General features: G+C 36.6%; 2 protein-coding genes across 2 annotated transcripts; both read left to right on the forward strand.

Moving 5' to 3' along the window:
- The first annotated feature begins 19,172 nt into the window (after positions 1–19,172).
- LOC104421363 (beta-amyrin 28-monooxygenase) lies at positions 19,173–28,870 on the forward strand. The gene is made up of 4 exons (XM_010033312.3): positions 19,173–19,743; positions 21,351–21,806; positions 27,968–28,155; positions 28,403–28,870. The coding sequence occupies exons 1-4, from the start codon at positions 19,260–19,262 to the stop codon at positions 28,700–28,702; spliced, it is 1,428 nt and encodes a 475-aa protein (XP_010031614.2). The 5' UTR covers positions 19,173–19,259; the 3' UTR covers positions 28,703–28,870.
- A 23,669-nt stretch (positions 28,871–52,539) lies between these two features.
- On the forward strand, positions 52,540–55,541 carry LOC104421276. The gene is made up of 3 exons (XM_010033209.3): positions 52,540–52,601; positions 53,421–54,109; positions 54,965–55,541. The coding sequence occupies exons 1-3, from the start codon at positions 52,540–52,542 to the stop codon at positions 55,282–55,284; spliced, it is 1,071 nt and encodes a 356-aa protein (XP_010031511.2). The 3' UTR covers positions 55,285–55,541.
- The last annotated feature ends 16,548 nt before the right edge of the window (positions 55,542–72,089 follow it).

Below are 72,089 nucleotides of genomic sequence, written 5' to 3' on the forward strand. Positions count from 1 at the left end.
GAGTGAGATTGAGACGTTAACCATGCCAAACAAGAAGTGCTTAGGATGAAGAAAGGCAAGCCATTTCCAAACATGTCCTTCAAACACTTTTGAGAGTTGAGTAAAAGGCGACCTTTTCTTAGGACGAAGGATTCATTCGCATTGAGTGCAAAGATCAAAATGATAAAGGCATTTCATTCATCAATCCCAAGCATTGTATTAATCTCTTGATACCCTTTTGGGCCGAATAAAGATGATCCTTCAAAGTACCCCTGTCAAGAACGACCCTACATTAGGGCAGCATAGGAGGTTATTGTCGTGTTGTAGAGCGAAAGATTGAGAAAGATTCTATTACTTTAACTTACATCAATCTTCTGGTGATAGCTTTAGAGGAATTCTCATCAGAGCTTGACTCATCCCAATGTGAAGAAGAGCATTTCCTTCTCTACCCAAACACTGATACCCGTTGCTTTAATCAATTTGGGCCTAATTGTTTATTTCTAAATCCCAAGCAATGATCATCTCCCTTCACTGGGGAAATGCATAAGGAATTAACCTGACAGTTATGAGAAAACGTGAAAAGCATCTCGAAAGTCATAAGAGTTCAAAAGTTCAAAAAGAAAAAGTTAAACAAAATTACGAGGCATGAAAAAGCAGTGTGCTTGATAAAAGCAAGGCCAATGCTTGTCAAGAAAAAGAGCTAAAAGGCTACATTTTTTGTGAAAGAAAAATTATCAAAGTACAAATGCCTGCGTGAAAAAATCATTGCAAATGCAAAGGAAATTAGAGAAATGAGCAAAACTCCCAAGCAGAAATAATTAGTCAATGGACTTTTGAGATGTGCTGTGTTTTAAAATCCAAATGTTTTTGAAAGATAGAGTAACCTGGTCACGATGTCATGATGATCATCGACTCTTAAAAACCCCCTTGAAAATTTTAGGCCTTTCGAACCTCTCCCGAGCCAACATTACAACCCTCTTCCAAAGTCTCTTCTAATTGGGATAGTTTGAGTGAAAATGAGAATGCCACAAAGAAGCTACTTTCTGAAAGAGTGGAAGTAATTCTATCTTGTCTTATATTCCGAATTCTCGACTTGTAAACCTGATGAAGATAGAAATAAATGTTCCTTTATTGGCCTCAAAGCAATAATTCATTTATGTAAGCCCTAACCGAGCCTATATTGCGGTCCTTTCAAAAGACCTTTTTGATCAATTAAATTGTACTTATCGCGAATGTTTTTGAAGGCTTTTGACATGGGTTATGTGAGATACTCTCATCAATCAGTTACTTCCCACTCGAATAGATGGGATCAAGCAGCCATTTTATCAAGAGTGTGTGAGAAACATTTTTCTGACTAAGAAGCTCTAGTTAGGCATGCTTAATGAGCCTTTTTCACAAGTCATAACCATTCTGATAAGAACTTGACTCCCAAAGAATTTGATGATTAATGATACATCCCCAAGCAAGGTGACAATTTTGCGCTACATAATGCTAATTGACATCGAACATTTTTTTAAAATGTAGTCAAACTTAGCTTGATTAGCTTGTTCAATTAATGCTGTAATATTGTCAATACATCTCTTGATGACATCCCTCATGACATTTGCTCAAGTTGAGTTTGATAAGATTCCTCAGTGAAGCCATGCAGTTCCAAGGAGTTAGCGGGTGCTTCCCTAAAAACCAAAGGTTCATGGTCAATCTTAAACCATGTCATCTCCTAAGGTTCATGGTCAACCTTAAACCATGTCATCTACAAAGGTTCATGGGTTTTCATCAAACCATGTATTTTCAATCCGATTGAAACCCGTTGTTACATAGTGAGACTTCCTCTCTTTCTTCTTATGACACGGAGTGTTTTTGTAGCTCAGAGTCTCTCTTTCTTCTTATGACACGTCATGCTTCTGTAGCCCAAGGTCTTCCTTTTTCCTAAGACACGGAGTGCTTTCGTAGCACGGAGTCTCTCTTTCTCCCTATGACATGATATGCTTCTATAACCCGGAGTATCTCTTTCTTTCTATGACACGGCATGCTTCTGTAACCCGGGGTCTTCCTTCTTCCTATGACACAAAGTGCTTTTATAGCTTGGAGTCTCTCTTTCTTCTTATGACACGACGTACTTCTGTAGTCTGGGGTCCTCCTCCCTCTTCTTATGACACGGTGAGCTTCTGTAACCCGAAGTCCTCCTCCCTCTTCTTACGACACAGCAAGCTTCTGTAGTCTAGAGTCCTCCCTTTTCTTATGACACAGTAGGCTTCTGTAACCCGGAGTCCTCCTCCCTTTTCTTATGACATGGCGAGCTTCTGTAGCCCGGAGTCCTCCTCCCTCTTATGACACTGTGAGCTTTTGTAGCCCAGAGTCCTCTTTCTTTTTATGACACAAAGTGCTTTTGTAGCCCGGAGTCTTTCTTCTTCTTATTGACAAGACACACTTCCATAGTTATGAGTCATTTCCGTTGACCTGATACGTGCCTATGCACTCGGGATCTCTCTACCGCCAAAATAATTTAGGTGTCATTTGTCTTCGAATGCAACCTCTTCGAGGCTACATTCAAAAAGAGATAGCTGTTGACACCTATTTTTAAACCAAAAACAAAAAACAAAACAAAACAACAACAAAAAAACAACAAAAAAGGAAAAAAAAAAAAACAAAAGACGTGAGAGGGGCCGGGTCGGTCCAAATCCATCCTTGGCCCGGCCCGCTTCTCCTTCTCTTCCCCGCTTGAGCACGACCCTTTTCCCCTTGGGCCTAGCCCATCCCAACTAGCCTCCTCTTCTGGCCATCTTCGCTCGTGAACCAAGGAAAAGAGAAAAGCATAACAAAAGAAAAAGGAGAGGGGCAGAGGTCATCAAGCAAAGAGATGGAGGGAAACAGAGAGCAAAAAGGAGGAAGAACGAGGGGGGAGCTCGACGGAGGGAGAGAGGAGAGAGAGGACGTGCAATAGGCTAGCAGAGGTGAGAGAAAAGAAAAAAAAAAGGAAGAAGAATAACTGTGCTTCTTCTTCGCAAGACCTTATGCTGGCGACCCTTGCTACCCAGAAGTCATGAAGCTGACGCCACCTCTGCCACTCTTGCCACGCCACCGCCAGGGCTCCCTTAGCCTGCGAGCTCACACCACCGCTCTACTAGTGACTCATAAGCCCGAAGCCTGCAGCCACGCCGTCGGTTACCCCGTGCAAACACCACCTGTAACGCTTGATGTCGCCACCCGTGCACTGTTGCCTCCGAGCTCCGACACCCGCACTTGCACCTCCGCCATCGCCAATACTAGTCCGCCGCTCCCCTCCGCCGAACTACCACAGCAGCACCTCTACACGAGCACCCTCTCGCAACGCCAGAACCGGTCGCCGAGCCACCGCGCGCCTCCGCCTCTACTTCGATGCCCAGTAGCCCTCACCTACACTGCTCTCCATTCAAAGCTCCGCCTCATCTTCGCCCAGTTCTGCCGACGCCAGTAGCTGAGCTCCTTACCGCGCGACTTGTAGCGCCCACGTGTCGCCACGCCTAACATCCATCCCCAAGCCCCCTCGCCATGCAACCTACAACACCGGCCGACATAGCTGCCCGTCACTGCCACTCCCAGTCTCCTCACCATGCCACCACAGCACCAGTCCAGCCCCGTCATACAACCAGCCCGTCACCGCCACCACTCGCCGCGTCGTCATAGCCACCCGTCGCATCGCTGCCATCGTCGACACAAAGCCGCTGCTCGGTGTCCCAACCATCCTCCTTCGACACTGTAAAACAATAAGAGAGAGAGAAGGCATGAATCGGGTCTTGGCTGAGTCGGGCGAAAGCCCCGTCGAGTTGTGTTCAGAGTAATCCAAGCGGGTATCGAGGCTGCATTTGGGTTGTTTTTAGTACGTGGGCTTGTGGACTTTATTTTAAAAAAGAAAATTAGACCATACTGGGCCTACACATCAGACCCAACCCGGTTGGTTTCTGCCGGTTTGGGTCACGCAACCTGGCTCGGTTCGAGCTCGGGCCCTTTTCAACGAACCAGGTCGAATCCAACCCAGGGATCCGACCTAGGTCATTTTAAATATATTATAATATTATAATATTATAAAAACATTTAAAAATATAAATAAATAATTAAATAATATATATTTAAGAAAAAGTTAAAAAAATTTCGAAAATTTAAAAAAAAAAATGTAGGGTTTGGTTGGAAATTGTCACGTTTTGTCTTTTTAGTATAATTAGGCATTTATTTGCTTGCACATTAATTATATCGCGTGTTTAATTTGCATATTTAATTATGTTTAATTGCACTTGGTAGCTATGATTATTATTTTAATGATTGTGCACCTGCATGATCACTTCACATGTTAGTAGATAGGTACAAAAATCAATCCAGACTGCTTAACAAAAATCTTTACTCTTAAAATAAACAAGATTATGTATCAAAATGGCACTAATTAGTTAATTAGTGTAATCAAGTCCCCGATCCTAGATTCTCTGGTTGTATAAGAAGTGAGGTATACTCTCATACCTCACTTGGTTTCTAGCCGACACCAATAAGCTAGTGGTGACTCCTTTTTGCGAAATTCTTTAGGATACCCCAATGTCACGTGAGGTATGGGCTTGGAAGAGCCCGCGTCTAATCATGAGCCTTAGGTCCGTATTTTAGGCAATACCCCTAAACCTATTCCCTCCCCCTGAGGGGTAGATTGTGACAATGAACGAAGTCGAAATTAGCCAAATAATGTTTTGAATCATATGATATGATGTGATATGATACACCTCGGTACCATACCAAATCATGAAGGAAGAGGAAAATGTAGCTACAAGAGCAGCAGTCTCTTTGTTAGACGATTATAAGAAGGAATAATGAGTATAACAGACAGAGAGCACATGAAACTAAATTTGCATATGCAAAGAAGCTGCAATTTTAATCCAATGGTTAGTATGAATATCAAGAACAAAGAAAACATTCAACAACTTTGACTTTTCACGATTTTATGGGCCTAATAATTTAAAAATAAGAAAATCCAACATCTTCTTATCGTGGAGAGCCTAGACGTGGATTTCTAAACTAATAGTCACTCAAAGGGTTTGTCAGACTCGTCTATGGATCAGGGAAAATTGGTAACTGTGAAACATTACTTGAAAGCCGGGGAATAAGTATATCGAGCATAGACAGGAATGCCGAAAACCCTCGTGAATTGCTTGCTGGTCATCATCACCAGTGTTGCGGCCAAAGTTGCAGCAATCGGCAGTACTCTCAAGCAAATCTGAGTGGTAGTTCCCAAGAGAAAATGGTTCCTGGACATGGGGATGGGTTGGTTTTGCTCTAGTGTCTTCTCAACCATCTTTTACTTCCTCCTTGTTTTGAGACAAATTGGGTCTTTAGTTGAGGAAGGAGTGTTTCGTGGTGGAGGATCATTTTTAGTGGGGCAATTTATAATTAAAAAAAGAAAATAAAAAAAGAAAATGATGTTCAAGATAAGGTGAAGTGAAACTGATGGATCTAAGATCAGGAGACATGGGGGACCTTTACATCACATGCACACAGGCATCGGTAAAAGAGGATCTCTCCCGAAAATTGAAGATCAAATTGGCTTAATTTCCTAATAATTACGTGTGTTCATGGACTGAGTTATAAATTATTGTTCTCTAACGATGTGATCATTGACTGCCTTGCAATTCCAGTTCATTACATCACTAGGGACACCATTGTTTTCGTCTTTTGATTCCTGAATCACTTCCTAAGTTTTGTCCAATTCTATCATTTTGATTTGAATTTTGATTCTAGTAGTGGATTTTCATTTTAAATGTTGGGTTTTCTTTGAGTGGCAATTGCAAAAAAAAAATTGATCAGACTATGGTTTTTTGCCCCTTTCTTGTCGTTATTAATGGATGAAGTGTGATTTAGAGATAAAACGAATTAAAAAGTCCAATTAAAACTTTAAGGGAAAAGGTCATTTGTGAAATTACATTATCTGTAAAATAACTGAATTGTTTCCGGAAATTTGGTCCTTTCTTTGATATAACTAATCATTGAAATCTCCTTCAAATATTATTTGCAACTATATCGTTGACTTTAGTTAATGTGTATCCCTATGGAGACGAAGGTGACTGGCTGACGATCGTGAATGGTTGTTTCGATGTCAACGATCATGAAGGTGGCCAAGACATGATGCTGATTTACGTCATGTTTTATTCTATCGTCTTATTTAGTTTAGTATGATCTTGGGTTTGTCCCCTTTTTTAGACTTAGTCGAGGTCGTTCGATTGACATTGAAGGGTTTAGACTTTTGCTACTAGTCATATGATAGAACGTGCAAGGCATGAATCTTGATTGGAAGTCACAAAGAATCTAGCAGATCCAATTACCATCGTTCACCGGGGGAGATCCAATCCACGGTTTATTTTCTCCCACATAATAGTAAGCACACCTTGAGAGACTTTCAAAACCCAACCTCAAATTGGAAATGTTATATTTGAACCTATTAAAAGCACTCGATGATGTTAAGAAATATATGAATGAATATTCATTATATTCATCTTATCTAATATATCTATTATGGTACATTCGTATCCTACATTCTAAGTACATCTTTCTATTCAATTAATGTTCATCTCTCTATCAAATATATGTATTATTCAATACATTGACATTAATGATAAGTGCATCATTGTTTTATTATAAATAGGAGCTTAGTTTTTGTCATAGGAGATAGATAGTGAAAAATAAAATTTTCTCCTCTGACTTTCTCTATTATCTTTGATATTTATCTGCTTTCTCTACTAAATCTCTTTATTCTTTCTATTATATATTTGCAACGCAATATTTTACAACACATTATCAGCACGAACATATACCAACTAAGTAAATAATTTTTGCAAGTTGTCAACATAAACACAAATGGAAAATACAGAGAAAAATGAAGATGTTTATTTGCTTGATAGTGCATCAACACATATCATATTTCATAGTAAACAATTTTTTCTTGAGTATGACATTGTGTAAGGCACATATCCATACAACATCAAATCATGTTTCGATTATTGATAGTTTTGGAAATGCTACAATTGTTTTGTCAAATGGCACTATCTTATATATTGAGAATGCGTTTCTAAGCATTAGATCAAAAAGGAATCTGCTCAGCTTCAAATATGTACGCCGTAATGGGTACCATATTAAGACTATTTATGAGCAAAATAAGGAATATATTGGCATTACCTCTTATAAGATGAGCCTGAAGACCATCCATGAGAAGTTAGAAGCTTCTTTTATGAGTTTGTATTATGTTATGATTAATGCCATTGAAATCTACTCCACCATATCCTGTAGATTGGTAAACCCTGATCAATTTGGACTATGGCATGATCGCATTAGTCACCCTAGGGCCTCAATGATGTGTAGGATAATTTAAAATACAAAATGGCACCCTTTAAAAGATACAAATGTATTACTGTCCAAAAATTATAATTGTGAAACTTGTTACAAGGAAAACTCATTACCAAACTTTCTATAATAAAGATTAATCTTGAATCTCTTTTATTCCTACAAAGAATTCAAGATGATATTTGTGGACCAATACAACCATCAAGTGAACCATTTCGATATTTTATGATACTAGTGAATACATCCTATAGATGGTCTCATATTTGCTTATTATCCATGCGCAATGTCACATTTGCACGTTTACTTGTGCAAATTATAAGGCGTCGGACACAATTCCCTAATTATCCAATTAAAATTAAAAGCATAAGGATTGATAATGCTAGTGAATTTACATTAAAGAGTTTTTATACCTATTGTGCTTCACTCAAAATTGAGGTTGAGCACTCGGTCGCATATATTCATACTCAAAATGAATTGGCAGAATCTTTGATTAAACATATCCAAATCATTGCTCACACTCTATTATTGAGAACAAATCGCAGCGATACAACATGGGGTCATGTAGTTTAGCATGTGACAGCCCTAATAAGATTACACCCCACTACTAGTCTTTTACAATCTCCCCTTCAATGGTTCTTGGTTATGAATAAGATATTTTCACATTTACACATATTTAGTTGTGTAGTACATGTGCTTGTAGCACCACACAAAAAAAAACGAAAAATGGGTCCCCAACGCTGTTTTGGCGTTTATGTTGGGTTTAATTCATTGTCCATCATTTAGCCAATTACTGGTGATCTTTTTACTGCCAAAATCGCAAATTGTCATTTCGATGAGACTATATTTCCATCAATTGGAATACCAACAACTTCCATAAATGTAAAGCAAAAATCAGTTAAGGTTTTCTCATAGAATGAGAAAATTTTATCTCAATTAGACTTCAGGACTCTTGAGTGCGAAAACGAGGTGCGGTGCATAATCCATTTACAAACTATAGTCAGTAGACTTTCTGACATATTTAATGATACTACTAAGATATCAAAGTCTCATCTTCCAATTGCAAATGTTCCAGTTAAGATAGCTGTTCTCGAACAACCGGCTAAAATAAATCAAAATCCCCTACACTTGAAGTGTGATAGATCGATAGGATCAAAAGATAATATTCTTCGAAAACGAAGGGGAAAGAATCTAGAATCCGCTCGAAAAGAGCCTAGTGTTATGCTTGTTTTCAAAGAGCTTATTACCTCTGAAAAGATGCAAACCCATGAAATGAACACCAATTATGGGAATAGTGAGAATTCCATTATATATTATAATGAGATTTGGGATCAAAATGAAATGATCATTGATGATACTTTTACACTCTCAGTTACTCATAAAATTATGGATGATGATTATGAATTGCAAACTATTATTGAATACCGTCAAAGGCAAGATTGGTCTAAGTGGGAGGGAGCAATTAAGGTTGAATTAGTTATTCTAGCTAAACGAGAGGTTTTTGGACCCATAATTTGAATCCCCGATAATGTAAAGCCCGTTGGATATAAATGGGCATTTGTCTAGAAACGAAGTGAGAAAAATAATGTTGTCAAGTATAAAGCCTGACTCGTTGCCCAAGGATTCTCCTAGAGACTTGGATTTATTATGATGAGACAAATTCACCTGTGATGGATATGATTACATTTCTTTTTCTCATTAGTTCGGTACTCTCTGAAAGATTGAAAATGTGTTTTATGGATGTTGTGACGGCATATCTATATGGCTCATTAGACTCCAATATTTATATGAAAATTCTTGAGGGATTCAAAATGCCTAATGCATGCACTCCCTGCAACTTATTCTTAATAAAATTGAAAATATCTTTATGCGGATTAAAGCAATCTGGTCGCATGTGGTATCAATACCTAAGTGAGTACTTAATTAAGAAAATGTACAAGAATGATCATATATGTCCATGCATGTTTATTAAGAAATTAGAAATCGAATTTGCTATTGTAGCAGTTTATGTCGACGATAAAAATTTAATTAGAACTTCGGAATAATTAGCTAAAACTGCCGAGTATTTGAAAATGGAGTTTGAAGTTAAAGATTTGGGTAAAACCAAACCGTGTCTTGATCTAGAGCTCGAGCATAAAGCAAATGGAATTATCATCCATCAATCAGCATACATTGAAAGATTACTTAAACGCTTCAACATGGACAAGACTCGCCCATTGAGCAACCCTATAGTTGTAAGGTCTCTAGATCCCCAAAAAGATCCATTTTGTCCTAGAGAATTTGATGAAGAGATATTTGGTCCTGAAGTACCATATCTCAATGTAATTGAGGCTTTGATGTATTGACACAATGTACGAGACTAGATATCATTTTTGCGGTAAATTTATCGGCACGTTTTAGTTCTGAGCCAACTCAGAGACACTAGAATAGAGTTAAACATATTTTTCGTTATCTTCAAGAAACTATAGATTTGAGATTATATTATTCTAAGGATTCCACTACCTCTGATTTAATTGCATGTGCTAATGCTAGATATAGATATGATCCACATAAGGCTCGCTCTCAAACCAGTTATTTATTTTATTATAACGGCACCGTTATTTCTTTGTGTTATATGAAGTAATCGCTAGTAGCTACATCTTCTAACCACTTTGAGATTGCTTTATATGAAGTGGGAAGAGAGTGAGTTTGTTTAAGATCTGTTATAACGCATATTCACAATTCCTGTTATTTAATACCAGTAACAAATTATCCTACAATAATTTATGAAGATAATGTCGTTTGTGTTGCACAAGTTAGGGAATGATATATCAAAGATGATAGGATCAAGCAGATCTTATCGAAATTTTTCTATACTCATGAACTCCAAGAAAGTTGACAAATTGATGTTAAACAAATTCAATCCATAAATAATTTTGCAAATCTTTTTACCAAATCATTACCAACGTCAACTTTTGAGAAATTAATATATGGCATCGGTATGTGGTGAGTTCACAAGATGCAAGATTGACTAGCCTCAGCAGTGACTATATGGCTCACTCAATTGAGGGGGAGATATTATGAACTATGGATTGCATTTTCTTTTCTTTATGTCTAGTTTTTTCCCACAAGGTTTTTCGGCTTAAAGTTTTTAATGAGCTAATTAATGCATTCATAAAAGGGAGAGATCATAAAATTTGTACTATGTACTATTTTTCCCTTTTATTCGGTTTTTGTCCCATTAGGTTTTTTCGACTTAAGGTTTATAATGAGGCAATATCATTCGATACATATTCATAATATAATGAATACAATGAATATTTAAATGAGAGTGTTATGAAATACATGAATAAATATTCATCATATTCATCTTATTAATGTATCTATTATAATACATTTGTATCCTACATTTTAAGTACATCTCCCTATCCAATGAATGTTTATCTTCCTATCCAATATATGTATTATTCAATACATTGACAATAATGATACGTGCATCCTTGTTTTATTATAAATAGGAGCTTAGTTTTTGTCAAAGGCGATAGATAGTGAGATAAAATTTTCTCCTCTATTATTTCTATTATATATTTACAATGCAATATTTTACAATAGATGAGATAATGTTATTTCTAAGCTCCAGTAATGCCTTACAATAGTCAACATCCTCTCCACTCCATATTTTATTCAAAAATATTTTGATCCCTACTACTTCACAAGCAACATCGTTTATAACTAAGCACATTACCACCCTTCGGACACCAATAGATGATAAATTAGTGCCTTTTTTATGTTACATGTTAAGAACATCCAAAGTTCCAATTATCATTTGTTAAACTCGTGGAGATTGCTAATGTATTATCATCATCATTGAAACTATTATCTTGTATAACAACAATAGTAGTAGTGTCTATAGACTCCACCTTAACTTTACCTTCTATATTTCGAACAATCTCTCATGCATGGCCCTACCTCATTACAACAATAACATTGGTGGTTCTAACTAGTGGACCTTGATATAAAATAGCTCTTCCATATGGTACTTTTGAACCCTAGGCATTTTCCTCTACCTTAGATAAGTAAAAATACGCTAAATTATCTTCTCATAACTTATTTTACCAATTACTTAGAAAATAAGGTTGGCTTTACCTCTTTCAAGGTAGTGTAATGCAGAGCTATAACAATGAATGAGTAAGGGATCGAGAGAATGAGGTAGAGACGCAAACAACATCATGCTTTGTTTCTCATCAGGAAAGGCCTCATTGGCATCCTTCAAGCCCAGCAAATTAATCTAGATGGGGTCTAATGAATGTGCCTTCAACCACCCGTAATTGAAACATCCTAATCATCATAAGTGATTATTCAAACATTCATCATATATGTGACATCCCAAATTTTCGATGTTATTTTCAATTAATTAAATCGGGCATTTCATCGATGCGCCTATAGTGCTATTCTCGGAGCCAATCACTCGTGAGATAACTAGACCTATCTAGAGAAGTCATTAAGAGATTTTAATGCAATAGACTTAAGGATTCGACCAGAAATCGACTACTCGACCGTACTCATCTTTAGAGATCATTTCAGCACAATAAGATTGATTAAAAATCAGAGATAAGTCGGTTCAACTGAGATGTGTAGTTAAACGTTGGTGATTCCACTAAATTATAAAATTCTCGTCGATCGGCACTATATTGATTTTTCTGTCGTTTTAATACTCTATACCCATATTTGAATCCTCCAGATTTTCACAACCACCTAGAGTCACCAATGTATCTAATAGGTTCATTGTGGCTCGAAGAAAATCAAACACGGGTCATTTGCACTAAAAATTTCTGAAAGCTACCCAGTAGCCTAGGTCACGCTAAAAACGTGCCAAAGTGAAATTAACCGCGAATTTGAATCAAATTTCAAAAATTAAAAGTTCTGTCATGTCACAAGTCATTTTAGGAACGTCAACTCAATCTTCAAAGATTTTTCTACAAACCGAGTTTTTGGCGTAAAAAGTCGTCATAGGGCTATTTTCAACCAGAAAATGTAGAGGACTGTTTTTTATCACGAATTTGGGATACAAGTGGATTCAATTGTTGAGGAAAAATACCAATTTGATCATTGACTCGTTAAGGGAATTTATGGGAGCCGATTTAGATTGATTCAAGAGAGGATTGAAGTCCAATTGGAGGGAAATGTGATGAAATTCGTATGCCCTCATGACCCATGACTTTTGGACCTTTTCATTGACTTCTTGAGGAAGATTGAGGGCTAAAGATTGCTAAGAAAGCCAGCTATGGAGGTGGGACCAACTTTAGGGGATAAAGAGATGAGGGAGAAGCCATTGGTGGCCCCCTCCAAGCAAACCGGTCCCCTCCTCTCTCCTTCTTCCCCACCATCGAGATCCCCCTCTCCCCCTTCTTCTTGTGTTTTGAACCTCATCAAACCCAAAAACCCAGCCATCTTCCTCCCCAAGCCGATGAGCAGCTTGCTAGAGCTGCTGCACACCGTCTAACCGCCTGCCAAGCCAACAACCTGCGTTTGCTCGCCATCCAGTCGCACGTCGGTTCGCGTGTCTTAGCAGCTTGCGCTTGACACCAACACCCTGCTCACCGCCTGCTGGAGCTATTCCAGCCGCCGTGTGATGCCGTCAACCTCCTCAACCACCCATCCAAGCTTTCGTTGGTCTTCCATGCCTGTTTCAACCTCAACCGACCACCGAAGCATCTCCTTCAGCCATCGTGCATGATTGAATCGTGTGGGTCTCGCAGCTACTGTTAGGCCCGTTTTCAAGGCTTTCCCAACCTCAAAAGGCGGTCCCGCTTTGGAGTTTCTCGAGCCTCGCCGTGTACTTGTTGTTTTGATCCGAGCAAATCGCTTAACAAGTAAGTTTAACTTACTAATCCCTGCTTAGTAGGTTAATTACACTTAAAGGTTGTTTAGTTTAGACTAAGTATGGATTAGGTGGATAGTTGATTAGATTATCAATTTAATTAATTGTTATTGCATGTTAGGTGGTTAGAGTAGTGTAATTAGAGCTTAGACAAACTCTAGTATTTATCTATAGTGGTTCGAAAATTTTCCGGGCTCGTCTCAACTTTTATTTAGGCTTTATTGGCCTAAGTTTGCATTTTTCGGCATTTAATAATTATGGACATAATTATTTAAATAATTATTTATTTTCCGAAAATTAGACCGGAATAGTCGGTGACCGGAATTTTATGATGATTGTAGTGTTGTGATCCATTTATTTAATTGAGTTCTAATTCGTGCAGATTTTATGTGATTTGTATTTTAGAAATTTATTCCTAAATTTATTTAATTTCTGTAATTAAATGGAAAAATCATCGGGTGTCGGTTTACAACGCCAAAAATGTTTGCAGACACTATATAATTAATGAGATGTTCAAAAGTGAAAATATTGTATTTTTGGCTCAAGCCAACCGTGTACCCACACACGATTATTTTTATCAAGTACCTTTAATACGAGGAAAATTGGCCAGGACATTATTTTAATTGAAGAATTCAAGTGGGAAGTTCAATGTCATTGGCTGTGGGTAAATAATTGTGTGATGGCTTATAGTCGTAATAAGATGACTATTGAGAGATGAGGTGATGTATGTTGTGCAAGATGATATGGGTTGGGTTAAGTTAACCGCCGAAGCAGGCTGTAACTATAGGGCCGTGATTAACCGCCAAAGTAGGCTGTGCTTATAGGGCCATGATTACCGCCTACCATAGGCCGTGCCTATTGAGCCATGATTTACCACCAAACTTGGAATTGACTGTGCCCATTGGGCCGTGATTACCACCTATCCAAGGTTGTGTTCATTAGGCTATGATTAACCTAGTTACACTAGGAAACTGCTGAATTTGGAATAGGTTGTGCCCTTGAGTGGCCGTGAATTGTAGTTGGTTTGAGTATTGAATGTACTGACCAAGAGTAGGTCGTGATAACGTGGAATCGATTAAGTTGATTGATCGATGATTCGATTTGAGTTAATGTTTTGAAATGATTGGTTGAAAATGTCAATTGTACTGACTTGTAGAAAGAAACGGAGGCAAAGGTAAAACCTCCGACTTGTGTTTGTGTTTAGGTAGCCCTTAAAGGCGTATTTTTTTCCTAGTCGGGCCTTAAGGGATAGAACTCGCTGAGACGTCATCTCACCCCGTTGTGGGATAACATTTCAAGTCCTTAAATGGCAGCTCTTGACTATTTTGTCCGACCAAAGAAAGTTACAGAACAGACGTCTTACATTCCGTTGCATGGGAGCTCTAGGGGCTGGACCTATGAGCTAGTAACGTCCATAGTCTGGATCTACGAGTCTCACCCACAAGGTGCCCCACCGATACAGATCATGGTATCGCCAGGCTTAGGATGGCCAGAGAGAGGATCCCATACAAGAGTTTGAGATACTGTCGCGACCAAATTTTCGGGTGAATCACCTAGGGTTTGGCTAATGTATTACTAAGCATAAACTTAGCTCGGGCTCTCCCAAGCCCATACCAATTCGCGACTTAGGTTCAAGTTCTTAACATGCAATTGATTCTTAATTAGGAGTCGTCACTAATCAATTTATGGAAGGTTGATGGAGAATTATTTTACTTTTACGAACCAGAGATTTTGGATACGATGACTTAATTACATTAGATCTCCCTAACGTCCTTTCGATACCTTTCTCTTTTATTTTGAAAATTTGTTTGGCAAGCAGCTTGAATTGATTTTAATTCCCTAACATGTGAGATGACCATACGGGTACGAAAATCACCAATTTAACACTCAATAAAGCAAATGAATAAATTGCAAAACTTATCTCATAGCAACAAAAGCATCTGCAATGTTAAATCAAAATTCACATCAACAGTCATAGATATAATTTCTAATTAACACGCAATTACCCAATTTTTGTTTTCGCTTTTCTTAATGAGAATCTAATCTACATGCAATGCAATGTTACTAATCTAACATGTAATGATATGACATGGCAATATAACTTAAACTATATGACATAAATAAAATGTAGTCTATCCTAAAGAATGAAATTGATTAATTCTAAGGCAATTTTTTTTGTATTTTCCATGAAATTCGAAATTAGAAAAATGCAAAGATTCTATTCAATTTGTATTAGGAATTAGGTTAAGCCAAATCCTGATTTAAACTAGAATCTTATCATAACCAAGTAATCTCTAACCTAAAATGCAATATATCTAAAAGGATCTATCTAAATAAAATTTAAACATGCAATCAACCTAATATGCAATGACGTGTCAATGATACCATAATTCTACATGATACATGCATGATGATTTTTTTTGTAATTTTCTTTGTAAAATTCGAAATTTAAAATTGCCAAATGATTAAATGTGCCATTTAAATTAAAGAAAACTAACATCCTAAATGAATGCATTTTTTTTTGGATTTTTTTTAAAATTCTAAATAAGATTGCAATTATAAACATACAAGATAACCTTAAGACTAGGAATATTTTAAAACAAACCTAATCCTAATTCAAATTTTTTTGGATTTTTTTTTTACGAAAATAAAATTGACTCAAACACCATGACAGTAAATCAAGCAAGATAAGATTGATATCCAAAAATTGACGAACCATATCTCGCGCATGAGATTAGGTAAACCAATTTGAAAATTAAATCGCAAATCAAATTTCGAGCTTGAGATCGAATTGTCGACTTTTTGCAAGGGATTGCGAGTCAGATTTCAAGCATGAAAATCGGACTATCAATCCTTTATTTGAGGGTTAATTTATGTTGAAATATCAATCATATACTTAAAAGGAACAATTTCACTAAAACAGAATATTAAAAAAATGAAAGATAAAATAAATAAATAAATAAGAAAAACTACCTAATCCGGTTTTTCTTTTTCTTTTTTTGTTTTCTTTTCCTTTTTCCCTTTTTCGAGCACGGCTTGCTCACGGGTCTCCAAGGGCAGCCGGTCGTCAGTCCGGTGAAGGTGAACTCCGGCAGAGGTGAACCGGCGGCGGCAGCAGCAGCACAGGGGCGGAGCAAGGAAGGCTCGGGTCCTGTTCCGGCGATTTGCGTGCGGGCAGCGTCCGGAGTCGAACAGGGCGTCGCGGGTCCGCCTGGCTTGCGATCTGGGTCACTGATCGGAGATTACTGTGGACAGATCTAACTGCAGGTGGCGTCGGCTCGTGAAGGGATCGGACACGGGGAGTGCGGTGGCACGGCTGGGTCACGGACTGAAGCGGAGCGGCAGCAGCAAGGTCGATAGGGCGGAACTCGCGGGAGAGCAGTGACACAGCGGCACGGTGGTAGCGTCGGGCTGGCGAGACGGCGGCGTCCAGTGAGCAGAGGGCGACGAACGGAGAGGACCAGCGGGGCAGAGAATCAGTCACGGCAACAGGGGTTCACCCGAGGAAGAAGAACAGTGTTCTTGTTTTTTTTTTTTTTTGCTTTTGTTTTTCTCGCTTTTCTGCCGCACGTCTTTCCTCTGTTGGCCTTGTACTTTTCTGTCTTCTGCTTTTCAGCAGAAAAACCCAAAACTTCTCCTTTTTGTGAAAATGTTTTTACTTTGAAAAAACTGAGAAAAAGCGCCCCGCCCCCCTCCCTCCTTTCTGTCGGCCTTGTACTTTTCTGTCTTCTGCTTTTCAGCAGAAAAACCCAAAACTTCTCCTTTTTGTGAAAAATTTTTACTTTGAAAAAACTGAGAAAAAGCCCCCTATCCTTCACGTGCGTACGGCCTTTTATAGGGGAAAGAGTAGGATTTCAATTTTTCTTCAAATCCACATCCGCAGTATTTTTCGCCTATTTATCCCATATTGATAAGGATCCGATGGAATTACTCTTTAAATCCAAATCTTGCAAAGATAAATCACAATATTTTTTCACATATCTACCCTATCTAAAAAATTTATATCCCGAAAAAATTTCAAAATTTCCATTTTCCCACAAGATAATTTTTGATCAAAAATCATGGGCTTGGTCGCCTATTTATCCCATATTGATAAGGATCCGATGGAATTACTCTTTAAATCCAAATCTTGCAAAGATAAATCACAATATTTTTTCACATATCTACCCTATCTAAAAAATTTATATCCCGAAAAATTTCAAAATTTCCATTTTCCCACAAGATAATTTTTGATCAAAAATCATGGGCTTGGGCCAACTTACTCGCTTCGTGAGCTTGGTCCAACTAATTTGAATCCATTCGCCACCGGTCCAATAAAATACAAAAAAAAATGCAAATTAAAAATGAATGTATTTAAATCTATATGCTATGCAATTAAATTTTTTCAAGGATAAAATTAACCCATAATTTTTTATGCAATAAATAAATGACCCGATCGCCAAAATTTAGGTGTCAACAGATACCTCTGTATGTATTGGAGGTGGCATTTGGGAAGGGTACTGCAGATCCTCCTCAAGGCTCGGTCGTAGACGCGGTAGACCTGAATCTTGAAAAACCAGAGTTCCCGGTGTATTCTGCTAAAAGCTCCAGTTGGAGTGTGGATGATGATGAAGAGGAGGACGAGAATTTGTAATTTGGTGAAACCCCCCCTGCTTTGTAGAACTTATATAGATATATATGTATATATCAGTTTGTATGGTATATAAATGGTTGTCTTATGTATATATATATATATATATATATAAGAGTGCTGTTGGTTTTCAAAATGATATCCCTGCTTTTCTATCCCATCCTGTTGTTATCTGGGAATTATTATTTGCTTTCACATGAACATTAAAATGTATAGGTCGATAATGCATCCTGAGACGTTACTATTTAATTAACCATAGAAGGATAGACACGTATTTGGAAGATCGAGGCGTAACAATATGCAAGGATTCAAGTCTTGTCGGTGACAATATAGCATCATTATTTACGGCCACATAAAGGGACTCAAGTCTTGTCCATTGTCTTGTCCTTGACAATGTAGCTGTCAAGTCCTGTCCATGACAAAATAGCATCATTATTTACAGCTACATAAAAGGACTCAAGTCTTGTCCATCACAATATAGTATCATTATTTACAACCACTTCAATCAACACATCATCCAATAGATTCAACGTGATTATACCTCTTGCCTTATCCATCAATTCTACCATGTTAGTTTTTTTCTTTGTTTCTCCAATTTTTCTTTGCCATCCAACGCCTTCACCAAAACCCTTTGAACTTCTCAGTCTCAATTGTTGCTCCAAACGTAATTGTAAAGACAACATTTTTAGGTAATGATGAAATGAGCAAATGTTTCAAATCAACTCTAGAAAGCCTAATCTTACTTTTGACATCAATTGTTGTAAAATAACGCGAAATCTAACATAGCTTACAATTCAAATCTAATGCAAGAAGAAGAGCTTATGGGAGAAATCAATGAGGAACGATTAGTACATCCGAAATTTATGTTGTTCGATCCAACAATCAGCTACAACTCTAGGAAAGAGCAAATTGCCGTGATATCCATTGTAAATTCGAATAATATAGCTCAGAAAACTCACCAAAAGAGAACTCTAACACCCGTTTTGTTAGCTATGGTGTGTAAGCACCAAGTATCATTGCATTTTCATAACATTGCCAACTCAAATTGCGAAACCTACTTGACTAGGATTCCAACTCTAACGTGGAAGTATTTCAAAATAATTTTCCTTGTTCGGATATCAAACCACTAGTCCTATTTGGATTTGAAATTTCTACTTGGATCTAATTTCATTACTGAGCTCCTATTCAAGGCATATTTAGCCTTATACACAAATTTTATATTCTTAACATACTAAAATAAATGAACTTCAATAATTGTGACATCACAAGGCTTGAAAAATATGAAGGCCGCTTTTGTACGTTATGAAATTAGATGTCCAAAGGCCCAACTTATTCAGCGCCTTCACTCGAATAACATTTCTGCTTAAAACATTGCTCTCTCTCTCTCTCTCTCTTCCTTATTAAACGATCAATTCTCAACCCAAACAAGCAGAACTGTGAAAAGCCATGGAAGTCTTGACCCTGGCCTCTGCCTTAGCTCTCCTCCTCGTCCTCGCCCTTATCAAGCTATTCAGACCCAAAACCAACCACCTGAACCTCCCGCCGGGGAGATTTGGATGGCCAATCATTGGCGAGAGCCTGGAGTTCCTCCGTTCCCAGCTTGAAGGGAGCCCGGAGAAGTTCATCAAGGACCGGATGACCAAGTACAACTCCCCTGTGTTCAAGACCTCGGTGCTCGGGGAGCCGATGGTCATCCTGTGTGGGCCGGCGGGGAACAAGTTCCTGTTCTCAAACGAGGGCAAGAAGGTGGTGCTGTGGTGGCCGAGCTCGGTCCATAAGCTGATAGGGAGGTCCCTCATCACCAAGGCCAGGGATGAGGCGAGGTCGGACAAGAAATTGCTCATGAGCTTCTTCAATCCGGAGGCGCTCATGAGGAGCGTTGGGGTCATCGATGAGATGACGAAGGACCATCTTAGGACTCACTGGGAAGGTTTGTGCTTATTTAATGATCATTAATCATTAATTACACTTGAAATTTGTGTCTTTTGTGATTCTGCGATGCTTTCTGAACTTATCGTTGGGTCTAATAAAACACACATAACTCTCGCAATACGGGTCGACGCTGGTTTGGAAATTGCTCCCCTTTTTAGGTCATCTCTTGCGTCACTTCGACAATTCCAAGGCTGCGTCGCTCTCGCGGGGTCAGTCGGTAGATAAACGATGGGACACCAATTAAAAAAGGAGAAATAATTGGATGAATCCCATTGACCAGGGCGGCAGCTACTGGCATTGGAAAATTATAAGGGTATTAACCCAAATTATAAAAATGAACAATCCTTTAGTGAAAGAAGCACGTGGAGACCACTGACGAATGAAGACAACGACTAAGCGCAATTGGACCCTTTTGGCATAGAAAAAGAACCCACATCCGTGTCTTCTAATTTAAAAATTAGATGAAAGCCCACTATATTTTCACATTTTAAATAACAAATTATTGAGTTGATGAAAATAGTTTCAAGAGAATTAATTGATCAACAATGTGAAAATGGTGAAAGTTGTATATTGACAAAGTAAAAGTTGCTCATTCTCACGATCCACAACGTTATTTTACTCCTCCACCTTTAGTAGTTTTCCATTTGTTTTTATACAAACTTCATTTCCTCTCTTGTACTCACTAAGGTGCTTGAGCTGAATTCTGTGAGGGATACATTATAATAACTTCGAACGTTGTTGGTAAATTTTGTTAATCGACTTATGTCAAATCTAAAGTATAAAAAAAAGTATAACCATACAAAGTTCAACACTTTAACCATCACTCAAGAAAGAACTTGAACCAAAATATTGTATATGACAGGGAGTTAATGGATACTGTACCCTAGAGAGAGACTGCAAATATTTTTCTAAACATCACCACTGAATTGATATTCCTTTAAAACAGAATTTTTTTTATCACCATGCTTATTAAAGTAGTCGAATTTTAGAGGATTCTTGTAATAAAGCAGCTAATCTATAACCTTCTCCGATTTGTACATACACAAAAAAAGAACCAATAATTAATGAAAAGTGAACAAAAATCATGAGGTTCATGGACACGTTAAAGGTCTGTCTTTCCCTTTTCAATAATCTCAGCATTAACGAGTGTGTTTAAAGCTAATCGAGGGGTATCAAAAGCTTTTTGCATTTTAGGACGTGTCTCAATTGGAGAAATGCGCATTTTTAACTATTGGGCAGGAGCCTCTTTCAACTAGGAGCGATTTTCGACTAATCATCAGGCTAAAAGACTAAAACTGAGCGTGCACTAATTTTATTTCGTTCTCGCACCTTTGTCTCATCCATCGTAAACAGTTGTCCCATTCATTAATTTTTTTTTTTTTTAATACAGGTGAAAATGGTTGCTAGGTTAAAACTAACCCGGCAAGTTAATCATCATACATGTTCAATGGAACTTAATATCGACGCAATTCTTGAATCTAATTCGTCTACATAGAAGCATAGAGGATTCTTAAGATTGGCATCTCTCAGCATATGCTTGAGCAATTAAATGTTAACTCATCAAAATCTACAATAATTGCAATATATAAATATGTGTGGGTGAAGGCAAAGATCAGCTGGAGGCCTACTCCACCCTGAAGCGGCACACCTTCGAGCTCGCATGCCGGCTGTTCATGAGCATCACAGACCCGCAGCTTGTCCCGAGGCTAGCCGAGCACTTCCATGTGTTCCTCAGGGGAGTCATTGCCCTCCCCATCAATGTCCCAGGCACAAAGTTTTATCTGGCGAAGAAAGCGGCCGATTCCATCAGGAAGGAGCTCCGGGTGTTGGTCAAGCAGCGCCAGACGGAGCTGGAGAGGAAGACGGCCTCACCTTCGCAAGACGTCATGTCGCACCTGATAGCAAACGAAGAGGAGAACGGGAAGCTCATGCCCGAGGTGGAGATCATAAACAACATGTTGAATCTCCTATTCGCTGGCCATGATACGTCCACTTCGACTCTAATGTTGATCATCAAGTACCTGAGTGAGCTGCCTCATGTACTTGAGAAGGTCATTGCCGGTTAGTCTCCCTTTGTCCTTGTTTTTTCTACTCACCAGTGTGTTGAGCGCGCAGAGTGGCTCTGAAAATAGTTGTTGAGAAAGACACGAAGCTCACTTTAAAAAAACACCCTTCTTTATCAAATGCGCTTTCTATAATGTTAGTTCGGAGAAATTCTCACACACCCACTCTTACAAACACACACACTTGAAATGGGGGTTAAATACACCTGAATGGGAGCAGTTCTTAGCTATTTATAGGCCTAACAAGGTGTAACTATCTACTAAATATTTTTCAAGAAAATGTCTTCCTAGATATTTCTGGAAAATTTCCAGATGTAGCCAATTATTCACCCACATATTTCTACTTAAAATATCTTAGAAGAAAATATTTAGATATTTAAGGAGAAGTCTCGAATACTCTAGAATATTTGGAGAAGAGAGGAGGCCTAACATTTTCTTCGATACTTCCCAGCTACTCTTCTCTAAATGTGGATCTAGCAACCATGGCAAGTTGCTTTCAAAAACTCTTTGAACTTTGCTGCTCAAAGTCCTTTAGTGAAGATACCTGTAACTTGATCACGCGTTTTGGAGTACTCCAACTCTATCTCGCCCAATAATACCTTTTCCTGCAACAATTTATTAGTGTACTTTTACATGCTTGGTTCTTGCATGAAAAAGTGGATTCTTTGCTAGCTTATGGCCGATAGATTATCACAGTATAACCATGTCAAGTAGTCTAGCAACTGACAAAGATCCTCCATGAAATGTACTGGCCATGTACTTTCTCAAGCTATCATTACTACCACTCTATATTCAGCTTCTATTAACACAATGACATATTTGGTTATCTTTAAATACACCATGACACCACTATTGATGCAAGACTAAACACTAAACATTTACCTGATAGTTTATCACCTTGTGTCACGATCCAGCAAAGTCAACATTACAATGCCTTTCTACCTTACACAAGGCTTCGTTTTTATCCAAGAGTCCAATATCAAATATACCCCTTTACATACGTTCTTATTCGTCTGACTGCATCCGAATGAGGATTTCGCGGTCTCCCATGAAATGACTTTCTTATCCCACTGGGAAGGCAGTCTTAGGCCATGTTATCGTCAGGTAATTAAGACTATCCACCAATGGCCTATATGTAGGTGAATCTTCCAATTCTCATCCTGCAACTGCACACAACTTTATATTTTTATAAATATAAGTAGATATCGACTTGTAATCAAGCATTACAAACTTTTGTATGAGATCTTCTCCATACTTCTATTGACATAGAAGCAACCCTATTTTGGTTTCCATGACTTGTCGCAATCCCAGTGAGCTCTCCCAAGTTGAGTGCTCATCTCTTTTGGTCAGGTCTGCTAGTTTCCATGACTTTTCCTCAATTTGTCATCTTTGTTGCTAGCACCATTTCTTCTTTGGCTCTTGAACCCACTTTTATTACTAAAGAAGGCACTTTTGTCATCTCTCACCAAGACCTTAAACATTTGTTTTCATAAAATTCTAAACACAATTAAACGTGTCAAACAAGTAATATAATAATGAGAAAAGAATATCATGCCATAGAGATTGATAACTAACAAACAATTAAATATTAGAAATAGATTGATTCCAAAATTTATCTAACAAATCAAAATAGAATTGAGAATAAATTAAAACTAAAAATCTTAAAAACTAAATTTAAAAACTAAATGCAGTAAATTTTAGATTATTATGCATACAAGAACAATATCAAGCATGTGATAGCAGAATTTCTTAATATATTAACTATCATCTCTCTAGATATAACAAACCTACTCAGTTTATTAATCAACTATATTTTTATATGAATTTAAATAAATATAAGTGCATTAAAGTATATGAATATTTTTGACTTACAATGAATCTTTTAGATCACCTTTTCACTGAAAGTTACACAGATAACGTGGCATATCTCTATCCATATTTAATTCATGGATATATATTAGGAGTAATTGCATATTATCATTGTTCAGTCTCAAAAATGCACATTAGATCATTCAAGTGGTGGTTAGTTGAAGGTGCTAATATGAACACTTAGAGGGGGTGAATAGGTGTGAAAACAGATTTTGCAAAATGCAATGAAAAACTTTACTTTTAATCTAAGTCTGGTTGACTTCAGACTTTGTAGAATGATTCAGACTTTAACAGTTATATCTAAGTGCAGAAATATATGAAAGTAGAGGAGTTCAAGGAAGAAAATAACAACACAAGATTTATAGTGATTTGGTTTATATCAAGCCTACATCCACTCTCTCACACGAACAGCCTTCTGCTAGATTCCACTATGCAATCAACAAGAGATTACAACTTTGAATGCAAACACTTAGTAGTAGATCACACTATCTCACTAAGTCACCATTTTGGTATTTCTCTCACGATCACAAACATTTAAGCTCATGAGAGACAAATGTATGATCGAAGGTCGCTCAGACTTTGGAATTATAAATTCTTACGCTCCGTCTCTTACTTGCTCATCGGTCCTTGATCTCCTTAAATACTCCTCCACTTCCAATCTAGCCATTAGATAGTATCTTAGAGGATCGTCTTCTAATCTACCCATCAGACATATCTGTATCTAGAAGATTTGGTAGCCATTGAGTGATAGAAGTAGAATCCCAAATTGATTATGATCGCTTATATAAACAGAATCTTGATTTCCATAAGTAGAGCTTCTCCATATAAAAAGTTCTTGTCTTCAAGATCCAATGTCAATCAATTAGATTGATTCAATCAAATCAATCTTGATGTAGAATCCAAACCAAATCACTAGCCGTTATATATTTAGGACTTGTGTTACGTTATGTCTCGTTCTGAACAGCTTCGTTTTGAATTTGTTACGTTTTGAACATGTGTCTCATTCTAGATGTAAAATTTGAGAGTCTTCAAACTGAAGTAGAGTCTGAGTGTCTTCAGACTGAAATAGACTTTACAATCTGGACGTAAATCTGAACATATCTTGCTTCTAAATAAATTTAGCTTTAAGGTCTGGATACACTATGAACCAATTCAACTTCAACATAAAGTTTGTTTTCTGGTTCTTCCAAGTATAGACTTTGATAATATCATTTACATGTTCTATCATCTGCATGGTATGTTACTCAACAATTAAACATATTAGTAGCATTTGATTTATTTTATATCTTCAAAACATCATAAGGGATTTCCCTAACACTAGTCACTTAAAAGCATTAAGCATATTCGTATATAATCCACATGAATGAAATCACTTGCACGCATAAAACTATATAATTCATATCATCATGGTCAGACTACATTGTAGCCCTAATAAAATAAAATTAGAATATAGTAGAAGAAGAAACGAACATATAAATCAAACCCAATATCTTGAATCAAAAAATAAGAATTTCGTTACCACTTTTGCCTTCTCTCTAAAATACTTGAAAAACTCTCAAAATAATGAAAAGCAATCTAAAAATAAAAACCTAGGTGGCCCCCAAGCTCTCAACATTCTCTTATTTATAAGATATGACCCTTATTTCCAAGCAATTGCTTAATTTTTGCATAAAATTAGGGAGTAAATCAGAGGATCTTTGATTTGATATCCATCTTCCAATGCTTGCATATAAAATTGGAAACGAAATTAAGAAATCCCAAATTTTTGTCATTCTTTTCCTTATTTTCTCCATATCTCATTATGCTACATAAACAAGAAAATTTAAATAATGAGAATGAAATCCAAATACTTTCTCATAGATATTGCATTATTTGTTATCTAAAATAGGTCAAATAACTTTATTTTTATGGAGTTATCAAACCCCCAAACTTAACATTTTGCTAGTCCTCAGTAAATTTCATATTATTATGCATACAAAAACAATGTCAAGCATGTGATAGCAGAATTTCCTAATTTATTTACTATCATATCTCTAGGTATAACAAACTTACTCAGTTTATTAATTCACTATATCTCTATGTGAATTTAAATAAATATAAGTGCATTAAAATGTATGAATATTTTCGACTTACAATGAATCTTTTGAATTGTCTTATCACCAAAAGTTACGCAAATAACATGGTATATCTCTATCCATGTTTAATTCATTGATATATATTATAAAGAGTAATTGCATATTATCACTTCTCAGTCTCAAACATGCGCATTAAATCATCCAAGTGGTAGCTAGTCACTTAAAAGCATTAAATATAATAATATATAACTCACATGAATGAAATCACTTGCATACATAAAAAGTATATAATATATCATCATGGTCATGCTATATTGTAGCCCTAATACAAAAAAATTAGAATATAGTAGAAGAAGAAACGAAAATATAAATCAAACCCAATATCTTGAATTAAAGAATTTGAATTCTGTCATCACTTTTGTCTTATTTGTAAAAAAATTGAAAAACTCTCATAACAATAAAAAAAAACAATCTGAAAATAAAAACCCAGTTGGCCCCAAGCTCTCAACATTCTCCTATTTATAAGATACATCCACGACCCTTATATCCAAGCAATTGCTTGATTATTACATAAAATTAGAGAGTAAATCAGAAGATCTTTGATTTGATATCCATCTTTCAATGCTTGCATATAAAATTAGGAAACAAAATTAAGGAATCCCCAATTTTTTCCATTCTTTTCCTTATTTTCTCAATATCTCATTATGTAGCATAAACAAGAAAAATTCAAATAATGAAAAGGAAATCCAAATATTTTCTCATAGATATTGCATTATTTGTTACCTAAAATAGGTAAAATAAGTATATTTTTATAGAGTTATCACACCCCCAAACTTAACAGTTTGCTAGTCCTCGAGCAAAAGCAAGATATAATGCACACTCATTATGTTGCATAAATAAGAAAAATTAATAATTAGAAAAAAATTCAAATATTTTCTCATAGATATTGTATTATTTGTTGCCTAAAATAGGTAAAATAGCTCTATTTTTATAGAGTTATCAATTTTTTTGTCTAAAGCCTCATGGTTGACCAATATATTCTCCAACTCAATCAATGTTGTGTCTTTCGCCCATTCACGAGTGACAGTAACAATACCACAATACTCTGGCCACATCATTCTTTTATCCTAGTCTAGGGGATGGCATAAGGAGGATATGATTTTGGAATTTCTACATAAAGGGTTTTAACTTTAGAGAAATATTGACTCACCGTCTTGTCTTGTTGCGATACCAACAGTAGCTCATCTCCAACTCTTGTAGTATGGCATCATCGTCCTAGCTAACAATGCTACTAAATCATTCCATGCCTCCTTCGGCATCTTTGCACTCTCAATGTGTTGTAATAAATCATCTTATGTAATTAAAACAAGGACATGGAGTCAGTCACCTTTATCTTCCACTTCCTCAGTTATTTTTGCATCTGCGGGTGGTGTTTGTGCTGTTGCCATCAACAATATCCTACAATCCTCAACACAATAGGTAAAACAACATGCGGATACTCCAATTATTTTAATTGGAGTTGTCGAACTTCTCGACATTGCTAACCAAACTCGAAATAGCCGCCATCATGACTAGATTATTAGCCCGTCACTATACCAAGTAAGCTTAGTCCCAGACCAATCGATCACAGTCACTGATTGTGCACTGATAGAATTTCGGTGCACTGCAAACCCTTACTGCTTCTCCCATACAGCGGTCGTCGACCACTGTCCTCACTTACCAGAATCCCTGCCACTGGGTTTATGGTCCTCCATCGCCAACTCTAATATAATTTGTTGAGTGCGCAGCGTGACTTCAATACCACTTATGAGAAAGATACAAAGCTCGCTTAAATACACTCTTTTTATTAGAGGCAATTTCTAAAATGTTGATTGGGAGAAGTTCTCTCACACACCCAAACTCTTACAAACACTCGACATGGGAGCCAAGCACACCTAAATGGGAGCACTTTTTGGCTATAGACCTATAAAGGAGATGCAATTACCTCCTACATATTTGCTAAGAAAATATATTCCTAGATTATGTCTAGAGAATTCCTAGATGTAGTTAATTTATTAGCCACATACTTCTACTTAAAATAACTTATAAGGAAATATTTAGATACTTAAGGAGTAGCCTAGAAAAATCTTGAATATTTGCAGAAGAGTGTAACATTTTCTTCACAGTGCAATTTCATTGGCCCACACATATGTACTTTAACATTCACATTCGCTAGAGCAAAGGGAAATCACGGCATCGAAGGCGCGAGGAGAGCTTCTCCAGTGGGAGGATTTGCAGAAGATGAGATACTCATGGAATGTCATCTCAGAAGTGATGAGGATGAGCGCGCCAATATATGGTTCTTTCCGTGAGGCCCTAGTTGATTTCACGTACGAAGGATATACCATTCCCAAAGGCTGGAAGGTAATGCGTTCATTCTTTCTTCGTTAATACATCATACCCCCTTACTTCCTTAGAGTTGATCATGGGACATCTTGGCACACATGGCGTACCCAAAACGGACCGGAAGTGCAATATGGACGAGTTTAGACAATGCCATTTTTGTTTTCGGATAAAGCCTTGCTCAACTAGGCCTGAATAATTATGAAGAAACTTCAGCTAGATATTCATAATGGGCTTACTCGTTTGTTCATTGATCTGTCGTGCATAGTTACACTGGAGTGCATGTGCAACACACACAGACCCAACATACTACCCAAGAACACTGACCTTCGACGAATCGAGATTCGAGGGATCTGGGCCTGCTCCATATTCATTCGTCCCGTTTGGAGGCGGACCGAGGATGTGTTTGGGGCTTGAGTTTGCAAGGGTGGAGCTTCTTGTGTTCTTGCACAATCTGGTCGAGGGATTTCACTGGAGCTTGGTCGACCCCGACGAGAAAATAATTTACGACCCCATGCCTATACCAGTTAAAGGACTTGCCATCCAGCTTCGACCTCGTGACTCTTAGCTTTTTCTTGCTCCTATGGAGATAAAGCCACTTTCATGTTGTACGTAATTATCGATAGCTATTTGCTTGTTTCTTGCTCACTACAAAACCTGAACGCTTGGCATCTGAACTATTAGAAGTCCCTTATGTTTGTGTATCTTACTTGTCTGAGAGCTTTTCTCTGCTTAATTCTGTCCATTAAGTTTGCAATGCTTAGCATAAATTTTATAGAAATTCTGGAAAAAAAAAAAAAAAACAATAACATCAGTCGCACGACAGCTTAATGCTGGGTAAGAATTGCGAGGTCAGCATGAACATGTGGAGGAAGGATGATAGTGTTATGCCTAGATAGATCACCTAGGCGATAGTGCAGAATAAAGTAAATTAAAATGTTATTGCAACAAAACAATGTCTAATGACAAATCATGCTATAATGAGATCTTACCGATGTACAATAAACTATAATAAAATATAAATAAAAGTTTAGGTATAGAGAATTGCACATGACTGAGTTATAGTAGTTTGGCTTTGACAAGCCTATGTCCATTTTTCCACGCTGATAACCGATTGGTTAATTCCAATAGAATGAATTTGTTAGAGATTACAAAGACTGATTACTTCTGACTCAAGTGAATGTAGTCACTCTTTCGATCCGACACTCTAACAACCTCTAAAACAATATATAATTGAGCTCTCAAGAAAGGTGAATGGGTAAGATTGAAGATCACTAAGACTTAGGAATTATAAACTTCAGAATTTTAGCTTGTTCCCTTTCAGCATCTTGACCTTCTTTTATAATCCCCATTGTCCAAGTTGACTGTTGACATAACTTCTGAGGATTGCTCATCCAATCTACCCGTTGGACTTGAATGTTGCCAGGAGATCTGATTGTTTCAAGGTTGCCAAGATTGAAGTCTCTCGTTGATTCTACCACCCATATAGCAGATAGAGTTTTCATAAGAGGAGTGCTTCACTTGGAAAGAATTTTTTGCCTCTCATAGATTGATTTATCCAAATCTTACTATATTCCACCTTGAAGGATTTGATTTGATATACTTTTTTTTTTTTTGGATAACTCTCATATATAAAGCAAGGAATCCACCTAATTACTAATTGTTAGCACAAGGTCTGATCACTATCCTTGTTCTTGTCGAGATTAAATCTTAAAGAATAGGATCTCCATTACATCAGTTTCCACCTAGAAATACTTATCATCAAAATTAAAGAACAATTAAAGAAAGTTTTATTAATCATCAAAATTAATAAGGGAATTTTCTTCAACAATTAGTAGCAGTGAAATTCATTCCCAAGTAATTCTACGCAAAAGGTATGAAAAGTGAATTAAAAAAAAAAATTGATGCATGTTATGCTATGCCCAATTTTAGTGAAGTCAACTGACGAATCCATTTATTTGAAAAAAAAAACTATGTTCAAGAAATCATTTTTCAATTTCTAGTATTTACAGCATGAAAAACCAATCAATCTAACTAGGAACTATTCGTTAGTTCCATGGGCCAATCTATGAATAAGACTGTTTTCCCGAGTGGGTCCATGGAACCAGTCGAAATGTCCCCACTATAGAAGAGGCATGAGACTTGAGAGTAAGGATGAGGTCAAAGGCCGAAGGCAACCGAGAGCAAAAGTGACAAAGGGGGCGACAAGGCCAAAGGCGATCTATAGTGAGGGTGAGAGAGGGATCGACGAGGCAAGAGGCCACTGAGAATGAGAGTGAGAAAGAGAGGCAAGCCCATGAGATGAGTGAGGCGAGAAATGGAGAGAGACAAAGAGGAAATTAGAGTTTTAATATGAAAAGTTAAAACTTTAAAAAAAAATGTATATGCCGGTTTGGTCCAATTGGGTGAGTGGACAATTTCACACCTCGAACTGGGAACTAGATCGGTCCTCAATGGTTCCAGTAAATTGAAATCAGGAATCGGAACAATCCCAATGGGAATCGCCGATTCTAGGCCGATCTAGTCCAGTTCTAAGCGGTTCGGTTAATTTTTGGTTCTTTCATTCACCTCTAACATTTTCCATGAACAAAAAACAACCAACTAAGATTTGGGGAAAACGATTTTCTCTTTTGGTAAGAAAGAAATTACTTTCTCTAAATCTTCAAATAAATGAAAACTAACTATTTTTCTCACAAATGTTTTCCATGAAATATTTTCCTTTGCCATGAAATTTTTAGTGAAACAAACGCATCTGAAATTTCTTATAACTGAAAAAGATTTTCAAGAAATTCAATTTTAGAGATTAATAAACCTTTTGGCAAAATAATTGTCAACGTTATGCTCTTTCATTGAAGAAAAGCGAGTGTATAGAATGGGCAAATAGAACAAATATACATAAAAATATATGTATAATGTTAAAATATATTTCAAGTTTAGATTGGTTGAACATGGCCTAAATTGAATCAGAGTGCACGGACATGATGCGTTATGCAAGGGATGTCACAATTGGAACAGAAACGAAGTAAATTGTGGAAATTTGCAAGGTCCTTTGAGAAGTATTCTACATCCTAAATCAAGAAAAACAAAATACACATTTGGTAGTTAGGATGAAATTCAGGATAGAATAAATATCCTATGTTTGGTGCCTACTCAAAATAAGATAAAATCAAATATAAGGGGGATATAGGTTAGATAAAATCATCCATTGGGAGAGATGGGATAAATGTGGATAAGCTTTCTAATATCCATAATAGAAAAGTTATTTTTCTCGAATAACAAATTTATATTTATATTTCAATATAAATAATATTTGAATTCCAATATAAAAATTCAAAATAACAAAAAAATAGAAATTTATTTTTAATTTAATCTTAATTTCAGTTATATATATATATATATATATATATGTATATTTATACATATTTTATGTGTTTTAGTATTCTAGGTATATTAGTATTTAATATTTAATAAAAATTAATAGAAAATGATGTGAGGGGAAGAAAGAAATAAAAAGAAATTAATTAAAAAAAGATGAAAATAAATAAATAAATAAATAAATATAAAGTAGACAAGAATGTCACTAAAGATTTGTACCATCTTTGTTTGTAGAATGCTTGGTTCATTTACATTGATATGCCGTTTGTACCAAATAATGTACATGATATAATTTGAATATATCTAAATTTATTACTGCAAATAATTGATAGGATATAATAAAATCCCCGAAGTTCATATCATATCCTATCAAGTCATATCTAATTAGAAATTCAAATGACCAAATGTAATTTTTAAGGATTAAAGTCAGTTTCAATACTTCTATGGTGGAGTCAAATTCATATTGGATTCATGTCTCCACATAGATAACGGAATACTTCTCTTTACTCAAATGAGATATAGAGATGAGGTTCCTAATGGCATTCTTATAATGCAAATAATTATTCAAAACCAGTACATGTCCTAAAGGCAAAGATAAACAACAAGTACCTATAGCTAATGAAGCAACTCTTGCTCCATTTGCAAATGTCAAGACTATCTCATTTTGCCTCAACATCCTACTTACTTTCAGATTCAGCAAAGACATATAAATATGTGAAGTTGTAGTAGAATCTAGAACCCATAAGTTGGATTCAAAACCAACCGTAAGGTTAGTTTAATAAGCATAGACACCATACCTTCATAAGGTCGGTTCTTCGGCTTGACCTTCAAGCTCATGAGGTACTTCTTGCAGTTCCTCTTCCAATATCTCTTGACACCACAATAGTGACGGTTCCCTTTTTCAATCGTGGGCTTTTGACGTGTAACAAGCTTTATGGACTTCTTCCATTTCCTTAACTTCAAAGTAATCTTACTCTTTGAAGAAGAAGCCTCTACTACAGCCATTACAGTAGGCCTGGAGTTGTTCATTTCCTTCTTATAAACCACTAGCATGCCGTGTAACTCAGCAAGAGTTTTCTCTATCTTATGCATGTGGAAGTTTTGGACAAATCCAAAGAAGGAATCGGGCAAAGACTAGAATATCAAATCCACATCTAATTCATTATCCATGATAAGATTTAGCATGGATAACTCCTCAATGTGCCAAAACATCTTTAGAACATGATCATTCACCGATGATCCCCTGAGCCATTCTCATACGGTACAACCCCTTAGATATCTCATATCTAGAGATACGATCATTCTCATTGAAAAAATCCTTCAGATGCACGATGATCAAAAGGTGTGTAAGCTTAAAAGAGCCATATATTGACTCAAACAAGTCTCCAGAAGTTGGAACATCCATTTTGATGAGGTGATCAAATCATTTGGTTTCATAAAAAACTCGGGTGAATCTTATGTATACAAAAAGGTCAGTGGGAGCGCAATTGGATTTCTTATTTTGTGTGTGGATGACATACTATTGATCGGAAATGATATGCCTATGATATCATCAATCAAGATATTCTTGTCTTAAAAGTTCTTCATGAAAGATTTAGGAGAGACAACATATATTCTAGGCATTAGGATCTATAGAGATAGATCTAGACGAATGATTGGCCTCTCATAATATACGTATATAGACAAAGTGTTGACATGTTTCAACATGCAACATTCCAAAAGAGGATTATGACATTTTAGGCACGGAATCCATCTTTCCAAGGATATGTGTCCAAATAATCCTGAGGAAAGAGAGCGAATGGCAAAGGTGCCTTATGCATCCGCTATTGGAAGCATAATGTATAATATGCTATGTATAAGACATGATATTGTGCATGCTATAAGCATCACTAGAAGATATCAATCCGATCGAGGTGAAGAATACTGGATAACAATCAAGACTATCCTTAAGTACTTGAGAATGACTAAGGATATGTTCATGATATATGGAGAATGAGACTTTAAAGTTGAAGCGTATACAAATTATGATTTTCAATCAGATCCTAATGACTATAAGTCAACGTCCAAGTTTGTCTTTATATTCAGCGGTGGTGCAGTTAGTTGGAAAAGTTATAGAGCATAACTACTAATTCCAATATTGAAGCAAAGTATGTAGTTGCTTCTAAAGCAGTGAAGGAAGTAGATTGGATGAAGAAGTTCATTTCAGAATTCGGAGTGGTTCCTTGCATTGAAGAGCCGATTGCATTGTTTTGTGACAACAATGGGACAATAGCTCAGGCTAAGGAACTAAGGTCTCACCAAAAATCAAAGCACATTCAAAGGTGCTTCCATCTCATCAGAGAGATCGTTGAGAGATGTGATATCACCTTGCAGAAAATAGCATCAGTGGAAAACGTGGCAGATCCTTTCACTAAAACATTGTCTCAATCTTCTTTTGAAGGACATTTTACCAAGATGGGTTTGAGACATGAGATAGATTGGCTTTAGTACAAGTGGGAGATTGTTAGCTATATGCCCTAAAGCAATCATGTAATAATTACATGTTAAGAATTATTTAATGGCAAATAAGTTTTTTCATTCATCATCCAATTTATATGAATAAAGTCCATAAGATTAGCTGCGACTAAACATATTCTTAAGGTGTTAAGAATATGTGTGACAGGTTTATAGTTATGCTGAATCTTTAAATAGTTCCCGATCAATGGATCATTAAGAGGATATTGATGATCCTATTGAGACGGGTGCATTCTCAAGCTTCACCATGCAGTATTGGATACTTGAGGGGATGATGAGTCACAAGTCATTGGGTATTGTGATATCTGAGCTAGAACATAGATGCTTGTCTTAGACAAGTTCACTGAACGTGACATACATATAACAATCGGCAACATCAAAGCTTTTAGCGGGGTCAATATTTGATCATTCATGCTTTGGTCAAGTGTAAGATCCTTAGACCTGAGGCACGATGCTGACTTGTATGTTGGATGGTTGTGGTTCACAAGAGCGCTTATTGACGCTTCGTCAAACCGTCTCTATACTTGATAGTCATAGTTTGTTCGCATACGAAGGCGCATGCATGCACAATATGGGATATGTCTTCTTGTTATATATATACAAGATTGATGTCCTATGCAATCTACTTGTGGCACGAGAAAGCCAAAAACTAACCGACGAAAGTTATACAAGTTGACGCACTCATTTTTCTTTCAATTAATTGAAAAATTATATCAAAATCTACTCTCTAACATACCTTGGTGCAACTCAATCCTCTACACTCCTCCCTCGTCATCATTGTGGATGAGGAAAAAGGGCAACATCGATGAGCTAGGCTTGAGCCTCAGATGTCAACTCAAGCCTCAGATTTGAGATCCTAGCCCGGAGCCAAGATTGGAGGCTTGAACTTGAGCCAATCCTGTGAATTTAGCTCATAGCCATCATGGCACATTTTCGTCGACGACGGCAACAATGGCCAAAGCACGATGAATTTGAAAGAGAGTGCAAAAAAGATTGATAAAGCTTTTAGTACTCTATGATAGATTCACCTTCAAATCTCCAAAAAAAAAAATACATGTAGGATTAATATCATCAAAAACCTAGTACACCTGTAATAAATTTTACCTCAAACTAATTTTTGACTACTAAAAACCTGAAATTGTTACATTTGTGATAAATTTACATTTTGTCAGTTTTCGTTAAATTAAATTAATGCGATACACCCAAGATAAACAAAGCATAAATCCCAAACTGATACACCAATCAACTAACACGTATTATTCAACTCAATAATTTAACAATAAAATTTAACAAAAATTAACATATGGTAAATTTATTATGTGTGTACCAATTTAGGGTTTGTAGCAACCTTTTCTCGTGGTGCACCACCTAAAAGTTCGATTAATGGATTATTAAATCTAAACTTAACTCCAACTCTCCCAAGTCCATACCATTAAGAAGTCAACACTAATTAGTTCATAGTGGGTTGATTAGAAACACAAAGAAAATGTCGAGAGAAAATACTTTACTCTTACGAACTACAGATTTTGGATACAATGATTTAGTTACATTAGATTTCTCCAATACCCCTTCGGTAACATTCTTATATTAAAAAAAAAAAAAAATTAGCAAGCAGCTTCACTTCTTAATATAGGAGGTGACAACACGAGTGTGCAAACTACCAATTTAACAAATAATAAAACAACAAATAAATTGCAAGATTTACTTCATAGTAACAAAAACATTTGAAACGTAAGCTCAGAAATCACATCAATAATTCTAAATATGATTTTTCAATTAATATGCCATCACTCAATTTTGGGGGTTTTCCCTTATTTAATGAGATCTAATCTACATGCAATACAATTATCCTAAGTGCAATGATGTCCAAAATAGTTATGCTAAAATAACATGCAATATGCAACCTAACACGCAAGCTATTTGTCACGTGACATTAATCAAATGACCTAATTCTCATGACAGGAAATTATTAATGCAACTATTCTAATATATCATACATTTTAATTTAACTGTAACTACTAGATGACATGGAATTGATGAACTATTCTTTCGTGACACGTGCATGATTTTTTTTTTACTTTTCATTTTAATTAAAATTCGGAATTAAAAATACCTATTATTTAAAAATGCAATCTAAATCAAGAAAAGGAAATCTAAATTATCGTAAGCAATGCTTTTTTATTTTTTTATTTTTTATTTTAAAATTCGGATTAAATAATTACCTAATTTAAACATGCAATCGAATCTAAAACAAGCACACAAAAATCAAATCAAATCCTATCATATCTATTTATTTTTTTTTTTTTGGGTTTTCTTTATATGGAAACAATCAAATAATAGATATATATTCAATTAAATAATACAATCCACAAAGGTTATCTTATTTAAATTTGGAAATGAAATAAACCAATGATCATATCTAAGTGGTTATGGATATTAATGGAAGGTCATCTACTAGATTTGAAAATGGGTAAATTAACGACCATATCCAAATGATTATTGATAGGATGAAGGATTTTCCGTACAACCTAGTATCGTATCTTATAGTTAAAGATTAGATGTCCTTCCAAGAGCGTTGTTAAGTTAGGAAAGTTCCATAACTTTGGGTGGTATTCTTAGATGTTGTAGATATACATTATCTAATAAAATATCTAACAGACTATAGCAAATCACTCAAGTAGGCAATAAAATATTGATAAGAATCTTACCTAGTTTGAAGATTTGCTTTCCAAATTTTAATGCAATGCAATCTGACTAGATTGTAACAATCGGACTAGATTGTAACTAGCCCCATGATAGTGAACGGCAACAGACGGCAAGCAATTGTAGGCGATGACGACCAAATCATCAACAAAATAGAAACCTCACCAGATCGGCTCAGTCCATGGACGAGCTCAACGGCGGGGCAGATGAATGTCAATATCTATAAAAGATTTGAGGAATTTTGGAATGAGAATTATGTTCTTCATTGCCACATAAACACAATATATATACAAGAAGATACAGCTATCAAACAAACTCTTAATTAGGCTAAACTACCAAAAATACAAGGACCACACAATTAAAAAAAAAGAAGAAGATATGCACACAAAATTTCCTAAGTAAACAACCTAAATAAAAGGCCTAAATAAAAACAGATCACGGCTGCCTTTCCAATATATTTGCCTTTTCCATACCCCCTCAAGTCAGAGCGTGGAGATCTCGAATGCCTAACTTGCGAAGAAGAAAGTTAAATTGATCCTTTCCCAACGCCTTTGTGAAGATAGCAGCTGGCTGCATTGAACTGCATATGTAATTTGTTTGAATGTTACCATTAAGTATCTCATTACGAATAAAATGACAATCCACTTCAATATGCTTGGTACACTCATGTTAAATAGGATTGGTGGCTATATGTAAAGTCGTCTGACTATTGCAATATAGGTGCATAGGTTGAGAATGTGCCACACCAAGAGAATCCAATAATCCTTTCAACCACTTAAGTTCACAGATTGTAGTACTCATAGACCTATATTCAGCTTCAACAAATGAGCGAGACGCTGTCTATTGCTTCTTAGTCTTCCACGAGATAGGTGATTCTCCCAAAAGAACAAAGTAACCAGTCAAAGATCTCTCGTCAAAGGACAACTAGCCCAGTCAGAATCACAATAAGCAGACAATTTGAGGTCACAATTGGCATGCAACATAATACCTCGACCTGGATTTCCTTTCAAATAACGTAGAACTCTCACAACTGCCTCCCAATGAGCTTTATTTTGCCGCTGCATGAACTGTGCAAGAATATGCACACCATAAGACAATTCAGGTCGAGTTATTATTAGATAAATAAGCCAACCCACCGAGCGCCTATACTGAGCAAGGTTGTCTACATCATTGCTCACAGTAACGGCTAGCTTGTGATTTTGTTTAAGAGGAGTTTTAACCGGCTTGGAATCCAGCAATCCGACCTCAGAAATCATATCCAACGCGTACTTACATTGACACAAGAAAATACCATCTAAGTTTCTCGCCACTTTAATCCCCAAGAAAATTTCAGCTTCCCCAAGTCTTCCATATGAAAACAATGACTCAGATAAGTCTTGAACTTTTGCACAACGGAAATATCATTACCTGAGATAATGAGATCATCAACATAAATAAGCACATTCAATTGAGCAATCCCAACTCGAAAAGTGAACAAGGAGTAATCTGAATATGATTGCTGAAATCCATAAGCTTTCAGAGATGTAGCCAATTTCACAAACCAACATCTAGGTGCTTGCCGTAAACCATATAGAGATTTCTGAATTCTACATACCGTCCCTGATGATTGAGAGGCAAATCCAAGCAGCGTCTTCATGTAAACCTATTCCTCTAAATCGCCATGTAAGAAAGCATTTTGAACATTCATCTGATGAAGTTCCCAATTCTTTGTAGCTACAACAATAAGAAAGGTGCGTACAATGCACATTTTTGACGTAGGAGCAAAAGTCTCCTGATAATCTATGCCTTCAACTTGATTATTTCCTAGTATCACCAACCGCGTCTTGTATTGTTCAACACTTCCATCAGAATTGTACTTAATTTTATACACCCACTTGCTCCCAATTGCTTTCTTCCCAAGTAGCAAATTTTCAATTGTCCATGTGCATATCTTGTAAAGCCTGTATTTCTTTACTCATGGCCTCTCTCCACCGTTCATCTTTAATTGCTTATGCATAAGAGTTTGGTTCATGTCCTGCAGTAATTGCTGCCAAGAAACACTGGTGTTGCATAGAAAATTTTTCATAACTCACATAATTTGCTATAGAATAAGGCGTACCTAAGGAATCGGGTTGGGTTGATGAGCATGTCGAGGGGCTTATTCTGATGGCATTTGTCACATAATCTTTCAAATGAACTAACGGTTGCTTGACCCTTTGTCCCCTGCCTAGCTGCTCTTCGATGACTTCACTTCTTTCCATGTCCTCATTGTTTGGGTGAATCGATTCCTCCATTTCATGATTCACCTCGTTTTCTCTATCTATACTTTCGGCGTGCTCCTCTCTAAAGTCACTTTTTAAATCATCAACTTCATCACCCAACTCCATAACTCTATTTTTAATGAGTTCATCTGTTTTCTCATCAACATCATGTCCCTCTCAGTTGCAATTAGAACAAAACGGGATTTTATCTTTATCTCCCCTTGAATTTTGATCACCTGCCCGGATTGCAAAACTCATGGGATTGCCTCTTTCATCCTTGGTTCATGTCATAGTTCGCACTCGCTCTTACTGAACAACCATAGCATAGACATGATTTAGATTAGGCAAAGGTTCAGCGCTCAAAACATTAGCGTGCATTGTTCCATATCCTTCTTCATCTAAGCCCATCAAAAACTAATGAACTCTCTCTCTTCTTCACGTTTTTTTTTTCCAATTCAATGGTAAAATTGCATCTGCAACCTGTACAAACACACACTGGTATCTTATCATAGTTATTTATTTCATTCCACAAGATTTTGAGTCTACCAAAATAGGACACGATGGGTTGACCATCCTGCCTACAATTGGCCAAATTCGATCTCAATTGCGGCATCCGTGGACCATTCCCAATTGAGAATCTCTGTTTGATATCCTCCCATAGATCTTTCATGTTCTTCATGTAAGAGATAGTCGAGCAAAGTGTCGGTTCAATGGTATTAAACACCCAAGAAACCAACATGGAATTAATCAGCCACCAATCTTCAAGTTCCAGTGAATCATCTGCTGGTTGCTTGATAGATCCATCAATAAAATCATATTTCTTCTTGGCTCTTAATGCAGTCCGCATAGCTCGCGCCCATTCTTCATAATTCTCGCCCTCCAACTGAACTTGGGTAATTAGGTTACCCGGGTAGTCATTCGAATTCAGTGTGTAAGAGCTAGAGGTTTTTTTGTCCGTTCCAAAACTCTCCTCACCTTTTTCTTCATCAGCCACGACTCTGATACCATGTAAAAGAACCGAGGAATTTTAGAATAAAAATTATGTCCTTCACTGACTCAGAAACGCAACATATAAAAGAATATACAGCTATCAAACAAACTCCTAATTAGGCTAAACTACCAAAAATACTAGGACCACACAATAAAAATATATATATATATATACACACAAAACTTCCTAAGTAAACGGCCTAAATAAAAACAAATCACAATTGGCTTTCCAATATATTTGCCTTTCCAATAATAATATCAACAAACAACTCGGGTGTAGCTTCAGCAACAAGAATAGCAACAGGTCGACGTCTAGGAAGGTAGCAGCTTTGGTTGTCGTTGGCAGAAATTGTAGGGGCATCGCGACTGGGGACGGCGAACTCAGGTAGCAGTAGCTTGTCGTCGGTGTAGGGCACGACCCAATCAACAGCTTAGCAGGTAGCCCAGGGAGTGGTGATCGTCAAGGAGCAGTGAGGACATCATGGGGAGCTGCGGCTTAAATATTCGGCTTGATCGACCAGGGCGGCTGCAGTCGCGTCAACGGGCTTGGGATGACTCAAAACAGTAGCGAGCATCGTTGGGGAGGAGCAGCACTGTTGTCGACTTGGGATAGCGGCAGCAAATGCGATGACATCTCGGCTTGGCGTGTCCTCGAGACTCAGGGCTCGGGACGCGCGCGATGTGAAGAGGCAACACGATTGTTTCATGTTGTTGGGCTCAAAGGCCTCATGGGGCAGCAATAGACGGTGGCGTTGACGACAGCGGCGCAACGGAGGTCTCGCGGGGGGTTCTCCATGACTTGGCCAAGAGAGGACTCCTTCCTCTCTTTTCTCTTTAGCGTGTCTCCCTATCTGCTCTAAGATTATAATGGCCAACCTCGAGTTATGAGGCATAAACATGTATTTATAGCAAAAACCTAGGTTTAATCTTGATTACGGGGGCTTGAGCTTCTGCCTTTTATTTGATGAATTTCATATCCTAAGGGCAGTCACTAATTAAATTCTTAACAGGCTGAATTAAGCTCAAATTAGGCCAATTAAGGCCTTCTTCTCTATGAATTTCAGCCACCTAGCCCCCCCAATGCAAGCCAAATTATGGGCCCCTTGTGGGCCCAATTCGTCCAATTCATCAAATTTTAAGCTCAAAATTGTTTATTGCCGGTCCAATTCTTGCAACTAATAAAAATATAAACTAAATAATAAATTATCTTAAAACTATATACCTTACAATCTAATTTAAATATTTTTATTTGGAGGTCAAAAATTAATTTTTAATTTTTTTATATAATAAATAAATTATTGAATTTTCAAAATTTAGGTGGGAATATGATTTTTGAATAGATTTATCGCGTGTTTTTTTGAATTTTTCTATTCTGTATCATGCTAGTTCAAAGTACGCGAAGGGTCAGATTATAGATGCGGGTCACCTATTTCTCCAAGCAGTGGATCGGAGAAAGTCAACAACTTCGGCAGCGCCACAATAAATGGAAAACTAGGCGAGTCCTCCTGAGGGACCCCCACGATTGCGATGTTCACCGTCAAATCTGGTCCCCTCATCTTCACTCCGAGTCAAATCGGTCCCCCTTTCCCCGAAGACTCCCCTCAGTCCTTTTTCGTCTCATTCAAAATCCCTCCCTCACGCGCGTACGATCCCGACCTTTAAGCTCGTTTTTGCCGGCAATTAACATGAAAGAAATTGCGGACAAAGAAAGTATACACGAGGAATTCAAGGACTTTTCTTGTGTTAAAAAAAATAAAAAGAAAAAAATCACCAAAAATTCTAAATTATATCCATTATTATACGTGTATTCTAAAAAAAAATTGGGATATAAAGAATCCTAAATTCGTACATATATGATGTATTTATCCTCCGTTAAAGTTAAAGTTCTATATAAATCTGTCTACATAGATGTTTGATAGCAAACAGTATTTGATATGGACTCATGTGACTTAAGTGAAATAAATTAAAATCTTACAAGGGAGCCTTAACATAGAGTAAAGGAGTTAGATAAGTACAAGTTTCTAGTTTTTTTTATGTCATAAAAAAAAAGTTCAAGGTAATAATATGACAATAGACATAATCTGAGATTTTTTATGTCATAAATAAAGTTCAGAATAAATATATCACAATGAGCATAATTTATGATTTTTGATAACTTTTTCCCTAAAAAAAAAAAGAAAGTATGTAATGTTACTCGTTCATCATATGTCTCTACTTTGGAATCGTGGTATAGATCAAAATTTTGAATTCAATCTAATGTCACACTGGATATTTCAAATTTCAAGCCTAAGAGGTTTGGTTTGGAGTGCATCTCAACGTGGTATAGATCAAAATTTCGAATTCAATCTGATGTCATACTAGATATTTCAAATTTGAAGCCTTAGAGGTTGATGTATGGTTTGGAGTGCATCTCAAAATAGTAAAGTTTTTTCTCACTCAGACATGATGAAGAATAACAAGTTTAAAAAAAAAAAAAACATTCACCTTTCGACTTTGAATTTTTACTCTTTTCAATCCAGATATTGATCTTTTAGTTTGTATAAATAATTGAAGTTGCATAAATTTTTTAATCATGTCATCTATGCTCTAAGGCTGCTTGATTGGAGCTGACGTGTCCGTCACGGTCGACTAGATCTAAGTTGAAATTTTCTTTACCTCCTCAGACTATCAACTAGTATGACCATAAAATTCCTACCAATAAAAATCACAACCAAACCCAGGGCATTGAAACTTCTCAACACGCTTTCAACATCAAATTCTTGCCCAGTCCAATGGACACATCAACTCTAATCAATCCCATATGGAGTCAAAGGAAGTTCCCTAGAAAATTCATGCATATTCAAAGTATTAATTAGACGAATTATAATGTGAGAGTTCTTATTAAATAAAATGTGCAATTTAATAAAATAAATAAATAAATAAATAAAAGAGACTTTACGACTTCATCTTTTCAACGTCTAGAGTAGCCAGCGGCCCGTTCTATCCTCAAACTTCTTTTCCACGTCTATAGTTATAATTGATGATTAGCGGCGTAATTGTCGATATCATTAGCAATCGTTTTGGTAGAGGTCTCCCCTGTCGCCCCCTTTCACGGCAGTTTTAGGTGAATATTGAACACCTGTACGGTGTTTTATGTAAGGCATGTTTTATTTATTTAGTAGTTATTTATTTAATTCAATTATCCATTCTTAAACAATGAATAGGATATGAGAAACTCTTGTTATTAAAATGAATCTTGTTATATACAATTAAGAGGCATGCTTGACAATATAACTGATAAGGATGTGGTATGTTGTCTTCTACTCTAGTCATTTGTTAGGAGTGCGAGATGGAAGTCGAAACATTAACCTAAGGAAATCGTATTAGAAAGTCCAACTCAAAACTCAAGTTTTTAGATAAAGGGAGACCGTGTATATATAAAGGGTATAAAACCCATTGTTAAGCAAAAAAGCATGTTTCAACATATTAAAAAGTTAAACAAAAAAATTGAGTTAGCAGGTGAAGGGAGACCACATATATATAAAAAGTATTTAATCTTATATTTCAACACTCCCTCTCACATGTAAACTAGATTTAGAGTGACACTTGAAATTTGACAAACGAGACGGATGCACACACAAAGCATATGGTTTTAATACCATGTTAGAAAATCTAAGCTGACGACTTTAACTAATAAATAGAAGGAGACCATATATATAAAAGCATATAAATCCATATTTCAGCAAATACCATTTTAGAAAGTTCAACTTAAAAGCTTAAGTTATGAGAATAATTAGTAGTGGTCTCATAAAATTTCACATAATATTATAACCAAGTATTATCGCTTTCACGTGTGTGTCCATCTTGATTAATCAAATTCAATGTCCCACTTCTAATCCTACTTGCTTATGAGAATGGATATTGAAATATTTTACATCGTTTGACAATGAGACTTATATAATCTTTATATACGTGTTATCTTCTTTTACCTAATTGTTTAAGTTTTTGAATTAATCTTTCTAATATTTCTTTTATCCAATTTATCATGCGTATATTTTTTTTTTTAGGCCCAACCTATCTGATAGGTTTTTTATTTGATGGACCAAATCAAGCATGTCCGCCCATGTCAGGCCAAATCCAGCCCATAAGAGAATGGCCTATAAGAGGAAAGGATAGTTATTTTCTAAGTGAAAATAACTGCAAAATATAAGTTTAAAAAAAAAGGGAGAATGTTAACTATAGTGTTTCAGAGAGAAAATACGCTTCTCCATTTTCTTCCCCATGAAACAGTTTACTCCCTCTTGAAGAACGGAATTCTAGGATTTCAAACGATTCCTCTGAGACTATAACGGTACTTAATTTGTGGCAAACAAGGTATGTTCGTCTTCGTAATATATCTTTCAATCGATATTACATGTTTCTCGAGCACGTTTCTGTGTTCATTTTCAATATTCAATCGTTCGCATATCGGTTCGATTTTTCAGGAATCTGTTTTCGACATTAGTATCAGAGCGATGTTGTTCATGTTTCCCAATCATTTTGATGTTTATAAATTGTTTTGCTTGAAATTTTGAGAAACATCACCATTGGACGTTTAGGGACAAAAATCCTGACATGCCCATACTGTTCGCCCCTCCTTTTGATTTTCCGTGAATCAAAACTAGTTTATGATAGTCCAGGGTCGTAGTTCTCGTCAACACGAGAAAAAACGACGAGTGGCTCGCCACCAGGGGCTGCCAGACGCACCACCATGCCAACCAGAAGCAAAGGCCTCACACACACCGAGGTAGTTTCCCAATGCACGCACCTGAGGAAACCATTGGCGCTCGCGCACCACATGACGTCATTCGGCAATGCCCCGTGCACATGCGGGAAACGTGCTGGTGACGTCACCTAGTTGGGTCGATTAGTTTGACCCGACCCAACCCGTCTGACCCAACCCAGTCCCCGTTGACTTCCATTGATCGTCGTTTGACCATTGACTATTAAAAAAAAGGAGAACGTGTTTCCTTTTCAATTATGTCCCTATGGATTATAAGTAATCCTTTTTTGTTCTACATTTGTTACAGGAACAATGCTTCCCATTCATATGCATACACCTATTCGCGCACAGTCAGATAGACAAAATGCGAGACTTGTAAGGATAATAGCTGAGTTGGCTAATTATCAATGAGAAAGTTGTGACATAATCAACATGTTCTCGAGTTCAATAAGAAGATATAAGAAGTCATTTGGAAGAGTTATTATATGTCAGCTTTTGAGATGGTGTGATTTTTCATTAACACTCTTCCATCTAAATGACAAAGAGTGTTGAATCACCTATTGGAGGTCAACATGGTTCCTCATTATAAGAAACTTGTAGTGGCTTTTTTGAAGGAATATTATAAGATTGGAGCCACAAAGAATTCGACCCAGTGAATGAGTTCCACTCAGCGGGGGATGAACGGGGGATGAATGTGCGAGGAAGAAATCCTAAGGGATTTTTGTCTGTTTTTCCGTGATTGCCGAATGTACCTAAAGAATTTTCAAAGGAAATTTCTGAGAAATTAAAAAAAATCTTTCCCTATTCATAAGTTGACTTAGCGTTAATTGTTTCTAGCGGTATTTACTTAATATGTTTTATGGATATCTTATATAGATAATTTCTACCATGTTGATGTTGTTGTAGCAATTGATGTATTGGTTACATTATGTAATATATATTCTATCGTTAATGGATATTCAATGTCAATTACTTTTGTTATTATTAATTGTTGTGGGTAATTCATAGAAGTTTTTGTAGCTTCAAAACACTTATTTTTGCATAGAAGATAATACTAATGATAATTTCAAGTTAAGATTTTGGATGATGATTGGAAACATAGTAATATTTCGATTCCGAAACCTTATTAGAAATTATTCATTAATATGATGAGTTTATGCAAAATAGATGCATAAATGAGAGGTGTTAATAATTCGTGCATATGTGTCTAATATGTTCAGATCCAATAACTTTAGCAACTAAGAGCATAATCGCTGAATTGAACAAAGGTGAGAAGTTTAATAGCGATAATTATGAAATATAGCATATGAAAATCCAATATATATTGGAAGAGCAAGAGGCACTAGAAACTTTTAACCTGATTATAAAAGAACCTGAATATGGGAACATTGCACAACATAAAAGAGATAAGGATGCATTTATTGTATGGAAGAAAAAGAACTCCCTTACTCGCATAACGTTGCTGAATAGCATGGAGAATGATGTTATACAAGAGTTCAAGTATTTTAAAAATGCCAAAGAAATGTGAGAAATATTGGCAACAAGATTTGGTCGTACGTCGATGACCAAATTGAGACAGCTCACTATAAAGTTTGACTCTTACAAGAAGCCTCGCGGTCAGATTATGAAATAACACCTAAGAAAGATGTCAAATATAATTAATGAGTTGAAGGATGTTGTTCATGTCCTAAATAATGAGCAACACGTGCAAGTAGTGATTTGTTTCTTGCCTAAAAGTTGGGAGCATATAAATGTGCACTTGACACGCAACGAGAACATTAAAACTTTTGAGGATGCAATGCGTCATCTTGAGCTAGAAGATGACCGCATCTCGACAACTTAGCCGGAAACTGACATTTATTATGCCAATTCTAGCTCACAAGGGGTTTCGAGTTTCAAGCGCAAACATCTTGATTTGTTCAAAAAGTGGAAAGACAATAGAGTAAGTTCTTCGCGAAAAAAAAAAAATTAAAAGTTGTCAAACATGAAAGAAGAAAGCGTTCTCGAATAAAGAAATTGTTAAGGGTGAAGTGTTATAATTATGACAAGAAAGGTCATTATGATTGCGACTATCGCAAGCCAAAAAAAGTAAACACTCATTGTACTCTTGAAAACTTTGCTTATGTATCAAGTTTTGTATTCTTAACTGAATTTAATCATTTGTAGACTGTAAATTCAAGAGCAACAAATCATATAGTAAATGATATAAAATCCTTCATGGAATTCCAACGAGTATCGACTGGAATTAAATGAATCTATGTAAGAAACAACTCTAGAGCTAAAGTAAAAGGGATTGAGACTTACCAATTAAATATGCGTGGTGGATGCATTTTATTCCTATATGATGTATTATATACTCTGGAGATTCGTCGGAATTTAGTGTTAGGGTTGATCAAACTTGATTTTAGTTTGAACTTCCATAATAATTGTGTTGATTTGTATTTGGATACAAATTACTATGATTATGATTATGTTCTTGATGGTTTTATTATATTATATGTTAACTATGGTAATGCCAATATTTGTTATTTCCTCGTCACGTCTTCTAATTCATATGATAATGATGTTAGACTTAGTCATGTTAGCTAACAACATAGGAAAAAGACTAGCCAAAAATGGCTTATTGGGCAAAATTGAAAAGTCGATTTGTCCATATGTAAGTATTGCTTAGTAGAAAAAACAACAAGAAAACCATTTGGAAAAAGTAAAAATGCTAAATTTCTTTTACAATTAATACATTATAATATCTGCAATCCAATGAATGTGAGAAGAAGACATGAGACTGTTTATTTCATCACACTTATAAATGATTATACTCGATTTGGACATGTCTATTTGATTTCTCATAAATCTGAAGTATTGAGTTATTTCAAAAGGTTTATGAGTTTGGTAAAAAAATCAATTAGATAAGAAAATAAAAATATTGAGATTCAATTGAGGTCGAGAATATTTATCTGATGAGTTTAGAAATTTATATGATGAAAAATGAATAAAAAGACAGTTGTTTATTTCTTATACTCCTTAACAAAATGATGTTGTAAAAAGAAAAAACAAAACTCTACTGGAAATTATTAGGTCAATGACAATGCATGTTAACTAACCTATCACATTTTGGGATGATGCTTTATTAACTGTTGCATATATATTTAATCGTGTGCCTTCCAAATCAGTTATTTTTACTCCATATGTGGACAGGTAAAAAATCCGACTTAAGTTTTCTTAAACCATGAGGTTGTGCTACCAATACTCAAGAGCCCTCTTATAAGTGTAGGAAATTGGGTTCTAGAAGCAAGAAAAAAAAATTCAAATACACAAAACACTCGAAAATGTATGTGTTTATAGGTGAGTAGAAAAATGAGAATATAACTGAATTTGAATCATAGAATGTCACATTCTTAGAGAATAAATTTCCTAAGAATGACAAAATAGGTAAGGACTACTCCATATTTGAAACCTTAGATCAAGATAATGAACATAGTCGAATTCGTCCAAATGGGAGTAACATGAGAAATGAGAAATTAAATTTGACTCATTTTCAATTACAACCACCCGATGAGGCGATATCATCATTATTTATTTGAGTGAAAGCATAATGGAGAATAATGTGTAAAACATACAATCTCCCGTACGACAAACAAGTCGCAAAAGTATTCCTTATCGATATTTTGACATTGAAAGGAAAAATTTTATAGTTGCTGCACAAAATAAAGATGAGCCAAGAAATAAAAATGAAGCTCTAAATTGCTTTAATAAGGAAAAATAGATGCATGCAATGGAAGAGGAAATAGAGTCAATAAAATCAAACCATGTTTGGGAACTGATTGATCTTAAAAAAGGATGCAAAATTATTGAAAACAAGTGGGTTCTCAAAATAAAATATAAAGTTAATGGCTTAATAGAGAGACATAAGACTCGTCTTGTGGTGAAAGGGTATAATCAACGGGAATAAATTGATTATGATGAAATATTTTCTCCTATAGTGAGATTTACTTAAATTCGTCTTATTCTGATAATAGTAGCTAGTATGGATTTTGAGTTATATCAAATTAATGTAAAAACTGTTTTTCTCAATGGAGAATTAGATGAAGAAATTTTTATGGAACAACCCGTTGATTTCATTTTGAAAGATCAAGAACAAAAGATATGTCGACTTTTGAAATCTATATATGGCCTCAAATAGTCGTCGAGATAATGGTATATATGTTTTCATAATATCATAATGACGTATGATTTTATAATGATTGATGAGGATCATTGTGTATATATCAAAATATACAAAGATCAATTTGTAATCATATCATTATATGTTGATGATATACTAATTGCTGGAAATAATATAAAGTTTGTTAATACCGTCAAAAGTTGGTTATCTTCCAATTTTGAGATGAAAGACATGAATGGGGTTGCATATATTCTTGGAATTAAGATTTCAATGGATTGTTTGAAGAGATTATTGTCTCTTTCGCAAGAAACGTATATAAGCAAGGTTCATGAATGATTTTGTATACAAGATTGTAAACCCATAGATACTCCAATTACAAAATGTGAAGGATTGAGCCATAGAATGTATCTAAAGACTCCATAAGAGAAGGAACAAATGCAACATATTCCTTATGCTAATGCTATTTGAAGCTTAATATACGTTATGATATGTACAAGACCTGACATATATTTCGTAATTTGAATGGTAATTAAATACCAATTCAATCCAGGTCAAGCACATTGGAAAGCTGTCAAAAAAATACTAAGGTATTTGAAGGGAACTACTAATTATACATTGAATTATCAAGAAAATGATTTGCGATTTGAAGACTATTCAAATGCCGATTAGGGAGGAAATTTATATGAAATGAAATTTACCTTTGGATTTATTTTCTTACTGAATAATGGTGTCATATCATTGAGTAGTAAGAAACAAACGTGTATAGCTTTGTTCACAATGGAAACTGAGTTCATGACATTATCAGCAGCAATACAAGAAAGTGTTTACCTTAAGAGATTTTTGGATCATTTAAGTGTTATTAAGAATACTGCAAACTCATTGTTGGTTAACTGTGATAGTCAAATAGAAATAGCGTACACAAAAAATCTAAAATATCATGTCAACATCAAACATATAAATAACAAATATAATTTTATTAAAGGTATGGTTGCACGAAAATATGTAAACTAGATATAAATAACAAGTACATATCTATGCATAGAATGTTAGCAAATCTTATGACAAAGCTAATACCTAGATATGTGTTTTGTGGCTATATAAAATCTCTAGGACTGCATAGAGATTGATATATTAAATATTGTAATTTCCATTAAGTGTTCACATTTAATAAATTTGTATTTCATCATTAATACCTATGAGTCTTTGTTTTACGTTTATGCATCTTAACGCTTAGTGCATCATATAAAATTGAGAAAGTATATTGGACAGATAAGAAATTAGCTAACTCACACGGGTAATCACCTTTATTTATTATGTGATAAATAAAAATGATATGGTTTTTAAGCTTATTATCTATGTGATAATTGAGAGATCAAGCTTAAAATATAAATGTCACCTTAATTGAGTGTTAAGATGATGACATATTATTTATTATGTTCAAAAGTAAAATAACTCACATATTTTAGTTTATCTATATTTGATGCCAGATATGAGTTCTGATAAATTTCGTGAAAGAGCAGATACTTGAACTCAAGTTAGACATTAGGTATATTTGAACTATCATCTATACAGTATTGAAAATGTAAACATACGCTTAATGGGAAATGAGTTATTACCATAATACGTATTTCGTACTATGTATACATGAGATGACCAATAAGAATGACAAAAGTTTTAATCTTAACTTTTATGCCGTGTGAGACTCTTGAGGAAAAGAGTTCCTCAATTAAGTGCTCTCATGACTCTTACTTATTCTCAAGATTTCTATTCAGTATTTGCTATTTTAGAATATTGTCAATGACCACGAATTGATTCAATCTAATATGACATTTCTAGAAAAATAAGTTGAATTGAAATTTAAAGTTTCAAAGAAAGAGGAAAATTGAGTTTGGAGAATCACATTCTAGTTTGTATTCACTAGTCAACCAATTATGATTATTTTGAGATAATGATAATTGTGAATACAATATATCATTATTAAAAAAGAGATTAAGAAAGACATAAATGTGATCGAACGATTTATGGTACTGCATATTATATCTACTCAAAAATATAATGTCCATTATGAGCTGTTATATATTCCTAACAGATGTATAATAACAAGCATTCAAAGTATGTTGGTCGCACCGCTTATTTATTAGTATGAATGTTGCAAAGAGGTGAAGAAAGAGTTTTGTTCGGCTTACCATGTGCAAGTGAGAGATGATGAGTTTTTTATTTGATGGCCAAGTCAAGCTTGTCTGCCCATGTTGGGCCAAACCCAGCCCATAAAAGAAGGGCCCATAAGAGAACGGGGCAATTATTTTCTAAGCGAAAATAACTGCAAAATACAAAAAGGGAGGGAGAACGTTAATTGTAGCATTTCAGAGAGAAAATACGCTTCTCTATTTTCTTCCCCTTGAAACAGTTTACTCCCTCTTGAAAAACGGAATTCCAAAGTTTCAAACGATTCCTCTTAGACTACAACGGTACTTAATTTGTGGCAAATAAAGAATGTCCGTCTCCGTGATATATCTTTTGATCGGTGTTGTATGTTTTCCGGGCACGTTTCCACGTTCATTTTTGGTGTTCAATTGTTTGAGTATCGATTCGATTTTTCAGAAATCTTTTTCCAACACTAACTATAATTCAACTTTATCTCATCATCTCTGTTCCTCTCTTCATCCGATCAACCCGAGGCTAAGGTCAGTGTTGTTGCCACTAAAAATCCATCACCGCAACGCCAACACCAACAACCCCCCCCTCCCCAACTCAAGAAAAACACACTCTCTCTCTCTCTCTCTCTCTCTCTCTCTCTCTCTCTCACAGATTCCTCCAAGGTAGTTGAATGTCAAGTCTCAGGGGCAACCACTAGGATTTGCCCCAATGGCCACTCTTCCAACATGGAAGGGAGAGGTGAGGGGTTCAAATCCCCATCTTCTCAGGGGGGATGGGATGGGGACACGTAAGTTTCAGGAGTGGGTTTCGACTCCCACGTCCTACAAGAGGCAAGGCAAAAGTCTGAGAGTGAGTGTAGTGTAGGAATAGAGTATGACTAACAAAAAAAAAAGTCTCGGGGGCCATGAAGGAGCCTTTGCTTCCAGAAGAGGCTCACATGTCGAGCCTTTAAGGGCCTGCATGTTTGTGTTTCTTTTTCTTGTTCATGAATAGATTTTTTGTTTTTTTGTTCCCGGGAATAAAAAAAATAATAGAAACGCGTTTATTTGCATTTTTGTTCAAAATCAGTTTTTTTTTGTTCCGGGAACAAAATTAGAACAGAAATAAGAAACAAAAAAAAAATTATTTTTTTGTTCTAGAAACACTTTTGAAGAACAAATTTTCTCTCTCCTTTCTTTTCTTCTCTTTTTTTTTCTTCTTTTCTTCTTCCTTTTTTTGGCGGCGACCTCTCCGAAGGGTCGCCGACCCTCGGCGAGGCCGAGCGTTGCTAGCCCCGACGAGGCTCGGCCTCGCCCGCCCACCGGCGAGGCTCGGTGAGCTCGAGGCTCGCCCATCCGGTGAGGAAAAATAAAATAAAAATATTAAAAAATTAAAAGAAATATAAAAAGAATACAAATCTTAGTCAACAACTAGCTTGTCGACGATGGCGAGATGAAGCTCGATACAGCATCAAGCTTGGTCAACAATGATGAGTCCAATGAGAGAGATTGAGAGAGAGAGGCATGAGTCCATCGTTGGAGCCAATGAAGCTAGTGGTTGCTCTGATCGCGGTGGCCGGAGACCTCGAGAAGGCAGAGGCAACCAAGTAATGCATTGAGTTTTGCATCTTATGTACTAGCGCTCATTGATAAATGTCTCCGTGTGATCGCATAATGTACGAGATGGGCGAATGCAGATCGAATTAGAGAGAAGGAATACACATTAGATATGTGGACGGACGGAGAGTACTTTCCTTCAACTTGGAATACGTGCAAATTTCAGAATTTGGCGTGGATTTATGTTTTATAAGTTATTCTTTGTCGGTTTGACCCGTGCGTTGTCTGCATTTCAAATCCACGACTATAATGCGCGTAAAGAACGGCATCGGTCGTCGTCCTTTAGGCTTCAGGTGTGAAATGAACCCCTCCTTTCTACACCCACCGACCCTCACCTCACCTCTTTAAGCTTGAGCTTGAGCTTGAGCTTGAGCTTAAGCTTAAACTCGCCCCCCAAATCTTTCAAAACCCAAACCCAAAGCCCGCCTCTCTCTCTCTCTCTCTCTCTCCCCTCGTCTCTTTCGCCGATTCCTTTCTTCTCTTTACTCAAGACTCACTCTCGCTTGCTGTTACCTCTCGCCAAGCGAAAATTGAATCCCTTCTCCCTTTTCGTACTTCCCACCAATTTCCTCTCTGCCCATGTTGTCCACGTAACTCACTCTCTCTCTCTCTCTCTCTCTGCGTTGCTACGTGCTTGAGAAACTGGACGAAAATGGCGGGCTCACAAAGTGAGAACTCCGGTTGCTTCTCTGCCCTCCTGCGCCACCTCCTCTGCAGCAACGGAGCTCCGACCCACCCGTCCGACGACAACCCCGTCGCCGAACCGAGCTCCCAGCAGACCACTGATGCCGGCCCTGTCTTCATCAAAGACTCGCCCAAGCGCGACCCGGTCAGGACCCACTGGCCGTCGCAGAAGCCGGCGGGGGTCGTGGCCAGGCTCATGGGGCTCGACTCCTGCCGGACACCAAGTGGGTCCCCGGAGCCAAGCCCCCCGACGCGTTCCTCCGAAGCAGGTCGGTCAATTTCATGGACTACTTGCTCGAGCTCGACCTGGACGAGGCCGACAGCAACCGGCACCGGCGGGTCCGGACTTCGGTGTCGTTCCGCGAGGTGCCCGCTTCGTTAGCGGAGCGAGAGAAGAGCGAGGATCTAATTGTTCTGTACTTGGGGGGCGAGGAGGATTTGGGGAAGAACAAGAAGAAGAAGGGCGAAAGCAGAGGAAAGAGGAAACAGAAGACGGCCACGGCGAAGAAGAAGAAGAAGACGAACGAGATGGAGGGCGAGCGCGAGGAAGGCAAAGAGAGGAAGGTGTCGAGACTGAGGGACGAGCCGAGGCGGGTCAAACCCAGTCAACGCGATCGGGGAGGACGGCACTGTGCGGAGCTGAAACTGAAGGCGAGGAAGCCATTGATGGCGGTGAATGAGGAGGAAGCCCTGGTGGCCGATCTGGAATTCGCGAACGGAGGAAGGAGGGACAAGCGACCGGCGATCGGCGGCGGAGAGACGTCGTCGAGCCCGGTGTCGGTTCTTGACCAACCGCCAGCAAGTCGTCTTCGAGGTTTGCCTTCTCAGTTCCAATGTCGTATCGCGTCTTGCTTGCTTTACTGAAGTTTGTCGGTTATTTTCTCGCGAAATCACGTAACGTGGGCCCCATCGCTGTCTCATATGCCATCAACACGACTGAGTAGCCACTACTTACATATTTTAACACACCTTTCGATTTGCACATTGCTAGTGTGAACAGTGATTTGCTCGGCCTATTGATTAGTCATTTTGCATATGTTACTAGTATGAAAGCACACAAAAGAATCGGGGGTGGGTGATTAGGAGAGAGAACAATAGGAGTATTCCTGGTGATTAATCGAGCAAAATGAAAGACCCATGTGAAATTCAGTCAAGACTCATAAATTTTAATAATTTAGATTGAATTTTTTTACCCGTCAAATGTGCTAGGAGAATCATACTGTTCATAACATTTTTTATTGTCATCCAACGAGATCGTATGCATTCTTGCATGCTTTAGCGAACCAGATAATTTCTAGATCTAAAGAGCCCATCTCATGAAAATGGCAATATGAAAAGACGGAAGAAGTTTAGAACTGGTTCCTTCCTTGCATTATGTGTGTGTCCAATTCGAAATGGATTTGAATGGTTTTTTAGTAGAGAATATTGATATGAATTTTTAAAGGTGTTGGCATGTGGTCATTAGAATAGATTTTGCTAGGTAACCGTCCAATTTTTGTTATTAACAATGAAGAAATTGCTTAATATATAGAAAACCATCTATACAGAACCACGATTTTTTTTCTTTTCTTTTTACCTCCTCTTTCAATTTGCTCACGTCATGTCTCTATGGAAATAAACTCCATCGTTATTAAGGGGATGTTCTGAATTTTGGTTGTAATTTGTGCAGAGTACAAGACCAACAGACCTTTCAGCTCCCTCCAACTCGAGCACATCATTTTAGATCCGTTCGTTCGTGACCAGACACTATGCAACCACCAGATCGATCGGTCTCCGGAGGTCGATCGCTTCATCGAGGAGGTCATTAAGGTGAGGAAATTGGCTGAAGAAGACGTGCAGAGCTCGAAATGGTTCCGAGTCGGGGAATTGTCATCGTCCCTTGGGTCTGCAGATCTTGAAGAGCTGAGTGTGATGCTCGAGCACCATGTCCTGGACCATCTGGTGGAGGAAGTCGTGAGGTTTCTATGCAGGAGAAGGTCGTCATTTTAGGGTTCGAGAAACCACTGACGGGGAGGGTCGGTCCGTGCCATGTATATGTTCGGGTTAACTTTACTTTTAGTCCCCGTATTTTCAGGACACGTGACTTCGAGATGGGCAATTAGCTTAGCTAGGGCGGGTCAATAGTTAGTGCACCCGTGAAACTCATCTCGCCAGTGACTAGTCCATTGCCAAAGCCGTAACTTTACCTAAACTCTCTCCATCACTTCTCTCTAATGTCAAAATTATCCATTCGGGTTCGCTTATTCTGTCAAATTAGTGTTGAAATCTGACCGATTTCCTTTAGTCCGCTGAGAATTGAGATTATATGGATCGAAATTGACGAGTTCGGAATCTCACGTACTTAATAGAAAATTCAAAACATAACCCCACACTACAAAAACTATAACAAAAGTTTATTTTACTCAAATATATTTCCCAAATGGCGAAAGCTGGAATATAGAGTTCTGGATTTGCTGGTGTGAAAAGAGCTTTGCGACTCCGGCTTTAACTTTAAGTCGTCGTTCACGTGGACGTTGAAGTCGGCTTCTACTTCGATCCCCACGCAAGCTTTTTCCCCCCGACACGATTCCTCTGGTGATGTACTGAACGAGCGATTTATTCTTTTTCCTTTTCTTTGTTTCCTATTCATGATCAGAGGATGGCCATAAAAGAAAATAAAAAATCATGTGCGGTGCAGTGCAACTGCCGACGACGGGAGGACATACCATTAATAATTTTGTTTTTTTTTTGGGGTGTCAAAAGTAAAATGGGTTATGCTTCAAATAGACATATGGTGAAACCCAAGCGAGTTCCCTAGGCGGCGGCAAAATCTCCGGCCAGAGGTGAGGGAACAGTTGATGGCTAGAGCGCTCCGGTATGTCAACGAATTCTGGCGATGTACTCCAAAATCGACTGGGCAGATGTCAGACTCTGACGGGTAGAGTATCTACGGCAGAATAAGTGTGGAGGATGGCAAATGTTGATAAATGCTATGAAAAAGGTGGAGGGAGAGCATGGCGTAGAGCCGAAACGACGAGGCTAGCAACATAGAGCTAAGACCGACAGTGTTAAGGAGTCGGCAAGGACGGGTCCAAAATTATTTGATAGAGAACTTCGGCTGCATTTGGTAGACTTGATATAACTTTGGAGAGGTTAACTTTTATCCTATTAGTTATTTGGGGCAACAAAATCCGGATGTTTTCGGATATGGACCAGGTATAGATTGAATGAAAAAAAACTCCACATAGAGGGTGGCATATAACTGGATAGGATATGTGCTCCATAGTCAGAAATCAGTGTGACACTCCACCTTTGCTCACTGATGGTGAAATGAGAGAGAAATTGGTCGAGGGCTTAGGCAAAGGCCGATGAGGGCCACCAAGCTCGGTTAAGTGACAAAAGCCTTCAGTAGTTTGTGGGGGAGGGCCATTGTAGCCTAGGCAAGGGCCAACAACCCTTGCCATTTCGTAGGAGAGGGTTGTTTGATGTGGTGCTGGTGAGTTGGGTAGTGAGATGTGGTTGGGGCCAGAAGGTGAACGATGATGACTAACTTCTTTGGGGATGATGAAATGATATGTGCAAGTGTAAAGAGGAGAGAGGGAGCATCGTGTGGATTTAGAATTTTGAGAGTTTCAAGGTGATGGGTGTCTTGGTTGTTCTAGTTTGATAGATTGAAAATCCAGAAAAGTAAAAAATCACCATATTTGGGAAAGAATCCCCACGTGGTTCATTTTTATCCCTCAAATTGACATCCTTTTACTGCGATTAGGGTTCTCTAGTGATCCCAACGTTGCAATCGAGTCAAACGATGTAAGCATGTGTGTTCAATGATTGATCAAATGAGAGAGATAAAAGGACAAAATGGAAGCTCCTGAATATGAGAGTGGTGAAGGGCATGGATTTTCATCTTATCTTAAGGTTACTAGACACTTAATAGGATAAGATATGTCCACTCAACTATCCTCATTCTATCCTATCACAATTTTGTCCTAATGACCAAACACCGCCTTAGGGTCAATAAGAAGTAAAAGTAAATTATAATAACACTACTATGCATAATAAAATAAAATTTTTAGGAAAAATTCCAAAAAAAAAAAAAAAAAGGACATGAAATGTCATTATTTTCTCAAATAATGGCCTAAAATGAACCTTATTACAAATAAGAGACTAACGTAGTTATTTCAGTCTCAAATAAAAGCCTAAAGTAACTACAATAGTTTAAATCGGATTAACTTCACTGATTGTTGCCCGACTAACTATTCTAGTTGGTAAAAGGGTATTTTTTCAAATGACCATTTTTATTTTATATTACTTTTTCCTCATTTTCTTCTCTTTTCTTTTCTTTTGTCTTTTTTTTTTTTTTTTTTTTTTTTTTTTTTTGTTCCTTTTTTTTTTCCAGTGACCTCATCGGCCACTAGCAAGAGTCACGACCCTTGCCCAAATTTGGCAAGGGGGCAAGGTTTGCCTTGCCAAGGCCAGGCCATCCCTCACCAGCTGTTGGCAAGGCAGCCCTAGCCCAAATCTAGTGAGGGCCGGCCTACCCAAGGTAAGGGCATCATAAGTGAAGAAGAAGAGAAAACAAGAAAAAAGAAGAAAAAAATAACAAAAGGTAAATGACAACAATACCTTTGATCAACTAAAAAGTTAAGCCCTTATTTGATATTGATATAGCCACTTAAGGCTCTTATTTGCAAAATTTTCATTTCGAACCATTTTTTAAGAAAATGAGGGCATTTTGGACCTTTATTTGGAAATTTTTCCCCAAATTTTTATATTGGTTTTCCCTATAAAAAAAAAATTATACACCAATTGTGGGTAGTTTCGGTTGTATTATGAAATGCATAAACTCCTACTTTATGAGGAAACACATGCAAACAATGTAATAGGTTCTCTAAGAAAGACTATAGCAGCAGTATGTATTTAGGTTGTGTTTGTTTGGGGAAAAGTGTTCTTCGAGAATTGATTCTATAGACTTTCACTCGTTTAGTTAGTGAAAAATAACTAGTCAATTGAAAACACTATTCATTTATAAATTTAGGAAAGTGAATTCCCAAATCTAAAGATGTGAACACTTTTCGGAATTGCTTCTCTCAATTTTTTAATTTTTTCTTTTTTTCTTTTTTTCCTTCTCCCTCCTCCACCGATCATTAGCCTCGACAATAGCCAGTGTCAGGCTATAGGCACTGGCTGGTGAGGCATGACTTGGGTGAGGTAGCTCAAGCTTGCTAGCCTCGAGTGAGGCCTAGCCTTGCCATGTCAATTGAGCTTGTGCCTCACCCTTGCCTAAGGCCAGCAAGCTTGAGGTCAGTAAGCTTGTCAGTTAATTGCAAAGGAAAAAAAGAAAAGGAAAGAAATAATAATAATAATAATAATAATAATAATAATAATAATTTGATTTATAAATAAAAATAATTATAATTATAATTTATAAAATTTATAAAAAAAATATAAAAAAAAATTTGAATGTTTCTTTTGCTTGAGATAAAGTTAGTGAAATCATTATCCAATAAAATCCAAACATCAAAAAGCATTTTTGATTATATATTATAAAACAGAAGAAAATTAACCGTATTAGTGTTTTTCTTTATTGTTGAGTCTTCCGCAATAGAAACGCACCCTTAGCTTAAGTTAAATTGATTAGTAATTACACTCTCTTGGATTGTTCTGTAGAGACCATCGTGTTAGAGGCATCGCATCGTGTCGGGAACACCACATCGAAGCGATGCTGGAGATTGCTTTGGATAGCTGTCCAAGTAAACTTGTAAGGGTTATTTTGTAAATTTCCTCGGGATCGGTGGTTCCTAATATGGCGTTATCTACCATGTTAATTTCGCCTCCTGTACCCGCTGTGTATTTTGACACTTACCATCTCTTTCATAAATTTATTAAAATGAGAAAAATCCGTTTTCGTGAAAACGAAATAGTTGAATCACCCTTGTATCTAAAATAACTTAGTAGAAAATAAATCATACATGTTCCCATGGTAGAAAATTACAATTTTTTTTTTATTGTGCGTGTATAACTGCTGATATGGCTATAGAAAAATGGATAATAATCTAAAACGACACCTCTATTTTTTTTTTTTTTTGGTTAATAAGAGTAGTTCATTGTATTAGAAAGGCCTCTAGAGTTTTGTTCTATACGCCTTCATCCGGTTGATTCTCATGACACTGTAATTAAAGTTGGTCATTTCTAAAAAAGCGTTAGTAAAATTAACTACTTTGTGAACAAGACAAATATAAGTTTTAATTCAATAGAAAAATTGGTAAACTCAATAAATAAATAAAACATTTGAACTTTGGTAAGTAATTCAAATGAGATTTGATAAACCAAAACTAGCTGGTAACATAATGGGAGAAAAATTGATAATTCACACAAATGAAAATTAGTAAATTCATACAACAATGAACTTTAAGCATTTGTAAAAGCAATTAATAAAAGCTAATAAACAATGGATTCATTAAAATAGAAACCGAATAAATGTAGATAACTCAAATGAGAGTTGGTAGCAAAAATCTTATTGATAATATAGTTGGCAAGAAGCTAGTAAGTAACTCATATAAAAATTGGTTTAATCATATTAGAGTTGATAAATTTGACGCGTTGGCAAGAAAAACAATTAAAAATTAGTTAACAAAATAAAAATTGATAATTTGTTAAATGTGAAAAAAATAATTTTGTAAAAGCGACGGTAGGTTACTAGCGAATTACAAAGAAATTAGGTGATTGCTGACTTTTTTTTAATTAATATATTTTTGTCAATCATCATTGTTTTTAGAAATCTCCTGGTACAAAAGAAAAATCCTGAATGTTTTAAACGGAATGATAGAATCGTCCCAAGAAAAACAAGGGACTACATGGTTTTACAACAAAATTATAGAGTGGATCCCGTTATCATATCATGCATTATTAGATCCTGCTCTTTAGTTGAATCCACGTTATATCCTTTTCAGCATAAGAAGATTACTTACAAAATGAAAGCGCTTATTATATTTGCCAATAAATATGTGCTGCACACTTTCTTTTTGGCACTATCCCAAATTCAACTTATAAATGGAAAATTCTGAGACCATTGAACCTGCCAAAAATCCCAAAAATGAACCTTCCAATTTTTACTTACCAAAAGTTGTTGACAACACCAATTTGACATAAAGCCCAATAACAGTTAAAAAATGAGCCCACCTGCATGGCTCATTAAAAAGCCATGGCATAAGAAAGGCCATTGATAAATCAAAGGCCCAGTTCGCATCCAGTGGTTTGGACCGGAACGACCATGCCTTCGATTCTTCAACAAAACAAAGACTAAAACATGGGGAAGCAACACGATATAAGTTGCCAAACCAATCATGAAAGTTTAAAAATTAGAAAAAAAAAAAAAACAAATGTAAGCAACATGATAACCCAAAGTCATATGGTAATTTGATTAAAAAAATCGGTAAGTTACTCAATGAATATTGATCAAATGATATTAGAGCAATTAAATTTAAGTTGTACAAAAGTTAACAAAAAAGAAGAAAAATTGATAATAAAACAAATATAAAAAAGAATTGGTAATTTCATAAAAATATTGGTAAAGTCAATGACAGATTAATTGGAAATTATGTGACTAGTAAATCTTTCTATTAGTATTGTTGCCTTAACCCATGGCTAGACACACACGCACACCCTCATATCTAAGGTGCGACTTGAATTAATCAAATAGGAAATATATGATATAAGGCATGATACATAATATATAATTCAATAGGATTTACCTAAACCTTCCAATTTTCCACTGTAGGGGCTACATGATTTATCGTCCACTAAATCGTTTTTAGATAACAGACAAAAAAAAAAAATTGAGAATTAAAGGCCATAACAAAATGAAAATTCATGGGGGTATCATCTAACAGTTGAAGGTTTGGGAGCAAGCGTGCACTACCCCAAAAGTTCATGCAGGTTTTGTGTAATTTTCCCAATGTAATTTTTTCATTGTTCTTTAAGATACAACTAATGCTGATCCATTTGTTAAGTATAACTTTATAAGGTTCCAAGCAATAAGAAATACTGTGCAATACAATCTACACCTATGTCGTCACATCTTTTTCTAGAGACTCTTGAATACCAAAAAATGCAGGTACTTTTTTTTTTTTTGGTCAACAAAAAAATGCAAGTACTTGAAACATAGAAAACACGTTAATTTATTGCCCGCAAGATTTGTACTGAGCGTAAGGTTTGCATTAACTTTTCCTTTTAATGATAAAGCCACATTTTAGCTACTTTTAGCTACTAGCTTTCACATCGACAATGAAGCCTCAGTGGCCTATTTAAACAATTCTCAAGTGACACAACTTTCTATCTTAAAAGACATTGTTTGCTTTAAACGCCCCAATCCTCTGCCTTGTAATTCTTTACAGGTTATACACAAAAAGGAGGATTGTTACTTCAGTGCAAGGTATCTTTATATATATATAGAATTTGTTTCACCTGAGATTGTTTAAATAGGCCACTCACGCTTCATTGTTGATGTCAAAACTTATCATCACTAGAAAGGAGTAATTATTTTAACCTTACAAATAAAGTTCAACACAAATCTAGCATGTGATGGTAGTCACGTTTGGAGAAAAAACTTCGTATGATCGAGAAGTCGGATCCATAATGGCAGATCGAGTCATACAGAAGCAATATCGTGTGCCGAATTGAAAATATTTGATCCGATAGAAGGGTCTTCTAGAGAGTGAAGCTAGCTCGGAACCCATGGAAGCTCTTTGGCAATTTAGAAGTAGATTGATGCCTTACATGTCAAAGATGTGATGATGATGTCACTCAATTAGGTGGGGGAGAATGTCATGGCTCAAAGAAATGGACGATCCAAGAGGGTTCTACATGACGGCCGTGACCAACCTGTGGAACAAGCGACCCTCAACCAGTATCCGTAAGTCCTAGGGTTTTCTCTAGTATTCTAGAATACTTTTGGGGGCGGGCGATACAGTAAATGTATAAATATATAATAAATGCGGGTAGTTAATAGTTTGGGAGATACGATCTCTACCGTTAGATAGAGGAGAGATTTACAGATACCGTTTGTCTTGTACTTATATATATATATAGGGGTCTCATTCTTCTCGTTATAATTACTCATTCACAAGTGAATAGAAATATAAAGTTTCTCTTTCTAAAGATCTTTGTGAGTCGAGTGTCAGAAATGATTCTTGGGAGAAATCCTAAAATCGCACGGGTTAGGGAATGTTAGATCAATCAACCCGTGACACTAGGTTTCAAGGTATGTAGGATAGTTTCCAAGTTCCAATAAATTTATTTTAACGGATGGGTTTCAAATTTCAATTCGAACTTATATGAAAGTTGGCTTGAAATCTGAAACTTATATGCATGGAGTAATGATAGAAAAAATGATTTTGATAGTCCTCACACATCAAGATCTTTGCAGCTTTTGGAGTTGACGTACTAGTTTGGGAGAAAAAGAAAACAAGGGAGGGAGAGAAGACTGATAATGACCACTACTAATGATAGATTTGGGGCTTGATCATATTAATTTGCAAATATTTTTTTTAATGGACAAGGCTCCACCAACAACAACAATTACTATAAGCTCGGATAAATAACAGTAAATAAGAGTAATATTTTATGAACGCCCAAGTAAAGGCCGAGCTTACATTCAGTATTGAAACTAGAGACCCTGGAACTATTTGTCTCACAGAAAATGAGCTAATGATTTCAGGAAAAAAAAGTGTCGGTAAGTTACATACAAGTTACTAAGAAATTAGGTGATGGATCTATGTTTTAAGCAATGGTACTTTGACACTTAGGGGGTGCATGACAAACCAAAATTTCTGTTCCATAAACAATTTTTTTATTCTAAACTTGTTTCTGGAATAGAACTTCGTTTAATGAAATTATTTTATTTTCTATTTCTGAAATAGATTTTTGTTCCAGAAATAGGTTTGGAATAGAAATCAGAAGTAAAATTTTTTTACTTTTCTATTTCTGGAATAGAAATCAGAAATAAAAATTCTTCTCATCGTTTGTTTTTCCTATGAACCGGTCGTCCATCCGTCACCGCCAACCACCATTCGTCGGTCACCGGCCGCTGCCGCCCGTCGGTCAACGGTTGTTGGCCCCCACCGCCGCAGTCCGGAATGGAGAAATTTTGTGTCATTATCAAATAAATTTCTATTTTTAGAATAGAAATTTTGTATCGTTATCAAATGAGTATTTTTGCTTAGAAACTCATCTAAAATAGAAATAGAAAAATTTATTTCTCTTCCAGAAATCAGTTTCTGGCCAGAATAGTTATTATTCGTGCCCTTAGCAACTCCTTCAGAAATTAACAAATACAGATGAAAATCCTTTTCCTTAGAAGTGAAATGATAGAATCATCTTGATATTCTAAAACAAGTTAGTAGGAGATAAATCATGTGGTCCCTAAGGTTTTTGTATAAAACTGGCGATATGTCAGTAGAAAGATGGATAAATCATTTCGCAAAGTTTCTATGACCTTATAGCCATTTTCTGCTAAAAATGTTGTTGTATGAGAGATGACTTCAGGAAAAGTACAAAGTGGTCAATTGTAATATTTGAGATGCAACCTAGGGGTGTCAGTGATTCGGGTATCTGTGATGACCAAACTAAACCAAAGCGTTAGGAAGGGTGTTTTAGTTGAATTGAACCGCGATTTTCCTGTTTTTCTTTTTTTCTTTTTTTGGCCCCTTTTTCACAAGGTAAAGTTTAGTAAGGCAATCGTGGGTTCGTCATTTCTATGGACTGCTATCATAAGTTACGGAAGTAATTCTCCCATTGACAATGTTTTTTCAACTTGACAAGAGATAGATATGTTCAAAATCATGGCAAACGCATATAATTGCTGATTTGATGCAAACCGTTTTTTCTTTTAAACTTTCACTAAAAATAAATGAAAAATTACCAAAAAAGTCATAAACATTTTGTAGTTGCATCAATTCAGTTATAAACTTATTTTTTTGGTCTATTGAGTCCTAAACATTTTACAATAGAAGCTCCTAGACTACCGATGTAGTCGGATACGTTCGGATCCTTTTGTCTCAGATACGTTCGAAGGTTGCTTCAGGGGTGGTCCGAATACATCCATCCCGTCCCTTCTGTCTCCTTCCTTGTAACCGAGTAGTCTTGTTTGTACTCGCCTTTGTTTGGTTGTTTCTCTTTGTTGTTGTGTGGTTTGCCGATTGGCTTTTACGCCGCTATTTTGGCTGTCCTTTTCCGTTCCGGCACCCTTCCACTCGCTATGACTCCTTGTCATTTTGAGTGTAAGTTTTGGTATCGGGATTGCCCTCTTGTATAGTTTGGTTAAAACTCAATATAATTATTACTTTGCCAAAAAAAAAAAATCTTTTACAATTGTGTCAATTTAGTCCTTCCACCCAAAATTGATTGGCTGACAATGATGTGGCTGCCAACCAACGCCAACAACAATATTTTAATAATATTTTATTTTTTGAATTATATAAAATAATTTTAATTTTTTTTACCCCTCTCTCTCTCTCTCTCTCTCTCTCTCTCTCTCTCTCTCTCTCTCCGAACTAAGGCGACCGGGTGAGCTCGCCGCCACCGAGCCCTCTCCAAATATGGCCATTGGGGCCTCCCCAAATCCGCGAGGGGGCCTTACATCGTTGTTGCTAGGATGAGCTCGCCCTCGATCCAACGGGGGCTCCACCTCACAAAGCCAACAACGACAACTTGGGCGAAGGTTGGGTCTGATTTGAGCCCTCGCCCTCCAACAGCTCACCTCACTAAAGCCAACAACGACAACTAGTGATGGCGTTCCAAATATGGTGAGCTCGCCTCATCGGTGGCTACCGCCTAACCGGCAACATTAAGGTGAGCTGACCAAAGAGGGCTGGCCAAGTCAAAGTCAAAGGAAGAAATGGGAAGGGGGAGAGAGAGAGAGAGAGAGAGAGAGAGAGAGAGAGAGAGAGAGAGAGAGAGAGAGAGAGAGAGAGAGAGAGAGAGAGAGAGAGAGAGAGGGGGAGGTAAAAAGATTTAAAAATTAATAAAATAATTAGAAAAAAAATAAGATACTATTAAAAAATGTTGCCGATGCCGGTCGATGGTCACGTCAACACCAGCCGACCAATTTTGGCCAAAAGAACTTAATTGACATAATTGTAAAATGTTTAGGACTTAATTAACCAAAAAAGTACATTTATGACTAAATTGGCATAACTACAAAATATTTAGAACTTTTTTGGCAATTTTCTCAAAAATAAATACAAACTAGAGATGAAACATATCTTGTGAATTATCTTGTGAATGAACGTAAGGTTTCTTCATTTTGCATTTCATGTCTAAAATGGAAATGACGCGAGTATCAACGATTTTTTCAGATTAAAAATAACGTGCCTTTTCAGTTTCTCCACATTTGCACTACATATCTATAAGAGAAGTCCTGATAAATTCATCACTGTTGATTTCCAATATAATAGCTATCCCCTGAACCTGCCTTCCACCCTCCAAAAGAGACAAAAAAAAAGCAGCCAAAAACAGAGCTATGGAGAAGGTCACCGTCACCTCGTTAAACACTGGTCTTTTTCCCTTGAACTCATAAAGCAGCTACTGTGCCCTTTCTAATCCATTTGCATAAATCCATCTATAATCGTATCCCACCTAGCAACATCTTTGCATGGCATCCTTTGAAATAGATTAAACGATTTCTCTGTATCTCCATCACGTAGGTATGCGCCAATCATTACATTCCAAGAAATGGTATTCTTCTCTCTCATCATATCAAACAACCTCTCCGCAACAACAACGTTCCCGCATATCACATAAACGTCAAGAACAGAGTTTGCCAAGACGGCATCAACATGAATTTTATTTCTGATGATCCACCCATGAATACCTTTACCCAATTTCAGCTCATTCAGGCTGGAACAACAATTCAAGACACCCAACAAAGTAAAGTGATTCGGAGAAACACCCTCAATCACGACGGCCCTGAAAAGATCCAAAACTATCCTACAAGACCTTTCGCAAGCATAATCAGACAGGAGAATCATCCAAGCCTGGACATCATATAGCCAATATATCGAACAGCTCCTTGGCATCACCCAGCTTTCGAGCTTTCACATTAGGAGCCAAAACGTATATGCCGACGCTCACATCCTGCATGGAGCCTTTCTTAAACGCTGTGGTGTGGAATGTCTCTGCCACTGTCTCCGTTCTTGAGCTGCTAACAAGGGGAGAGTAATTACACTGCTGCCGAGCTCTATATGAGCTCAAAGCTATGAGGATTCGCAGTTTCTGGGGTTCGAGAATCTATGACGAGTAATGGTCGATCATTGGACAGAGGAAGGGAGCGAAGGTGTCTGCAATTAGCCCTCAAGATCAGTCTCAATTTCATAACCAATTGCTTAGAATATGAATTTTGTAGGGGGGAAAGAACAGACACCGAACTAAGTTCATTGAAGCCAGGCTTTGTTCCTCAACGGCTGGACCCAAATCTATAGAGGCCAGCCCAAGACCCTCAAGATTGGGCCAAAGACCCAGTGCCTGTGCTTGAGTCCCTAGCAACCTCTCTTGAGTACCTGTCTCTAGCGCCCAACTCACCAGTGCCCAGACCAAGATCCATCGAAGCCAGACTAGGGTCTTCAACGTTGGTCCTCAAGCCCAAGTACCACAAGGCTGGGCATAAGACCTAAGCCTTGGAGCTCAGGTCTCCTACTCTTGAATGCGGGACGTTGAGTTACTTGAGATTTTTTTTACACGTGTGTATCGTAATTTTCTTGTAACAAATGTTGGAAAATGAATTCCACGTCATTTGCCATCATTTGCCAAACATTGGATCATTTCTTTGAAAACATTTTCTCGCAAAGTTCATTTTTTGTGAATCAAACCACACCTAGCAAGATTATATTCATCGATTATAATTGTTGTATGGATCACTCTTCTTTTTTTAGAATAGCTCTTTCAATCGATGTCATATGTTGTTAATACATGAGAACAATATATCACAATGGGGAAAGCAGAAAATAAAGTTTGCTTCTATCACAAACCATATACAAAGTAAAATAATTTCCCTTTTCTCTTAGGGTGCTTATTTCAACCTTAACGAAAAAGAAATGCTTGTAAAAATCAATTAGGAATATAAAAGTATTCACTCACGAAAATTATTAACTTAAATTTTAATGATACAAAATGTGTAAACTTTTATATCACATGAATAGTGCATTTCTTTTGAGAATAGTAAAAAAACGTTTTCCCTTTTCAAACAATGGAATATATTTCTTAACTCATTTTTAGATTTCATCATAATACCGGAGATTATTGCCGTTTTCCTGGAAAAATGACCCTATTAACAAATATTTTCCAAAATTATCAAATTTTCTGCCAAGCAAACGAATAGTTACATCTATACTATCATCTAAAGTAAAGAGGATCTCAATCTTTCTTTTTTTTCTTGCCGAACGAAATGGGATCAAAACCTAGAAATTCGACCAGCGAGTTGGCATGAGAGACGAATTCAAGAAAACAGACTAACCCTCCACTAGCAGCAATCTGGGCATACTAGAGCTAGGGGTCGAGCCGTTGAGCGAGCACCCTCGGCTTCCTAGAACCTAGAAAAGATGACGATGGGGAGCCCTAAGCTTCCTTTCCTCTTCTTGGCAATGGCGACGATGGTAACTTGCACGGCGACGGTGGCTATGTCGGTGGGGTTGAAAATTAGGGTTGAAAAACAAGAGCGAGGGGGTGATCAAGTGACATAGAGAAAAGGGAAGAGAGAAGGAGATGGCCCGGATGGGGGCCAAAAGGCTTGCGCAGTACTAGTACCAAAAAGGCCCACACCAACCTTTTCATGACCCAACCCTAATCAAACACCTGTTGATACCAACTCCAAACCCGAAAAAGTTCGGCCTATCCCTAAATACCCTAAATTTAGGATCGGGCCGGCAAGGGTCTTTTTGATATCCCTAGTGTCCACATTCCTTGTTCGTTTAGTCGAAGTATCTTGCAACAGGATAAGTATTGGAATCATAAATGATTAAATGTTGTAGAAGAAGTAATATTTTGACTTTTCAAATGTAGGGCCCACAAAAAAAAAAGGTTGAAAAGTCAATACAAAAGAGGATGAGTTGATGCTTCAACATGCCGAGAGCTCATAGAATTGAAGGGAAAGAGAGGAAAGAAAAGAAAAAGAAGGGAAGGGGAAGAAGAAAGGGATTTCTCATGTGCATGCTTTTAGGATCTCATCAAGCCGACTCAACTACATAACACAACATCCACTAAGTGTCCACGTTTGTTTGCATTTTTTTTTGTTCATGTTTTGGTCCAAAAAAAGTCGAAGTTTCTTTCTTCTTTTTCTCTTTTTTTCTTATTCTTTTCTTCTTCTTTTTCTTTCTTTCTCTTTGGCCGCCCACTGGCCTCAACAGGATAAATACTTGAATCGGACATAATTAATCATTGTAAATAAGAAAATAAGAAAGAAAATGAAAATATTTTAAAAAAATTATTCAAACGGTGGGGCCAAAAAAAAAAAAGATGTGAAAAAAAGGTGGGGCCAAAAAAAAAAAGAAAAAGAAAAAAGGGTTGAAAAGTCAATAAAGAAGAGGATAAGTGGATGCTTCAACAAGCCAAGAGCTTGTAGAATAGAAAGGAAAGAGAGGAAATGAAGAAAAGAAGACAAAGAAAGAATAAGAAAAGGGAAGAAGAGGAATGGGGTTTCTCATGTGCACACCTTCGAGATCTCCTCAAGCCAACTCGACTATGTAATACAACACCAAGTAAGTGTCCACACTCCTCGTTCGTTCAAATCAAAGTATTTTGCAATAGAATAAGTACTCGAATCAAACACGATCAATCATAGTAGAAGATGTAGAATTTTCATTTTTCGAATGTGCGGCCCACAAAAAAAAAGGAAAATAAGGTTGAATAGTCAATAAAGAAGAGGATAAATGGATGCTTCAGTAGGCCGAGAGCTTGTAGAATAGAAAGAAAATAAAGGAAAGGAAGAAAAGAAAGAAAGAAAGAAGAAGAAATGAGAAGAAGAGGAAGAAGGTTTCTCACATGCATGTCTTTGGGACCTCACCAAGCCTACTTGACTACGTAACACAACACTAGTTAAGTGTCCACACTCCCCGTTCATCCAATTGAAGTATTTTGCAATAGAATAAGTACTTGAATCTGACACAATTAATCAAAGTAGAAAATGAATATTTTGACCTTTCAAAGGTAGGCCCACAAAAAAAAAAAAGGAAAATAAGGTTGAAAAGTCAATAAAGAAGAGAATAAATGGATGCAAATGAGAAATCCCTTTCCTCTTCTTCTTTCTTCCCCTTCTTTACTTCATATTCTCTCTTTCCTTTCTATTCTAAGAGCTCTCGGTCTACTGAATCATCCACTTATCCTCTTCTTTATTGACTATTCAACCTTATTTTCCTTTTTTCTGGAGCCCCACCTTTAAAAATGTCAAAATTTTACATCTTCTATTATGATTAATTGTGTCCGATTCAAGTACTTATCTTGTTGCAAATTACTGTGATTGCACGAACGAGGAGCGTGAACACTCACCAGGTGTTGTATTACATAATCGAGTCGGCTTGGTGAGGTCTTAAAGGTGTACACATGAGAAACCCCTTCCTCTTCTTCCCCTTTCTTCTTCTTTCTTTCTCTTCTTTTCTTCCTTTCCTCTCTTTCCTGTCTATTCTGTGAGCTCTCAACCAATAGACTTCGTACAACTGAAGTATATTGCAATGAGATAAGTACTCGAATCAGGCACAATTAGCCATAGTAGAAGATGTGGCCCATAGAAAAAAATAGGAAAAAATAAGGTCGAAAAGTCAATAAAGAAGAGGATAAATGGATGCTTTAGCAGGAGAGAGCTCATAAAATAGAAAGGAAAGAGAGGAAAGGAAGAGATGAAGGGAAAGAAAAAAGAAGAAAGTGGTAGAAGAAAGGGATTTCTCATATGCATGCCTTTAAGGCCTTGCCAAGCTTACTTGACTACGTAACACAACATCGGTAAGTGTTCATGCTCCTCTTTCGTCTAATGGAAGCATTTTTTGAGTTTAGGGCTCAAATTCAGAATTTTGGGAAAATCGAGTCACAAGTTTGATTTTTTAGTTTTGGAGCTTGGGATTTCATGGAAATGGAGGTTTATGGTGTCGTGGAATTGTGGGGTTAGTCAAGAACCATTTTAGAGCAATGGTTTCGTCGGAGCAAGATTTTAGGGTTTTACATGCGATTTCCAATTTGTGTTTAAGTTTGAATAATCATTTCGAGTGAAAGTTATTTTTTGGGATTTGTTGACGCATGAAAGTTATTTAGCTAGCATTTAAGCTTAGTTTAGCTAAGCCATAGTTGAGATAGCATTTACTTGATTCTAATGTTATTTATCACTTATATGATAGGAATGCGAGTTCATTGGATCGAGTGAGCTTTGTAATTTAGTTTGGGGCATATCAAGGTGAGCAGTACTATATCTCTATTTAAATTTGTAAAACTCATGTTCCAAAAGTAATACGAATTATATATAATACAAATTACGAAATGACATTTGTTGCATAAAAGCCAAATCAAACATTTACTATTCTTTGGTTGTTTATGCATGTTTAGAAAGTGTCTACAAAGTATTGTAAAGCAATGTGTGTGTGTGTGTGTGCGCGTGTGTGCGCGTGTGTGCGTGTGTATGTGACTACTTTGCAACTGGTTTATCAAAATGTTTATGAATGATATGAGAAATGGCGGGTGGTTATGTTGCGGCAAAAAGTTGTTAGTTTGGTTTATGATATTGATTTCTGAAATGGATTTCTGGTATTGGAGAATGATTTTTTATGCTCAATAGGACTATAAATCCAGTGAGGCGTTAAGGGGTATATGCATACCCGGTTTAGGATATCCTTCTAGGTTGAGCTGTCAGCTTTATTGGTGGAGACCTTATCAAGGGGGAATCTTGGTCGTCTTATCGCAAGGCATCGTATCATGACTATAGTTTAATATTAAGTAAAAGATTAGTGCATGGATGAACCATCGACGTGAGTTTTGATATGAGATGGATCAATGGATGGATCATTGACACAATTTTTTTATAGAGATTAATCAATGGACTTGACTATTGATATGTGAATTGTGATGGTAGATTTAAATATATATTTCTTTTTATGAAATCTTATGGTATAATAGATGACTTCAGAAAAAATCTAGAAACATTAATTTATCAAGCACTCATATGCTTGATGTGCAACCTAAGAACAAGCAAAGATATGAAAGGGTGAACTTAGCATTCGACTCCAAATATATATATTATAACAGATTGTATCTTTATTCAACCTATATATATATATATTTGGAATTCTATGTTAAGGTCACCCTTTCATATCTTTGCTTGTTCTTAGGTAGCACCTCGAGTATATGAGTATTTAATAAATTAGTGTCTCAAGATTTTTCAAAGTCATCTATTATGCCACAAGATTTCATATAAAAATAAATAAATTATATGGTAAGATATATCACACCTAATCCTTCTAATTTTCAAAACCCTTCCAATTTTTGAATTGTAACGATTTACCTAACCCTATATATGTAATTTGGATAATATGCCCTTTAATAAGCTCCATCTTTATGAATTAACTATATTTTTGTTTTAGGAATTGAATGCTAGATTCACTCTCTCAGTCTTTGCTCGTTCTTAGATTTCACCTTAAATATATGGGAAATTAATAATTTGATGTCTATGATAAATAAATTATGGTAAGACACATCATATCTATTACATATCTATCCATCTTTTTATGGCCATCTTGGTAAGATTTACCTAATCCTTCCAATTTTCCACTTAGGAGCTATATGAT

Source organism: Eucalyptus grandis, chromosome 1 (genome assembly GCF_016545825.1).
Source record: "Eucalyptus grandis isolate ANBG69807.140 chromosome 1, ASM1654582v1, whole genome shotgun sequence".
NCBI lineage: Eukaryota > Viridiplantae > Streptophyta > Magnoliopsida > Myrtales > Myrtaceae > Eucalyptus > Eucalyptus grandis.

Excerpts from the sequence above, each read along its gene's own strand:
- LOC104421363 (XM_010033312.3), top strand. The coding sequence starts at position 19,260 with ATGGAAGTCTTGACCCTGGCCTCTGCCTTAGCTCTCCTCCTCGTCCTC. Across the intron at positions 21,807-27,967 it reads ACTTGAGAAGGTCATTGCCG|AGCAAAGGGAAATCACGGCA; the intron begins GTTAGTCTCCCT and ends CACATTCGCTAG. Across the intron at positions 28,156-28,402 it reads CCATTCCCAAAGGCTGGAAG|TTACACTGGAGTGCATGTGC; the intron begins GTAATGCGTTCA and ends TGTCGTGCATAG.
- LOC104421276 (XM_010033209.3), top strand. The coding sequence starts at position 52,540 with ATGAAGCTAGTGGTTGCTCTGATCGCGGTGGCCGGAGACCTCGAGAAG. Across the intron at positions 52,602-53,420 it reads GAGAAGGCAGAGGCAACCAA|ACTCGCCCAAGCGCGACCCG; the intron begins GTAATGCATTGA and ends TCTTCATCAAAG. Across the intron at positions 54,110-54,964 it reads GCCAGCAAGTCGTCTTCGAG|AGTACAAGACCAACAGACCT; the intron begins GTTTGCCTTCTC and ends TAATTTGTGCAG.